Source organism: Scyliorhinus canicula, chromosome 13 (genome assembly GCF_902713615.1).
Source record: "Scyliorhinus canicula chromosome 13, sScyCan1.1, whole genome shotgun sequence".
NCBI classification, from domain to species: Eukaryota; Metazoa; Chordata; class Chondrichthyes; order Carcharhiniformes; family Scyliorhinidae; genus Scyliorhinus; species Scyliorhinus canicula.
This window is the reverse complement of record NC_052158.1, coordinates 5,162,205-5,234,050: the sequence shown is the minus strand read 5'-3', so window position 1 is coordinate 5,234,050 and position 71,846 is coordinate 5,162,205. Positions and strand designations below refer to the sequence as shown.

The 71,846-nt window shown below is 50.9% G+C and overlaps 1 protein-coding gene across 1 annotated transcript; it reads right to left on the bottom strand.

Annotated features, from left to right (window-relative positions):
• Window positions 1–32,670: 32,670 nt before the first annotated feature.
• Window positions 32,671–49,241, bottom strand: LOC119975839 (zinc-binding protein A33-like). Its single transcript, XM_038815720.1, has 6 exons — window positions 48,526–49,241; window positions 48,341–48,436; window positions 48,014–48,247; window positions 46,199–46,221; window positions 45,986–46,101; window positions 32,671–33,400 (listed from the first exon to the last, which is right to left on the bottom strand). The coding sequence occupies exons 1-6, from the start codon at window positions 48,934–48,936 to the stop codon at window positions 32,868–32,870; spliced, it is 1,413 nt and encodes a 470-aa protein (XP_038671648.1). The 5' UTR covers window positions 48,937–49,241; the 3' UTR covers window positions 32,671–32,867.
• Between the last annotated feature and the right edge of the window lie 22,605 nt (window positions 49,242–71,846).

The window sequence follows — 71,846 nt, the reverse complement described above, 5'->3', positions numbered from 1 at the left end:
GAGAGCTATAAATACACTGGGACAGGATGTACAATTTTCTTTAACGATGTTCAGAAAATATGTTAAGAGAAAAAGGGGGATGTGGTGATCACAAGTTAACCAGATGCAACACAACTGAGCGACCACTAGAGGGAGCACGGGAGAGCCATATAAATAGATCAGGACAGGAAGTGAGGACACACTCTACACAGCAGGCAAAGGCTGGGAGCTGTGGACACAGCAGCAGATATAGCACTGAAGGTAGCCGTACGTAGAGCTCTGAAGAATGAACGAACTCACAATAAAGCATCTTCTCCACATTTGAGACTGCGAGCTTTATTAAGACACGAGGAACAACACATCATTGACCTCAATGTCGCAGTGGCTGTCGAACTTCAGCAGGTTTTAAATTAGTGTCCAACGGTGTGTGGGTTTGGTGAGGTTACAGGGATAGCACAGTGGGCTAATTAGCTGGCTTGTAATGTAGAACAAGGCCAGCAGCGTGGGTTCAATTCCCATACCGGCCTCCCCGAACAGGAGCCGGAATGTGGCGACTAGGGGCTTTTCACAGTAACTTCATTGAAGCCGACTTGTGACAATAAGTGATTATTATTATTATGGAGTGGGCCAGTGCAGACTTGATGGGCCGAATGGCCTCCTTCTGCACTTTAGCAATGATTCCCTGATTTCTTTGATAAAGTCTGTCTCCAGTCTGTCTGAGAACCAGGTCCCAGACCCAGAGTCTAAGCCAAAGAACCCAATCTCAAAGAACAAAGAAAGGTACAGCACAAGAACAGGCCCTTCGGCCCTCCAAGCCTGCGCTGACCATGCTACCTGCCTAACTTAAAACATTTTACACTTCTGCTGACTGCTCACTGTGTCCTGAAAATAACAGATATCTGATTTAGCAGCTCCAATTAACATAACTACTGTGGCATCCAACTTTTTTCTGAATTTACGCATACTTTACAGCCAGAATTCTCTGCTCTCTCCCCTCAGGGGGGTCTGAGGAGGTGGCGGGAGTGAGGCGTGAATTTACTTGGATGGGATTCCCTCCAGATTCCCACCCATCCCGACCCTGCAGTGATTTTACACTGGGTTGGGCAGAACCTCAGACGGGAAACCTGCCCTTGCCCGAATTAATGGCCACTTAAGGGCAGTTTTACGGCCAACCTCAACTGTTAGACTGGCAGGCGGATGCCAGCCCAGGATGGGGGAGACCCGGAAACAAGGAATTAAGGAATGTTAACACACAGCAGGAAATAGGGCGGGGGAGAGGCAATGGCTCCATCAGAACCCCAATTCTGGTCATGGTCACCTCCCCACCTTAAGGCCCGATGACCTCTGGACCTCTCTATCCTCTGGCCCAACCCCCAAGACCCTGATTTCCCCTTTCACGACCACCCAAGCCTCCCCTACCCTCCCCGCACTGGGACCCCTTTCACTGACCTGTGTCTGCCAGAACATGGTGGCAGCTCAGAACATGGTGGGCGTCAATGGCAAAGCCAGCATTTGTTGTCCATCCCTAATATCTGCACAGACTAATGGAGCCATTCACTGACACAAACATTAATGCTCCCTTCTGTGATGATCGGAGTACCTTGCCCCTTTAAGAGGCTTGGCATTGCCCCTTTAAGAGGCTTGGAACCCTGGGGGACTCCGCCTCTGGCTACGCCCCCTGAGAAACAGTATTTAAGATGAGACTCCATTTTGCGAGCGCACTTCTCTTGGATGCTGCCATTGTTCAATGCTTATTAAAGCCTTTGATTACTGACCTAACTTTCGCGTTGTAATTGAGAGTGCCTCAATTTAATAAGCATTTCACATCAAGATGGACAGCGGTCTGAAACCAGAGAAACTCAACCTGGAAGGCAGGACGCCTGAAGCCTCGGAAATTTTTTAACATTGGCTCCGGTGTTTTGAGGATTATCTGGACTCCTCACTGTCTGATGTCGACAGCGCTCGCAAGCTGCGCTTCCTACATGGCCGGGTGAGCCACCGAATCTCCGCCATGATCGAAACCGCTACGACCTATGAGGCGGCGATCGAAATATTGAAGAAATGCTTCATAAAGACTACCAATGAGGTACATGCCAGGCATTTGCTCTCGACCTGCAGCCAGCGTTCCGGGGAAACGCTGGACGAGTTCGTGGAAAGACTCACTGCACTCGCGAGGAACTGCGACCACAAAGCAGTGACGGCTGAAGAACACAGGGACTTACACATCCGCGACGCCCTTGTGTCTGGCATCAGGTCATCGTACATCCGGTAGCGGCTCCTAGAAGACGGGGCGAAGGATCTCCAAGGCACGGTAACGCTCGGCTTTTCTCTCGAAACGGCCCACCGTAACCTCCGTACGTACTCCGCGGACCTTACGAATCCCTCTCGATCCCCTCCAGACTCGGCCACGCTACAGGCCTGTGCCACGCGTCGATCCACTCACTCCGGGGGCTCCCCATGCTATTTCTGTGGGCAAGGCCAGCACCCACGCCAGCGTTGTCCGGCCCGATCCGCGACCTGCAATGACTGCGGGAAGAAAGGGCACTTCGCGAAAGTCTGCCTGGCTGGGCCCAAAGGCCACAAACAAAAGTCTCACCGGGCCCAGAAATCAAGCTCCCGGCCTCACAGACCCCGCAACGCGGCTGCACTGCGGCCAGACACACCCACTTCTGACGCGTCATCGACCTCGTGCGAGATATGGGAGCGGCCATCTTGGCGGCGGCCATCTTCGAAACCCGACACGTCCGACCGCCAGCGACGCCCATCTTGTGACTCCGGGCGGCCATTTTGTGAGTCCGACTCTGACGGCCCACACCTAGGAGCGATCACGCTTGATCAATCACGGCCGAAACACCTGCGAAACTCGATGATGCGGGTGCGAATCAACGGCCACGACACTCCCTGCCTATTCGACTCCGGGAGCACGGATAGCTTTATCCATCCAGACATGGTAAGGAGCTGCTCTCTGCGCACTCACCCCGCCTCCCAAACTATCGCCCTCGCCTCAGGGTCCCATTCGGTACAAATCACGGGGTATTGTGTCGCTGACCTCGCAATTCAAGGCGCTGAATACACCCGTTTTAAACTCTACATCCTCCCTCACCTCTGCGCCCCCCTGCTGCTCGGTCTGGACTTTCAGTGCAGCCACCGGAGCCTGACACTGAAGTTCGGCGGACCCCTGCCCCCACTCACGGTATGCAGCCTGGCGACACTCAAAGTTGCGCACCCCCCACTCTTCGCGAACCTCACTCCAGACTGTAAGCCCGTCGCCACCAGGAGTCGGCGGTACAGCGCCCAAGACATGACTTTTATCAAGTCAGAGGTTCAGCGGCTACTAAAAGAGGGGGTCATAGAGGCCAGCAACAGCCCTTGGAGGGCTCAAGTATTGGTAGTCCGCTCCGGGGAAAAGCAACGAATAGTAGTGGATTATAGCCAGACAATAAACCGCTTCACACAACGCGATGCGTACCCACTTCCCCGCATAGCTGAAATGGGGACCCAAATTGCCCAGTATCGGGTATTCTCCACGGTTGACCTCAAATCGGCCTACCACCAACTCCCTATTCGCTCAGAGGACCGCCCCTACACGGCTTTTGAAGCAGCCGGTCGGCTGTTTCACTTCCTTAGGGTACCCTTTGGTGTTACAAACGGAGTCTCCGTTTTCCAGAGGGCGATGGATCAAATGGTGGACCAATACGGCTTACGGGCGACCTTCCCGTACTTGGACAACGTCACCATCTGCGGCCATGACCAGCAGGACCACGATGCAAACCTGAGGAAGTTCCTCCAGACTGCCCGGGCCCTCAACCTCACGTACAACAAAGAGAAATGCGTGTTCCACACAACCCGGCTCGACATCCTCGGCTACGTTGTGGAGAACGGGGTCCTAGGCCCGGACCCCGACCGCATGCGTCCCCTTAAGGAACTCCCCCTCCCCCGTAGCCTCAAGGAACTCAAACGGTGCCTGGGGCTTTTCTCCTATTACGCCCAGTGGGTCCCCAAATATGCGGACAAAGCCCGGCCACTCATTAAGACCACGGTTTTTCCCCTGACGGATGAGGCCCAGTCGGCTTTCAACCGTATCAAGGCCGGCATCATCAAAGCCGCCATGCATGCAGTGGACGAAGCCATCCCCTTTCAAATAGAAAGCGATGCATCAGACGTCGCCCTGGCTGCTACCCTCAACCAAGCGGGCAGACCAGTAGCGTTCTTCTCCCGAACCCTCAACGCATCGGAAATTCGACACTCTGCAGTCGAGAAGGAGGCACAACCATAGTGGAGGCCGTGCGGCACTGGAGGCACTACCTAGCCGGTAGGAGGTTCACCCTCATCACCGACCAACGGTCGGTTGCCTTTATGTTCGATAACGCACAACGGGGCAAAATAAAGAACGACAAGATTCTGAGGTGGAGAATAGAGCTCTCCACCTATACGACGATATTAAATATCGCCTGGGGAAGCTCAACGAGTCCCCAGATGCCCTGTCTCGCGGGACGTGAGCCAACGCGCAATTGGACCGCCTGAGAGCCATCCACGATGACCTCTGCCACCCGGGGGTCACCCGTCTTGCCCACTTCATCAAGTCCCGCAACCTGCCCTACTCCACAGGGGAGGTCAAGACCATGACTAAGGCATGCCAGATCTGTGCGGAATGCAAGCCGCAGTTCTATCGACCAGACAAGGCCCGCCTGATAAAAGCCTCTGGGCCCTTTGAGCAACTAAGCGTGGACTTCAAAGGGCCTCTCCCTTCCAACAACCGCAACATCTATTTCCTCACCGTCATCGATGAATTCTCCCGCTTCCCTTTTGCTGTCCCCTGCCCCGATACTACCTCGGCCTCCGTGATCAAGGCACTGCGCAGCATCTTCGCTCTGTTTGGTTTCCCCGCTTATATTCACAGCGACCGGGGTACATCGTTCATGAACGATGAGCTGCGTCGATACCTGCTCAGCAAGGGCATCGCCTCGAGCAGGACGACGAGCTATAACCCGCGGGGAAACGGGCAAGTGGAGAGGGAGAACGTGACAGTTTGGAAGGCTGTCCTCCTAGCCCTACGGTCAAGGAGTCTCCCTATCGCCCGCTGGCAGGAGGTCCTACCCGATGCCCTGCACTCCATTAGGTCGCTCCTCTGTACGGCCACGAACGAGACCCCTCACAATCGTTTGTTTGTCTTCCCCAGGAAGTCCACCTCTGGAGTCTCGCTTCCACCCTGGCTGACGACTCCGGGTCCAGTCCTACTCCGGAGGCATGTGAGGAGCCATAAAACGGAACCAATAGTCGAGAGGGTCCACCTGCTGCACGCAAACCCTCAATACGCCTATGTCGAGCACCCCGATGGCAGGCAGGATACAGTATCCCTGCGAGACCTGGCACCCGCTGGCTCTCCCACCGATCCTCCCACCGACCCCCCCCCCTTCTACCGACGCTCCTGGCCCTACACCGAACTCCGACTTCGACAGCGCCCCCTCCATAGCGCCCCCTGCCCCTCAGCCGACACCGACCACCCTAATCACTCCTGATACCCCCCCTCTCCAAGGTGGAGAAAGTTTCAGTCAGCCGTGCTCCCGGATAGACCACCATTGGAACCGACCGCATCCACGGCGCCACCACCGGAGCGGCGAAAGTCAGCACGGACTATCAGACCACAACAAAGACTGAACTTATAATTTAAAAACACTTCATCCCCGACGGACTATGTGTTTTTTTTAAACAGGGGGTGAATGTGATGATCGGAATATCTTGCCCCTTTAAGAGGCTTGGCATTGCCCCTTTAAGAGGCTTGGAACCCTGGGGGACTCCGCCTCTGGGTACGCCCCCTGGGAAACAGTATTTAAGATGAGACTCCATTTTGCGAGCACACTTCTCTTGGATGCTGCCATTGTTCAATGCTTATTAAAGCATTTGATTACTGACCTAACTTTCGCGTCCTAATTGAGAGTGCCTCACCTTCACTCGTTATTGTCAGTAAACAGTCAACAGAATCGTCTCCCCAAAAAGAAACAGCTGTGTTCTAGCACCACCATGTGGCCAAAGCCAGTAATGCAGTGTTGCTCCATGCAAAATCGGATTTTTATGTTAAAAACATTTTTATTTATTTACTCGAACAAAGATCAAAACGCAGGAACCCTGGGGGAAATGTCATCAGATACTAGTGACTGATATCACATTTGGAGCTGGAAATGAGGTTGTGTGAACTAATTAAACTTGAAATAAATTTGAGGACCTGAATAACAAAGATTCTGAGAAATTACTGGGTTAAAAATAAATCCATACACAGTTTGTGGTTTTAGGTTTACTGTTTGGCTGACAAGTAATGTTGTTGCATCAAGTAAACTATATTTATGCAATCTAACAATTTGATCTGTTGTAATAAAAACAAAATACTGCGAATACTGGAAATCATCTGAAAAAGATTCATATTCCACTCGATACGTCAACTCTGTTTTTCTCGGGACAGCACGGTGGCTCAGTGGGTTAGCTCTGCTGCCTCACAGCGCTGAGGTCCCAGGTTCGATCCCGGCTCTGGGTCACTGTCCGTGTGGAGTTTTCACATTCTCCCCGTGTTTGCGTGGGTTTCGCCCCCACAACCCAAAGATGTGCAAGGTAGGTGGATTGAACACGCTAAATTGCCCCTTAATTAGAAAAAATTAATTGGGTACTCTAAATTTTAAAAAAAACTCTGTTTTTCTCTCCGCAGACATTTTCCAGAACTTTCTGTTTTTATTATTAATTTGATCTGCTGGTTAATTGAACAGGGAAACATGTTGTTCCAGTCTCACCAGGAGCTGCTGCACTGGTTTAAAAAAATCTAATGTTATAGCTGTAATACAATTCTCAGCCAGGGGAAGGTGGTGTTGCTCTGGAATTGGGAAGTTCACGCTGATGTTTATTTCTCCTCCTTTGTTTCTGATCCAATTCTCTTTCAGTTGTGAAGAAAGGTCCTGTCTGAATTCTCTGATCAGCGAGTGTTTGAGTCTTTGGGGTTTTTGGTATTCCTGCCAGTACCAGGTATCCAGCAGCAGGTGGCGATACTGCGCTGTAAAGCTTTACTGATCTTTGTACAGCTCAACATCACCATCGTGTGGCTATATTGGCACTACAATGAACTGCGAGGGAAAGTTCAGGATATTTAATTTCCTTTTTATTTTAATCCTCTGACATTTCTATTTGTGTGGTTTTTAATGACAGTCTGATTGAGATTTTACAATTTGGAAATTAAATTACATATTCAGTGACAACCTGTTGTCAGTGGTGGTTTCTGACCCCGACCCTGACCTCTGCCCTGACCCGAATCACGGGGTCAAGTCATTGTGACGTCAGGGATGATGTCACCACTCCGAGGCTCCACCCCTTTCCGGATCCGAATCAGAACCGGAGCAGATTCTCAGAAAGTGCTTTAAATCCAAAGTCCAGAAGAAAGGATAAAGTTTCTCAGTGAATTTATTCCCAGTGAAGGTGTGGAGATTGGACTTGGTGTCCATGTTGTAAAATGAAACTGTCCCAGACTCATAACTGAGATAAACTCCCACCTTCCCGGGGATCTGACCGACACGGAGATGGGATCGAGGAGAGGAATTTATATAAAACTGATCATCAAACCGCCCAATGGTCCAGAATCCAGTCTCTGGGCTCAGACTGACCCAGTCCTTCCTCTCCACAGACTCTGCGGCTACTCCCAGACTCCAGCCCCGACTCCCCGTCACCTCCACCTCCCAGTAATGTCTCCCCGATGTGAATCCCTCTGATCCCAGCACACAGAGCCAGTGTGTAAACCTCTTCCTGGTGTCAGGGAGTCTCCTCTGGGTCCGGGTCCATCTCAAACTCTTCAGATCCTCAGACACCTCGAGCCAGGGATTCGCGGTTTCCACATCCAGGGTCACAGAGACTGGCAGAAAAAACAGAAAATTAGAGACTCACTGGGGATCCGGGGGGAGATTCACTGGGGATGGGGGGAGAGACTCACTGGGGATCCGGTGGAGGTGGGGTTGACTCACTGGGGATCGGGGGAGAGTCTCACTGGGGATCGGGGGGGGCAGACACACTGGGGATCGGGGGAGACTCACTGGGGATCGGGGGGGAGACTCACTGGGGATCGGGGGAGACTCACTGGGGATCGGGGAGAGACTCACTGGGGATCGGGGAAAGACTCACTGGGGATCGGGGGGAGAGACTCACTGGGGATTGGGGGGAGACTCACTGGGGATCGGGGAGAGGCTCACGGGATCGGGGGAGACTCAATGGGGATCGGGGGTAGAGACTCACTGGGGATCGGGGAGACTCACTGGAGATCGGGGAGACACACTGGGGATAGGGGGGAGACTCACTGGGGATCGGGGGAGACACACAGAGGATCGGGGAGAGACTCACTGGGGATGGGGAGGGACTTACTGGGGATTGGGGGGAAACACTCACTGGGGATCGGGAGGAGAGACTCACTGGGGATCTGGGGAGACTCCATAAGACCATAAGACATAGGAGCGGAAGTAAGGCCATTCGGCCCATCGAGTCCACTCCACCATTCAATCATGGTTGATTTCAACTCCATTTACCCGCTCTCTCCCCATAGCCCTTAATTCCTCGAGAAATCAAGAATCAAGACTCACTGGGGATCGGGGAGAGACTCACTGGGGATCTGGGGAGACTCACTGGGGATCGGGGAGTGACTCACTGGGGATCGGGGGGAGAGACTCACTGGGGATCGGGAGAGACTCACTGGGGTTTGTGAAGGTTCCCTCCTCGATTTCACCATATCTGATTTGATTTCCTGTTCCTCAACATCAAAAGGATCTGCCCTGAGGGGAGGAAACACACTCTGTTGGACTGTGTGAGTGACATCATCAAAATAAAGTAATCTCTTCTTCAATACCGACTGAGAAATTTAGATCCAGATCCCAACACCGAGATATTCCCGGCCATAATATTGAATATGAGGCCACATGTGGAGGTGGTTATTCAATGTGATTCTCCACAGACAAACCTCTACCTTAATCCTCTCCCTGGATGTATAAAAGATAGTCATCCAGAGTGAGTGCAATGTTTCCTCAAGACACTTGAGAAAATGGGCTTTGCTGACACTTTCAGGAATTGGATTGCAATCCAGGGCTTGTTCCCCAGGTCCACAGTGAAGACCAGCTGACTCCATCCCCCTCACCACTCCTCCTCCCTCAACAGGCAGACAAAGCCTCATTCCCAGGCTTCCTGTCCCAACCTTTCTGTTGACAGAATTTTCTTCCTTTAATGGAGCCGGTGAATGGAACCTGGAAACATTCAACTGGTTTCATCCGGGGGGAAGGATCTGTAAAAAATGAAATGGAAATGAAGTGTAAGTATAAAGGAAAGAGTGAAGGAGGGCGGAGAAGCAACTAGACTAACCAGCAACTAAATATCCAGCCAATAAATAGAGTTATACAACAGGAGAGTAAAGACAGAAAGAAAACTGAAAGAGGACAAATGCAATTTGCTAATTGCCGCCCCATCAGTCTGCTGGAAATAATCAGCAAAGTGATGGGAGATGGATGTGATGGACAGAGATCTCAAATGACACTTTCTCAGCCACAACTTTTAATGGTCCATTAAATAGTCCGTCCCGCCCGCCCCGCTTCCCTCCCTCCCGCGGGGATGTGAGCAGTTTGAATGGAAATGAATGTGGGAGTGATGGCAAAGGGCTGCCAGGGAGTTTTGTTTGTGGATGCAGACATTTCCCTGAAGGATGTGAGTGAAATATCAAAGAGTGAGGGGGGTGAAGCTGCAGCTGTCCCTGTGCAGCCCCCCCCCCCCCCCTGCGCTTCTCCATTTCCCTGCTGCCCCTTTTCTGATCAGGTGGCTCTGATTTTAAACGGTGTTTAACTGCCGAGCAGAGGAGCGCGCGCGCGCGGCCCCGCTGCAGACTGAGTGAAGGCGGCTGGAGAGCGGCCGCGAGCGAGCGCGCGTGCGCGAGCTGAGCGCTCAAAGCCCAACGGTCACTGCGCGAGCGAGTGGCTGGAGAGAGTGGGATAGACAGAGGCTGTGATTGGAGGATCAGTCAGCTGCCCGGAGGGACAGAGGCTGTGATTGGAGGATCAGTCAGCCGCCCGGAGAGACAGAGGCTGTGATTGGAGGCTCAGTCAACAACCCGGAGAGACAGAGGCTGTGATTGGAGGATCAGTCAGCGGTCCGGAGAGATAGAGCCTGTGATTGGAGGCTCAGTCAGCGGCCCGGAGACACAGAGGCTGTGATTGGAGGATCAGTCAGCGGCCCGGAGAGACAGAGGCTGTAATTGGAGGATCAGTCAGCGGCCCGGAGAGACAGAGGCTGTGATTGGAGGATCAGTCAGCGGCCCGGAGAGACAGAGGCTGAATTACGGGGCGGATATGTTGAAGTTTAACTCAGACATGGGCAGGAAAAGGGTATCTGCAATGAAGGGATACTTTTAAAATTAATCTTATTTGGGCCAACTGAGGGGGCTGAATAAAGAAAGGGAGCCAGTTCATCCTTCCTCACCCGGGGCACAACAACTTAGGGATATCCTGTCCGGAATCAGAATAAATTGAGGCTCGTGCCGAGATAGTTCCCACAGAAGGGGACGGAGGGGAAGGAATTTGGTGACCTCGCCCAGGGACTGGTCATAATAATAAACTTCAAGAGAACATGGACTGGCTGCTGGAATGGGCAGACTTGGGGCAGTTGTAATTTAATGTAGGTGTTATGGGCCAGGGTTTGGAGAACCCCAAAGTGCATCATGGAGTTCACCTGACCCACAACTTTGAATAGATTGTGGTATGGGGAGCACACGGCCCACTCTACAGGGGTGGGTACAGCAGAAATGGAGAAGTATTTTTAAAGCAAAACAATGTTTATTCTATGAACTCAAGTTAACCTTTTTAAAACATACAGTGAATATCTTAGCAACCATTAATTCAAATACAACCCCCAAAGAATACAACACTAAATAATCCTTAAGCTGTCCTGTTAACATCCATAAGACTTTAAAAAAACCTTTAAACAGAAGCACATCAGGTTAAAGTCACTACTGAGAGCAGTTATTAGTTTTAAATCACAAAAGGATTGATTTACAGTCTTTAGATTACAGAGAGAGAGACTAATACCCCTTCTGGCCGTGACTGCAGCTATCCAGCTCTGAAAACAAAACTAAAACCCACCCTGCAGCAAACAGTCTAAAACGAAAGTAAAAAGCTGACAGACAGCCCAGCTCCACCCACTCTCTGACATCACTGCAGCAATAAACACCTATTTCTTAAAGGTACTCTCACTACAGATATTTATATACACACCCATTTCTTAAAGGTCCTCTGTCATGACATAGGGAAGTGTTCTACTTAATGGTGGGATGGCAGGATTGGGCTGGAGTCAGGGCCACCACCTCCTGAAGCAGGCCCAAGGGAGGAATGGAGGAAGCCGATGCTGAAGTGGACGGGATTGAAGACCCACTTCTATCAGCTGGGACATCAGCTCAGTTCCGAACATGAGGGTCAGGCAGCACTTACCACTCACGTCGCTCCACCACTCCCCACCCCCCACCCCCCATGACCTCTCCATTCCCTCATACCCACTCCATATCCCCATGACCACATGCACTGTCAGGGGGGCAGTGCACCGGGCATCACCCTCACCCTGAGTGATGCATTCACCTGAGCTCCTCTGGGAGGTTTGCTCACCAGCAGCACGCTGTGGGAGAGCAGGCGTAACTCACACCGGTCGGCCCTCACGCTGATGTGAATGGACTTTCTTACTGGAAAAGTGGTTCCGTTGAGGGGCCGTATCAATGTACCTGAGCAGTTGAAAGGACAGACCGCAGATTTGTCCCTGCACATTGTTAAAGGAAATTATCCAGCATTAATGTGGAGAACCTGGCTGGAAAAGATTAAACTAAACTGGGCCCAGGTGAATCTCATGTCAGATTCCGAAGCAGGTCACCGAAGATTTTAAAGAAACAAACCATTGTCTTGAATGGAGAGTATGTGGGAGATCTCAGTCAAGTTAAAGATTCAGTCAAGCAAGATGCTTAAAGGTGAGGTAAGTGCCTCTGCCTCTGATTGATGGTTTATTCACTGGTTTGGCTGGAGGCCAACACTTCAGGAAAATTGACCTTAGTCAAGCTTCTCTCCAGATGAATGTGGATCCAGATTCACAACTATCTTTGACAATCGTGACACACAATGGGCTGTCCAGATATTAAAGTCTTCAATTTGGTGTCACGTCCACACCTGAGATGTTCCAACGTGTCATGGATCAAATTCTAAGTGGATTAGGAGGCCAGTTTTACTGAGATGATATCTTAGTTCCTGGAAAGAATGAGGAAGAATCTCCACAACCGAGATGCTGCACTCCAGAGCCTCGAAGATTACCGATTAAGAATGTGGAAAGATAATTGTGAATTTTGCCAATCTTCTATTGAATATCTGGGTCACGTCATAGACACAAAGTGACTGCACTAATCACCTTCAAAAGTCAAAACCATTACGGAGGCATCTACGCCTCAAAATGTCAACATTTATTCTTTTTTGGGACTATTAAATGTTTTTGATCATGTTATGGTTACACAGATACTGCAGTGTAAAGCTGTAGCTGGGATTTCTTCTGTGTTTCCATTTCTCACTCGGCTCCTACACTTGACTCCAGCGCCTTTTGTGACCGGTGATCACAGTGAAAATTCAGCCCAGAGAGTTGAACTTTCCCTTGCAGTTCATTGTAGTGCCAGTTTCAGCCACACGATGGTGATGTCGAGCTGTACGAAGAACAGTAAAGTTTTGCAGCGCAGTATCGCCACCTGCTGCTGGATACCTGAACTTCCCACTTCCTTGTTCCTGTCACACACCGAGTCCCTATCGAGAAATTCCACACAGCCGGTCTGGACAACGTTCAAAAAAGCCCAGGTTGGGAAAGTGAAATTTCCCCGTTTGGGATCTTGCTGTGTGTCAGGAGCTGAATTCACAAATCTGGGCCTGGATTCCGAGTACAGAGAGGATAAGAATGTCCTCCTGGTTTAATAACTGGGACATTGGTGGATAGTTAGAATGTGAAAATGAAAGTGAAATTAGACAGAGCAACACCACCTCCCCCTGGCTGAGAATGGTATTGCAGCAATAAAATTAGATTTTTAAAAACCAGTGCAGCAGCTCCTGGTGAGACTGGAACAACATGTTTCCCTGTTCAATTAACCAGCAGATCAAATTAATAATAAAAACAGAAAGTTCTGGAAAAATGTTGGCACAGAAGAATTCTTCCACAGACCCGCAAGAGGCCGACAGTGAACCCAAGGAGACGACCAATGAACCGGAACAGCAGACCGCGAGATCTGCGGTGCAGCAAACGAAAAGGAAAGAGTCGAATTGGACCCCTCCGGAAGGCCGCTGCCCTAGACTCGACATGTATGCTGAAGCCGTCAGGAGTCACGTCAATGCCAGATTCATCAGTCGCATTCACAAGGCAGCCCCGAACGTCACCCAAGTACAACGCAACGCCATCCGCGCTCTCAAAACCAACCGCAACATCGTCATCAAACCAGCAGACAAAGGAGGGGCCACCGTCATACTGAATAGAACGGACTACTGCAAAGAAGTATACCGACAACTCAACAACCAGGAACACTACAGACAGTTACCCGCAAATCCAACCAAGGAACACATCCGCCAACTCAACAGACTGATCAGGACCTTGGATCCAGACCTTCAGAGCACCCTACGTGCTCTCATCCCACGTAATCCCCGCATTGGAGATCTCTACTGCCTCCCGAAAATACACAAGGCCAACACACCAGGCCGTCCTATCGTTTCAGGCAATGGGACCCTGTGTGAGAACCTCTCTGGCCACATCGAGGGCATCTTGAAACCCATCGTACAAGGTACACCCAGCTTCTGTCGCGACACGACGGACTTCCTACAGAAACTCAGCACCCATGGACCAGTTAAACCAGGAACATTTCTCGTCACAATGGATGTCTCGGCACTCTACACCAGCATCCCCCATGACGACGGCATTGCTGCAACAGCCTCAGTCCTCAACACCGACAACTGCCAATCTCCAGACGCAATTCTGCAACTCATCCACTTCATTCTAGATCACAACGTCTTCACCTTCGACAACAAATTCTTCATCCAGATGCATGGAACAGCCATGGGGACCAAATTTGCACCTCAATATGCCAACATCTTCATGCACAAGTTTGAACAAGGACTTCCTCACCACACAGGACCTGCAACCGATGTTATACACCAGATACATCGATGACATTTTTTTCCTTTGGACCCACATCGAAGAATCACTGAAACGACAACACGTTGAGATCAATAAATTCCTTCCCACCATCAGACTCACCATGGACTATTCTCCAAATTCTGTTGCATTCTTGGACACACTCATCTCCATTAGACGGTCACCCAGCCTTCAGAACAGCGACCACGACACCACACAACCCTGCCAGGGCAATCTCTGCAAGACATGCCAGATCATCGACTTGGATACCACCATTACACGTGGTAACACCACCCACCAGGTACGCGGCACATACTCGTGCGACTCGACCAATGTAGTCTACCTCTTACGCTGCAGGAAAGGATGTCCCGAAGCGTGGTACATTGGCGAGACCATGCAGACACTGCGACAAAGAATGAACGGGCATCGTGCGACAATCACCAGGCAGGAATGTTCCCTTCCAGTCGGGGAACACTTCAGCAGTCAAGGGCATTCAGCCTCTGATCTCCGGGTAAGCGTTCTCCAAGGCGGCCTTCAGGACACGGGACAACGCAGAATTGCCGAGCAAAAACTTATAGCTAAGTTCCGCACGCATGAGTGCGGCCTCAACAGGGATCTTGGATTCATGTCGCATTACATCCACCCCCCACCATCTGGCCTGGACTTGCAAAATCCCACCAACTGTTCTGGCTTGAGACAATTCACACCTCTTTAACCTGTGATTATCCCTCTCCCTGGATCTGTAATGATTTGATTACCTGCAAATGCCTGCATTCCAAGCATTGTCCAGCATCTCTGACTTTGTCTATATAAATGTTTCTGGAACATACCTCACCATTCACCTGAGGAAGGAGCTGCGCTCCGAAAGCTCGTGTTTGAAACAAACCTGTTGGACTTTAACCTGGTGTTGTAAGACTTCTTCTGTGCTTACCCCAGTCCAACGCCGGCATCTCCACATCATGGAAAAATGTTCAGCAGGTCCGGTCTGTGGAGCGAGAAACAGAGTTGACGTATCGAGTGGAATATGAATCTTTTTCAGATGATTTCCAGCATTCGCAGTATTTTGTTTTTATTACAACAGATCAAATTGTTATAGTGTATAAATATAGTTTAATTGATGCAACAACATTACTTGTCAGCAAAACAGTAAACCTAAACCCACAAACTGTCTATGGATTTATTTTTAACCCAGTAATTTCTCAGAATCCTTATGTTATTCAGCCCCTGAAATTTATTTCAATGTTCAATTAGTTCACACAATTTCATTTCAGTTACTAATATCTGATAATATCTCTCCAGGGTTCCTCTGTTTTGTTCTTTATTCAGGTAAATAAATAAAAACATTTTGTGCATAAAAATCCTGCTTTGCATGGAGCAACACTGCCACCCGCTGGCTGAGATCGGGACTCCACAGATTTATTTTCCCTGCATTACTGACTTTGGTCACCTGGTGGCGCACGGACACAGTTGAATGCCAGAGCTGAGTTGAGAGTGACTGCCCTTGACATCAAGACAGGTAAATCATTCACCATATCGCTATCAACCTGCTGGAACTCTCTCACTCAATGCACTTGTTTCACAAACATTCACAGCAATGGGCATTCTAGCATCGCTGAACTGAAAAGTAAGATTGTTTTACATTTGCCAACATAACACGGCAAATGGGAGTAGGGTTAAAGGGAGTTGGTTTAGCTCAGTTGGGAAAGCAGCCTCTGGGACTGTCACAACTTGCGTTTCTATTCAGTATCTGAGAACCCTGAGGGGTGGGGAAGCTGACAACTTAACTTCAGTTTCAAATAAAAAAGTTAACTTTCTTCAAAGCTGCCTTTTACTCTGCTTAAAACAAAGATTTAGTGCCTTTTAACAGTGATATAAAATAAACTAAATTCACACCACACACATCATTTAAAAGAAAATCCTCCATTTGTTTCCTGACTTCAAAGGTCAATTAGCATCTAAAATATTTCACAGCCATATTGATTGAAAGATAAATATTGACCAGGACACGGGGAGGAACTCCCCCCCCAACTCAAAATGATTCAGTGGGATCCTATATATCCACCTGAGTAAGCAGGCAGAGTCTTAATCGCCCAACATTCAACATCGTAGCTAATGGGGTGATTTAGCTCAGTGGGCTAGACAGCTGGTTTGTTAATGCAGAACAAGGCCAGCAGCACGGGTTCAATTCCTGTACCAGCCTCCCCGAACAGGTGCTGGAATGTGGTGACTAGGGGCTTTTCACTGTAACTTCATACTTGTGACAATAAAAGATTATTATTCAGGTATTGAAGCAGTTCATGTCCAAATGCAGCAATCTCCAGGCCCTAATTTCCCTTTGACAAGGTGGTGGCTGAGCTGCCGTCTTGAAGCCGCTGCAGTCCCTGGGGTGCAGGTACACCCACCGTGCTGTTAGGGAGGGAATTCCAGGATTTTGATCCATGTTAGTGAAGGAAATTCTGATATGTTTCCACGTCAGGATGGTGAATGACTTGGAGGGGAACCTTGGGGGTGATCCCAGGTATCTGCTGCTCTTGTCCTTCTAGATGGAGGTGGCCGTGGGTTTGGAAGGTGCTGCCTGAGGAACCTCGGTGAGTTCCTGCAGTAAATCTTGTCGATGGTGTCGGGGGGAGAGACTCACTGGGGATCGGGGGGAGGGGAGACCCAATGGGGATTGGGGGGAGAGACTCACTGGGGATCGGGGGGAGACTCACTGGGGATCAGGGGGAGACTCACTGGGGATCGGGGGAGAGATTCACTGGGGATCGGGGGTGAGACTCTGGGGATCGGGGGGGAGACTCACTGGGGATCGGAGGAGACTCACTGGGGATCGGGGGCGACTCACTGGGGATCGGTGGAGACTCACTGGGGATCAGGGGGAGACTCACTGGGGATTGGGGGGAGAAAATCACTGGGGACCTGGGTGAGGAGGCGAATCAGGATGGACCAATTGATCCTGGTGACAGCGATGTGATTTGGCAAAGACAGACAAGGCACAACGAAAGATGAAAGTAAATTACTGCGGATGCTGGAATCTGAAACCAAAAGAGAAAATGCTGGAAAATCTCAGCAGGTCTGGCAGCATCTGTAGGGAGAGAAAAGAGCTAATGTTTCGAGTCCAGGTGACCCTTTGTCAAAGCTGGACATCTGGACTCGAAACGTTAGCTCTTTTCTCTCCCTACAGATGCTGCCAGACCTGCTGAGATTTTCCAGCATTTTCTCACAATGAGGATTTGGATCATCTAGTTCAGTAATGGAGTTTTTGCCGCGTTAATCCAGGACCTCATGGCCGCACTCCTGCTGCTCACTCCTACTTCACCAAGTTCACTCAGTTCTCCTGTGTAATGACAGAAAGTTTAGTTTTCGCTGGGGGCGGGGAGAAGCAGCCTCCTCTTCGTTCTTCTCGCGCCCAGCAGAAACAGGACAGAAGTGGGGATGTTTGCTGACACTGGACTTCTCTCGGATCCTGAAGCAGACCATGTCCATATGCAGCAAGTTCTGAAGAATGTTCGGGCTTGGGTTGATAAGGGATAAATGAGGAATTTCTTCAGCCAGAGGGTGGTGAATCTGTGGAACTCTTTGCCGCAGAAGGCTGTGGAGGCAAATTCACTGAGTGTCTTTAAGACAGAGAGATAGGTTCTTGATTAATAAGCCCCTGCCCCTCTCTCTCTCTCTGTCCCTCTCTCTCTGTCCCTCACTCTCTCTGCCCCTCACTCTCTCTGTCCCTCTCTCTCTCTGTCCCTCACTCTCTCTCTGTCCCTCTCTCTCTGTCCCTCTCTCTCTCTCTGTCCCTCTCTCTCTGTCCCTCACTCTCTCTCTCTGTCCCTCACTCTCTCTGTCCCTCACTCTCTGTCCCTCACTCTCTCTGTCCCTCACTCTCTCTGTCCCTCACTCTCTCTATCCCTCACTCTCACTGTCCCTCACTCTCTCTGTCCCTCACTCTCTCTGTGTCCCTCTCTCTCGCTGTGTCCCTCTCTCTCTCTCTGTCCCTCTCTCTCTGTCCCTCACTCTCTGTGTCCCTCACTCTCTGTCCCTCACTCTCTCTGTCCCTCTCTCTCTCTTTCTGTCCCTCACTCTCTGTCCCTCACTCTCTCTACCCCTCCGTCTCTCTGTCCCTCACTCTCTCTGTCCCTCTCTCTCTCTGTCTCTCTCTCTGTCCCTCTCTCTCTGTCCCTCACTCTGTCCCTCACTCTCTCTGTCCCTCACTCTCTCTCTGTCCCTCTCTCTCTGTCCCTCTCTCTCTCTCTCTGTCCCTCTCTCTCTCTGCCCCTCTCTCTCTCTCTGTCCCTCTCTCTCTGTCCCTCACTCTCTATGTCCCTCACTCTCTGTCCCTCACCCTCTCTGTCCCTCACTCTCTGTCCCTCACTCTCTCTGTCCCTCACTCTCTCTGTCCCTCACTCTCTCTATCCCTCACTCTCTCTGTCCCTCACTCTCTCTGTCCCTCACTCTCTCTGTGTCCCTCTCTCTCGCTGTGTCCCTCTCTCTCTCTCTCTGTCCCTCTCTCTCTGTCCCTCACTCTCTGTGTCCCTCACTCTCTGTACCTCACTCTCTCTGTCCCTCTCTCTCTCTTTCTGTCCCTCACTCTCTGTCCCTCACTCTCTCTACCCCTCCGTCTCTCTGTCCCTCACTCTCTCTGTCCCTCTCTCTCTGCCTCTCTCTCTGTCCCTCTCTCTCTGTCCCTCACTCTGTCCCTCACTCTCTCTGTCCCTCACTCTCTCTGTCCCTCTCTCTCTCTGTCCCTCTCTCTCTCTGTCCCTCTCTCTCTCTGTCCCTCTCTCTCTCTCTGTCCCTCTCTCTCTGTCCCTCACTCTCTCTGTCCCTCACTCTCTGTCCCTCACTCTCTCTATCCCTCACTCTCTCTGTCCCTCACTCTCTCTGTCCCGCACTCTCTCTGTCCCTCACTCTCTCTGTGTCCCTCTCTCTCGCTGTGTCCCTCTTCTCTCTCTGTCCCTCTCTCTCTGTCCCTCACTCTCTGTGTCCCTCACTCTCTGTCCCTCACTCTCTCTGTCCCTCTCTCTCTCTGTCCCGCACTCTCTCTGTCCCTCACTCTCTCTGTGTCCCTCTCTCTCGCTGTGTCCCTCTCTCTCTCTCTGTCCCTCTCTCTCTGTCCCTCACTCTCTGTGTCCCTCACTCTGTCCCTCACTCTCTCTGTCCCTCTCTCTCTCTTTCTGTCCCTCACTCTCTGTCCCTCACTCTCTCTGTCCCTCACTCTCTGTCCCTCACTCTCTCTGTCCCTCACTCTCTCTACCCCTCCGTCTCTCTGTCCCTCACTCTCTCTGTCCCTCTCTCTCTGTGTCTCTCTCTCTGTCCCTCTCTCTCTGTCCCTCACTCTGTCCCTCACTCTCTCTGTCCCTCACTCTCTCTGTCCCTCTCTCTCTCTGTCCCTCTCTCTCTCTCTGTCCCTCTCTCTCTGTCCCTCACTCTCTCTGTCCCTCACTCTGTCCCTCACTCTCTCTATCCCTCACTCTCTCTGTCCCTCACTCTCTCTGTCCCGCACTCTCTCTGTCCCTCACTCTCTCTGTGTCCCTCTCTCTCGCTGTGTCCCTCTCTCTCTCTCTGTCCCTCTCTCTCTGTCCCTCACTCTCTGTGTCCCTCACTCTCTGTCCCTCACTCTCTCTGTCCCTCTCTCTCTCTTTCTGTCCCTCACTCTCTGTCCCTCACTCTCTCTACCCCTCCATCTCTCTGTCCCTCACTCTCTCTGTCCCTCTCTCTCTCTGTCTCTCTCTCTGTCCCTCTCTCTCTGTCCCTCACTCTCTGTGTCCCTCACTCTCTCTGTCCCTCACTCTCTCTGTCCCTCATTCTCTCTGTCCCTCACTCTCTCTGTGTCCCTCTCTCTCGCTGTGTCCCTCTCTCTCTCACTGTGTCCCTCTGTCTCTCTCTGTGTCCCTCTCTCTCTCTGTCCCTCATTCTCTCTGTCCCTCACTCTCTCTGTGTCCCTCTCTCTCACTGTGTCCCTCTCTCTCGCTGTGTCCCTCTCTCTCTCACTGTGTCGCTCTGTCTCTCTCTGTGTCCCTCTGGTTTAGCACACTGGGCTAAACAGCTGGCTTGTAATGCAGAACAAGGCCAGCAGCGTGAGTTTAATTCCCGTACCGGCCACCCCGAACAGGCGCCGGAATGTGGCGACTGGGGGCTTTTCACAGTAACGATAAGCAACAACTTGTGACAATAAGCAATTATTATTATTAGATCAGTTGCTTGGTGTAGTGCGGAGATTAACTCACTTCCTGACTCTCCAAAGCTTGTCCGCGGTCTACAATTCAGGAGTCTGATGGAATACTCTCCACTTGACTGAATGAGTGCGGTTCCAAAAACACTCAAGAAGCTCAACAACATCTGAAAGAAAGGAGACCACTTGTTCAGCATCCAAAACATAGAAATAGGAAAAGAAGTAGGCCATTCTGCCCTTCAAGCCTGCCCCACCATTCATGGCTGATCTTCTATCTCCTGTAGTCTCCCCATATCGCTGACACATTTAGAGTCCAGAAATCTATTTTCTTCTTATATTCAGGTGACTTGGTCTCCCACAGCCATCTGTGGTAGAGAATTCCACAGGTTCACCACCCTATGTGAAGACGTTTCACCTCATCTCAGGCCTAAATGGCCAATTACATATCCTGAGACTGTGACCCCTTGTACTAGACACACCAGTTCGGGGAAAACAACATCCCTGCACCTCGTCTGTCAGGTCCTATCAAAACTTTATTTCTTTCAATTATATCTCCTCATTCTTCCAAACCCAGTGAGTAAAGGCCTAGCCAACCCAATCTCTCCTCGTACGTCAGTCCTGCCGCCCCAGGAATCAGTCTGGTGAATCGTCACTGCACTTGTGTCATGTGACAGTACCTAAAAAGAAATGGGTGTTTATAAATGGGTGTCCATATAAATATCTGTAGTGAGAGTACCTTTAAGAAATGGGTGTTTATTACTGCAGTGATGTCAGAGAGTGGGTGGAGCTGGGCTGTCTGTCAGCTTTTTACTTTCGTTTTAGGTTGTTTGCTGCCGAGTGTATTTTAGTTTCGTTTTCAGAGCTTGATAGCTGCAGTCACAGCCAGAAGGTATATGAATCTCTCTCTGTAATCTAAAGACTGTAAATCGATCCTGGTGATTTAAAACTAATAACAGTAGTGACTTTAACCTGATGTGCTTCTGGTAAAAGGTGTTTTAAGTCTTATGGATGTTAAAAGGAAAGCTTAAATGATTACTTAAGTGTTGTATTCTTTGGGGTTGTATTTGAATTAATGGTTGCTAAGTTGTTCACTGTATGTTTTAAAAAAGGTTAACTTGAGTTCATAGAATAAACATTGTTTAGCTTTAAAAAATACTTTTCCATTTCTGCTGTACCCCACCTGTAGAGTGGGCCGTGTGCTCCCCATACCACAATCTATTAAAAGTTGTGGGTCAGGTTAACTCCATGATACACTTTGGGGTTCTCTAAACCCTGGCTCATAACACTTGTTTATGGCAAATATATATTTTCTTAGATAAGGAGATTAAAACTGCACACAATACTCCAGAAGCTATCCCACCAAGGCCTTGTACAACTGAGATGTCTTCTTTGTTCTTATATTCAAGCCCTCTTGCAATGAAGGCCAACATACCATTTGCCTTCTTAGCTGCTTGCTGTACTTGCGTGCTTGCTTTCAGTGGATGAGTGCAGCTCCAACAACACTCAAGAAGCTCAATATAATCCAGGGTAAAACAGCCCACTTGATTGCTTTTAAAAATGAATTTAGAGAACCCAATTATTTGTTCCCAATTAAGGGGCAATTTAGTGTGGCCAATCCACCTGCCCTGCACATCTTGGGTTGTGGGAGACCCACACAGACACGGGGAGAATGCCCAAACTCCACACGGACAGGAGATTCAGCTCTCAGAGCTCTTTCTCAGTGCATCGGAAAGGCTGGACGTAGGAGGAACCAAACAGGAGATCGAAGCTACCAGGAGAAAACCAACAGGTAAAGAAGAGAGATTGTCACGGAGGCACGGAAATCTGATCAAGCGACCAGGAGAATCCACAGTGACCCAAGCCGGGAATCGAACCTGGGATTCTGGCACTGTGAGGCAACAGTGCTAACCACTGTGCTACCATGCCGCCATGTGGAAATCCCTCTTGAATTCCATTCTGCATGTATTATGGCAGTTGGTTACCTCTTTAATCAGCGTAACGAGCCAATTAGCTTAGCATTGCGTGAGTCGGCTCTTGATTTTCAGACACGCCCGCTAAAGTATTTTATCCCAGACTGGCCTATCACCGAGAATGCAACCTGATGTTGTCGCTCCCGATAATATGTCGGTCCATGCGCATCTCACACGTTAGCAGCACATATTATTCAGCCCTATCTTGGCGCTTTTAGGAGTTTTTTGAGGTTTTTAAATATTGTGTTGTGTTGCAAAGTAGACTCTGAAACTATATTTTATTGAAAAGCAGCAATTCAGCAGTCTTCAGACTTGCGGAACAAGGAAACACAGATGCAATTGCGAACCATTCAGTCTTTGTCCTCTGGATTCTTCGACGTTGTGTTGCACAGACATTGGAGGGCTCCTCACTGACAGCGAAGGCATCAGTTGTTCAACCATTCCACTCTGTATTAAATCGTTCTCCTAAATATGAATTTTGGGTCCTTGTTCATATGGTGCAATGTCAAAAACATGTTAACAAGGGCTGAGGCAGTCACCAAAATCAGTTTGATGGTCTGTAGTGTTTTAAATAACTAGAAGGTACCTGGCTGTCAAATTAACAATATTGCACCATGTTGGGCGGCAAGGTAGCACAGTGGTTGGGGGGGTGGGGGGGAATAAGGGACCTGGAGGCAGGAGGACACTGAGATCCCCGATCTTTCTCCCTGGCCCTGCCTTTGTAACCTCTAAACGTGACAATTGTAAGGGACTCCTGGCTAGTCTTTCATTTTCCACATTCCGTAAACTTGGAGGCCATCCAAAACTCTATTGCCTATGCCGATACTCCTAACAAGTCCCATCCACCCATCCCTCTCTGCTCACAGATTTACATCCGCAGACACTCAAAGGTGCTTCGTTTGGAACAAATAACAGGGCTACGTCCGGTCCTGCATAAAGAAATACAATGATCACCTGTCAGTGAAGAAATTTGTCATATTATAATAATCTTTACTGTCACAAGTAGATTTACATTAACGCTGAAATGAAGTTACGGTAAAAAGCCCCCCCCCCCCCCCCCCCCCCCCCCCCCCGCCCCCGTCGCCAAATTCCGGCGCCTGTTCGGTTACACGGAGGGGGAATTCAGAATGTCCAATTTACCTAACAGCACCTCTTTCGGGACTTGTGGGAGGAAACCGGAGCACCCAGAGGAAATCCACGGGGAGGATGTGCAGACTCCGCACGGACAGTGACCCAAGCCGGGAATCGAACCTGGGACCCTGGCATTGTGGAGCAACAGTGCTACACACTGTACTTTAAACAATGACTTGGAAGCAAATTCAGCAATCACACAACTCTCTTTCCACCGAGGGGAATAGTTCTTCTATCTACTCTGACCAGAACCCTCATGATTCTGAATATCTCAATCAAATCTCTCGACCTTTTCATCTCGAAGGAAAATAGTTCTATCTTCTCCAATTGATCCACGGGACGGAAGTTTCTCATCTCTGGATCCTTCCGGTGAATCTTTTCTGCACTCACATCTTTCCTGAAGTGTGACACCCAGAACTGGACGCAATACTCCAATTGAGATCGAACGAGTGTTATATTCAAATTTAACATAAATTCTATGCTCCTATGAATAAAGTCTAGGACGCTGTATGCTTTATTAACCCCGCTCTCAGTCTGACCTGCCACCTTCAATGATTTATCCACATATACACCCCCGGGTCCCTCAGCTCTGCTCTAACCCCAGTTAGAGTTGGACCCTTTATTCAAATTGTCTCACCACAATCATCTACCAAAATGAATCACTTCACACTTCTCCCCATAGTGCAGGAGGCAATTCGGCCCATCGGGTCTGCACCGACTCTCCGAAAGACCACCCTACCTCGGCCCACTCCCCCACCCTTTCCCCATGAACGCACACACTGACCATGGCCAATCCACCTAACCTGCACATCTTTGGACTGTGGGACAAAAGCGGAACACGCGGAAGAAACCCGCGCAGACACGGGGAGAAAGTGCAAACTGCACAGTTACCCAAGGTCAGAATTGAACCCAGGTCCCTGGTGCTGTCAGTCAGCAGTGCTAACCACTGTGCCGCACTTCAATTTCATCTGCCACATATCTACCCATTTCACCAACCTAATTATGTCATTTCGAAGTTCCATCCCCTCGCCGTTCACGATGCTTCCTAGTTTCGTTCATCCTCAAATTTTGTGTGCATTGTGCAAAAACCTATTTTTTATAGAAAATCGAAATGTTATATCAAATATTCAGAGATGCCATGCACTTGATCTCTCGCTGACCCACAGCGGAATGTCAAAGGGCCCGATTCTCCAAAAAGGGAACAAAGTCCACTACCGAGGGCATTTAGCCAGTGCCGAGAAACACATGGCTAAGAAATGCGACTTGCGTACGCATAGCCCCATTTTGTAGATTGTAGCGAAAGATCAGGGGCTGGATTCTCCGCACCCCAACGCCGAAATCGCATTCGGCACCTGGGTGGAGAATCCAGCTTCCTACATGAATTAGGGACTGGCGCCGGTTCGGCATTTCTCCGCCTCCACAAAAAGCGGCGTACTCAGGGAGTACGCCACGCACAGTATCTGCCACCGGAGGCCATTGCCAGAGGCCCGCCTGTTAATCTCCGCCCCCGACCGGCCGAATTCCCGACGGCATGGAACACTCAGGGTCCTGCCGTTTGGGATACTCTTGAGGCGGCTGCGGACTCAGTCCGTGGCCGCCGCAGTCGGGGGAGGGCCGATCAGAGGGCAGGGGTGCATCAATTCGGGACTCCGGTATTTTTGAGCGGGTGGTCGGGATCGGGCGCGCAGTTTCCATGGTCCAGGTCCACCATGGTGTTCCACCTCTTCATTCACCTGAGGAAGGAGCAGTGCTCCAAAAGCTAGTGTTTGAAACAAACCTGTTTGACTTTAACCTGATGTTGTAAGACGTCTGACTGTGCAGGTCCACCATGGAGCATGGCGGCCGCCTCTGAGCTGGAAGTGCGAGCTCCACGACAGCTGCCTGCAAGACTGTGAATCTGTGGCCTTTTGCCGGCAGTTTTTCGGGCATAAAAGGCCTCAGTTTTCACAATGGCCGTTTTTCAAACAGGGAATCCAGCCACAGGGCACATGGATTCTTCCCGCCCGCTGCAGGATCATCATGGGCGGTAAACTGACCTCGGGCGGGAATTTCCAGTCACCAGGGTGGAGGCGGCCAGAGAATCCGGCCTGGCGTCCAGATCCCTGACCTCCCCCCCCCCCCTCCCCCTCGGACGCAATGTGGGCCGGCGGCCCCCACGCTGGGCAACCCCGGCCGGATCATACCGGTGCAGAAAATGCCAGCTTGGCACCACCAACCTGGCCGTGTCCATGCCAGCTGGCAGTGTTACCGGGGCACCTTGGCAATGCCAGGCCGGTACCCAGGTGGCACCAGCAGGGCCAGGGCACCCCAGACTGACACACCCAGCAGCCACGTGGTGACCTCCCTGAGAGCCTCCATGGCAGCAGCGTCATCAGAGCGGGGGCGGGGCCAGGACGCGGGCGCTGATTGGTTGGTCGGCGAAGGGGCGATGCCCCGACGTTGGCGTTCAAACCTCAACTGGAAGAAAACGCGCGAGCGACTGGAGAAAAAGGGGGAGGGGGGCAGACAGACTGTGATTGGCGGGGAGGGGGAAGGGAGAGTCACGGCGTGGGAGGGGGGGAAGGTCAGACGGTGATTGGAGGGGAAGGGGGTGAGCATCACGAAGGGGACGGGACGGGAGGAAATTCAGACTGTGATTGGAGGGGAAGGGGGTGAGCATCACGGAGGGGGCGGGGCAGGAGGAATGTCAGACTGTGATTGGACGTGAACGGGGCGAGCATTACGGAGCGGGCGGGGCAGGGGAAAGGCAGACTGTGATTGGAGGGGAAGGCGGTGAGTGTCAGGGAGAAAGTCAGACTGTGATTGGAGGGGAGGAGAAAGTGAATTACACAGAATGGGCTGGTCAGGGGGAACGTCAGACTGTGATTGGAGAGGAAAGGGGTGAGCGTCACGGAGGGGGCGGAGCAGGGGGAACGTCAGACTGTGATTGGAGGAGAAGGGGGTGAGCATCACGGAGGGGGCGGGGCAGAGCGAAAGTCAGACTGTGATTGGAGGAGAAGGTGCCGGCTTGGGGGGGAAAGTCAGACTGTGATTGGAGGAGGTGGAAGGGAGCATCATGGAGGGGGCGGGCTAGAAGGAAAGTCAGACTGTGATTGGAGGAGAAGTTGCCGGCAGGTGGGAAAGTCAGACTGATTGGAGGAGAAGGTGCGGGCAGGTGGGAAAGTCAGACTGTGATTGGAGGAGCAGGGGGGGAAAGTCAGACTGTGATTGGAGGAGGGGGAGGTGAGCATCACGGAGGGGGCGGGGCAGGGGGAAAGTCAGACTGTGATTGGAGGAGAAGGTGCGGGCAGGTGGGAAAGTCAGACTGTGATTGGAGGAGCAGGTGCTGGCAGGGGGGAAAGTCAGACTGTGATTGGAGGAGGGGGAGGTGAGCATCACGGAGGGGGCGGGGCAGGGGGAAAGTCAGACTGTGATTGGAGGAGAAGGTGCGGGCAGGTGGGAAAGTCAGACTGTGATTGGAGGAGCAGGTGCTGGCAGGGGGGAAAGTCAGACTGTGATTGGAGGAGGGGGAGGTGAGCATCACGGAGGGGGCGGGGAAGGGGGAAAGTCAGACTGTGATTGGAGGAGAAGGTGGTTGGGTGCGGTCCGGCGTGGGGGGAAGGGAGGGAGAGCACGAGGATGTTGCAATCCCCACTGAAAAAACGGGATAGACTGAGGGAGAGGCGGGAAAATGGCAGAAGGAGGCCATTCGGCCCGTCCTGTCTGTACTAGCCCTCCAAACAAGCACCATGTCTTAGTGCTGTTCCCCAGCCTTTTTCCAAACCCCTGCACATTGTTTTCATTCAAATAATCACCTAACGCCCTCCTTAATGTCTGGGTTGAACCTGCCCCAACACACTTCCAGGCCGCACATTATGGGGAGAATATGTTTGAGGCAACGATCAGCCATGACCTAAATGGATGGTGAAGTATGTCAAGCGGCTCAGTGTCCAACTCCTGTCGCTGGAACAACTTAACACCAATGGCAGGTTGTGAACAATCTCATCACTGCCCATCGCCCACGCTCCCTGTCATAGAATTTACCGTGCAGAAGGAGGCCATTCGGCCCCATCAAGTCTGAACCGGCCGTTGGAAAGAGCACCGTACCCGAGCCCACCCCTCCACCCTAGCCCCGTAATCCAGTAACCCCACCCCACCTTTCTAGTGAAGCACGGTAGCTCCACAGGGTCCCAGGTTCACAGCTCCAGGGTCCCAGGTTCAATTCCGGCTTGGGTCACGGTGCGGAGTCTGCACAACCTCCCCGTGTGTGCGTGGGTTTCCTCCGGGTGCTCCGGTTTCCTCCCACAGTCCAAAGATGTGCAGGTTAGGTGGATTGGCCATGCTAAATTGCCCTTAAGAGTCCAAAATTGCCCTTAGTGTTGGGTGGGGTTACTGGGTTATGGGGATAGGGTGGAGGTGTTAACCTTGGGTAGGGTGCTCTTTCCAGGAGCTGGTGCAGACTCGATGGGCCGAATGGCCTCCGACTGTGCTGTAAATTCTATGATCTAAGTGCAATTTAGCATTGCCAAACCACCTAACCTGCACATCTTTGGACTGTGGGAGGAAACCGAAGCACCTGGAGGAAACCCACGCAGACACGGGGAGAACGTGCAGACTCCACACAGACAGTGATCCAAGCCGGGAATCGAACCTGGGACCCTGGAGCTGTGAAGCAACTGTGCAAACCACTGTGCTACCGTGCTGCCCGAGGTATGGTGGGCAAAAGCCATTCGCCAGCAAGTATAGACTTGCCTAAAAATAATGTGGTGCTGAAGATTGTGAGTGCTTCCTGCAGCTAGGTAGCAAACTAACCCCGAAATGCCGTTCACCAGATACATATCATTCATATTCAGTTGTCAAACACATCAGCACTTTGAAATGCAAACGCATTAGAATTATGTTCCCAACATTGGACGTACCAAACGCAGACTACTATGGATTTTGGCCTTCCTGCCATATTGTCTACTTATGTTGCCAAGCACATCCCCTGCCAACAGGAGAGGATGATTCCACCCATTGTTTCGAAGGACATTGAAGCATTGCAATCATCCTTCACCGGGAGAAGAAGAGACAGTTAAGGAAACAACCCCATGTCCGTGTCCATATTTTGGGGAAATATTCTGTTCCTTTGTAAAGAAAGCTGTTTTATACATTGGCTTTCAGACTTTCCTGCTCAAGTAGTTTATAAGTTAACAGACTAGCTTTAGAAATTTGCCATGATGTGGAGATGCCGGCGTTGGACTGGGGTGAGCACAGTAAGAAGTCTTAAAACACCAGGTTAAAGTCCAACAGATTTGTTTTGAATCACTAGCTTTCGGAGCACTGCTCCTTGCTCAGGTGAATTGTTTAGTTACTAAACTTGTGAACATCAATCTCTGATCTCACACCGTCAAACCAGTAGCTTATGCCCAGTTCAATGTAGAGCAGTGTTTTTCAAAGTTTTTTCCGGGGACCCATTTTTACTAACCGGCCGACCTTCGCGACCCACGCCTCCGGCCTTCATGACCCACGCCAGCCAACCTTCGCGACCTACCATTTTCTCTCACCTTGTTTGCTGCTGGCAAAATATCGCAATCGCACCCAAAGCCCGTGATGTCGACGTTCAGGAGGCGTGACCTGCTCTCTGCCTCCCTTCAGGCAGGAACATTAAATTACAACTTAAAGAAGAATCTTCTCCTGCGTCTCCGATTGCGCAAATTTGCGCGCAACAGGCGGCTTTTAACAATGTCGGCTGCGAGCCACCTTCAAAATGATGGCAGTGCACCCACAATTTTTTATATGGTCGCGTGGTGAATGTAATATATATATATATATATGATAATTCACACTGTCTTTGTAAGCGCAGTAGCGCTAGCCTACCACTAGGGGGAGTAGCTCTGGGAGTACTCAGGAACTTGTCCTGGGCTCCACCCTTGGCTCCGCCCATGACTCCTCCCCCTAGTGCAGCTGTATAAATACCCTTGTCCAGAGTCAGCCTGAGTTCACTAAGAGTTCATCAACGGGTAACAGGCTGGCTCTGAAGTAAGTCGATTAAAGCCTAGATTCATATCGGAAACATGTGTCTGGTGAATTGATGGTTCCATCAGGTCGCAGCCGTCATTTTGAAGGCCGCTCGCAGCCGGCATTGTTAAAAGCCGGCTATTGTGCGCAAATTTGCGCAATCGAGAACACCGCGACGGACGGCTACGCAACCCTCCCGTCACCGCCCCGTGGGTCACGACCCCAACTTTGAAAATGCCTGATGTGGAATACAGGAGGGAATCCAGACGCAGCACTGGGCATAGCTAAAAATGAGGTGTCAGCCTGGTGCACGATAACACAGGACTACTTGCGTGGTGAAGGGCATAAGCAGCAAGTAATAGGCAGAGCTAAGCGATTCCACAACCAACAGATCTGGTCTGTCGCACTCCTGAAACACTTCTAAAAATCATCTTCAATGACGGGAGAGCACAGCACATCAGTGCAAAAGATAAGGTTGAAGCATTTCCAACTGTCTTCAGCCAGACATGCCGAGTGGATAATCCACCTCGGCCACTTCCGGAGGGCCCCAGCATCACAGAAGCCAGTCTTCAGCCAATTCGATCCACTCATCGTGATATCAAGAAACCCTTTGTTGACAAACGAAGGCTCGGGGGACGATTCTGGCCCTGAAAAAAATCACCGGCTTTCCGCTAAGCGTGAGGACAGGCGGGTGGTATAGAATGTGGAATTTCTGCTTCATCCCTCACATTGTTCACGTTGCTTTCATGGCCCACACCTGGTAAACCCTTCACCATATCACTATCAGCCTGCTGGAACTCTCTCACTCAATGCACTTGTTTCACAAACATTCACTGCAATGGGCATTCTAGCATCGCTGAACTGAAAAGTAAGATTGTTTTACATTGGCTAATATAACACAGCAAATGGGAGTAGGGTTAAAGGGAGTTGGTTCAGCTCAGTTGACTGGACGGCTGGTTTGTATTGTAGAGCAATGCCAGCAGTGTGGGTTCAACTCCCATATCAGCTATGGTTATTCAGGAAGGTTCAACCTTGCTCCTCGCCTGAAATGTGGTGACCCTCAGGTTAAACCCACCACCAGTCAGCTCTCTCTCAAAAAGGAGAAAGCATAGAACACTACAGCACAGAACAGGCCCTTCGGCCCTCAATGTTGTGCCGAGCCATGATTACCCCACTCAAACCCACGTATCCACCCCATACCCGTAACCCAACAACCCCCCCTTAACCTTACTTTTTATTAGGACACTACGGGCAATTTAGCATGGCCAATCCACCTAACCCACACATCTTTGGACTGTGGGAGAAAACCGGAGCACCCGGAGGAAACCCACGCACACAGGGGGAGGACGTGCAGACTCCACACAGACAGTGACCCAGCCGGGAACCGAACCTGGGACCCTGGAGCTGTGAAGCATTTATGCTAACCACCATGCTACCCTGCTGCCCCGAAGCAGCCTCTGGGACTGCAGCAACGTGTTTCTATTCAGTGTCTGAGAACCCTGAGGGGTGGGGAAGCTGACAACTTAACTTCAGTTTCAAATAAAAAAGTTAATCTTCTTCAAAGCTGCCTTTTACTCTGCTTAAAACAAAGATTTAGTGCCTTTTAACAGTGATATAAAATAAACTAAATTCACACCACACACAGCATTTAAAGGAAAATCCTCCATTTGTTTCATGATTTCAAAGGTCAATCAGCATCTATAAAATTTCACAGCCATATTGATTGAGAGATAAATATTGTCCAGGACACGGGGAGGAACTCTCCCCAACTCAAAATGATTCAGTGGGATCCTATATATCCACCTGAGTAAGCAGGCAGAGTCTTAATCGCCCAACATTCAACATCGTAGCTAATGGGGTGGTTTAGCTTAGTGGGCTAGACAGCTGGTTTGTTAATGCAGAATAAAGCCAGCAGCACGGGTTCAATCCCTGTACCAGCCTCCCCGAACAGGTGCCGGAATGTGGCGACTAGGGGCTTTTCACTGTAACTTCATACTTGTGACAATAAAAGATTATTATTCAGATATTGAAGCAGTTCATGTCCAAATGCAGCAATCTCCAAGCTTTGTAACAGTTTTTATTCTTCCATTATGGGTTCTGGACATCGCTGGCTAGGTCAGAATTTATTGTCCATCCCTAGTTTCCCTTTGACAAGGTGGTGGCTGAGCTGCCGTCTTGAAGCCGCTGCAGTCCCTGGGGTGCAGGTACACCCACCGTGCTGTTAGGGAGGGAATTCCAATTTCAAAACCCATTTCCTATTCTGACAAAACTTTTCTGAGGATTTGTTAAACATTTCTACAGGTCTCCCACTTAATTTCCAACAATTAGCTTTAGTTTGTCCAGGTTTATTTCAATGTAAGTATATGACCATTTTCCCACATGTAACTAGCTGTGTAAATATCAGCCAAAAGCGCTGCTTCTTGGGTCTTTAATACTTAATGCTCATCGAAATTGATTATAATGGTCACTGGAATGTTGTTTCAGAATTCTTCTGTAATGTACGGAAATTAATGTTAAATGATTAGTTTAGTTAAGTTATAATCAAACAATTAATTGATTAAAATGTGAGTATCGTGTGACTTATCTTAAAAGCTGTCAGTGTTATTTGCAGGGTGCTGTTATATCAATGCAAGGTTTGCAATTGTTCAAGTTTGAACGAGCAATATCCTGTCACTTTGCTGATTATCGCTACTCATGACTATCGTCCATTTTACTGCAAAACTCCGCACAGGCAGTGATCCCAAACCCATGGCCACCACCATCTAGAAGGACAAGAGCAGCAGAAACATGGGATCACCCCCACCTGGAGGTTCCCCTCCAAGTCAGTCCCCATCCTGACTGGGAAATATATCGGCCGTTCCTTCAGTGTCGCCGGGTCCAAATCCTGGAGCTCCCTCCCTAACAGCACGGTGGGTGTACCTACACCTCAGGGACTGCAGCGGCTTCAAGACGGGATTTTCACAGTAACTTCATTTACTTGTGACAATAAAGATTTTTTTTTTAAAGTCCAGGCTAATGTTTATTTTCCCTCCTTTGTTTCTGATCCAATTCTCTTTCAGTTGTGAAGAAAGGTCCGGCCTGAATTGTCAGATCAGCGAGTGTTTGAGCATTTTTTATTTTTTAAATTCCTGCCAGTACCAGGTATCCAGCAGCAGGTGGCGATACTGCGCTGTAAAACTTTACTGATCTTTGTACAGCTCGACATCACCATCGTGTGGCTGCAATTGGCACTACAATGAACGGCAAGCAAAAGTTCTGGATATTTAATTTCGTTTTTATTTTAATTCTCTGACATTTCTATTTGAGTTGTTCTTATTTACAGTCTAATTGAGATTTTACAATTTGGAAATTAAATAACTCATTTATTACAACCTGTTGTCAACTGTGATTTCTGACACCCGACCCCTGACCTTGTGATGTCAGTGATGATGTCACCACTCTGAGGCCCCACCCCTTTACCGATCCGGATCAGAACCGGAGCAGATTCTCAGAAACTGGTTTTTATCCAAAGTCCAGAAGAAAGGATAAAGTTTTTCAGTGAATTTATTCCCAGTTAAGGTGTGGAGATGGGACTTGGTGTCCACGTTGTAAAATGAAACTGTCCCAGACTCATAACTGAGATAAACTCCCACCTTCCCGGGGATCTGACCGACAGGGAGAGGGGATTCAGGAGGGAGGTTTATATAAAACCGATCCTTATACCGCTCAATGGTCCAGAATCCAGTCTCTGGGATCAGACTGACCCGTCCCTTCCTCTCCACAGACTCTGCGGCTACTCCCAGTCTCCAGCGCCGATTCCCCGTCACCTCCACCTCCCAGTAATGTCTCCCCGATGTGAATCCCCCTGATCCCAGCGCACAGAGACGGTGTGTAAACCTCTTCCTGGTGTCAGGGAGACTCCTCTTGGTCCCGGTCCATCTCAAACTCTTCAGATCCTCCGACACCTCGAGCTCGGGATTCGCTGTTTCCACATCCAGGGTCACAGAGACTGGGAGAAAAAACAGAAAATTAGAGACTCACTGGGGATCCGGGGGGGAGAGACTCACTGAGGATCGGGGGAGACTCACTGGGGATCGGGGGGAGACTCACTGGGGTTTGGGGAGACTCACTGGGGATCGGGGGAGAGACTTACTGGGGATCAGGGGAGACTGGGGATCCGAGGGAGACTGGGGATCCGGGGGAGAGACTCACTGGGGATCGGGGGGGAGAGACTCACTGGGGATCGGGGGGAGACTCACTGGGGATCGGGGGGAGAGACTCACTGGGGATCGGGGGGGAGAGACTCACTGTGGATCAGGGGGGAGTCACTGGGGATCGGGGGGGGGAGACTGGGGATCGGAGGGAGACTCACTGCGGATCGGGGGAGAGACTCACTGGGGAAGATTTCACCATTTTTGATTTAATTTCCTGTTCCTCAACATCAAAATAAGCCTCACCTGATGTGTGTGTGTGTGAGATTGTGTGGGTGTCTGTGGGTGTGTGTAACTGTGTGTGTGTGTGAGAGAGAGAGATCATCAAAATAAACTAATCTCTTCTCAAATTTAGAAGATCTTAACACCGAGATATTTCCGTTCTGCTCCATGGAAACAAATATGGCGGGTTCTCCGCTTCACGACACCGGAAGTGCGATCGGGCGGAGAATCGGGCGTAATACACAAATCGAGGTTTGTGCCCGGCACTGATTCCGACGCCAGGCTCCAGTCCCTCCCTGGCGGTGAAATCAATGTTTGTGCCCTGCAGAGGGCCCATGTAAAACCCTCATTGACATAGATTTAAATCTAATCAGCGGATTGGACACAGTATGCTCCGCCCTTCCACGATGCTCCGCCCCTCTCAGGCAGAAGTCACGCGGGTGTGAATTAGTGCAAATATTTCCAAACGGGGACTGGGCTCCATGGCTGCTGAGGGGCAGAGAGAGGGTAAAAAACTCTCAAAAAGCCTCAATAATTGTCGGACTTGCTGGGGGGGGGGGGGGGGGGGGGTGTCTGCCTGGGCCGGGGGGAGTAACAGGGAGCGACTTGGTGACAGGTCTGTGCACTCGGGGTATCCCCCTCGGGATCGGGGTGGCCTGGCTCAGACCCCCATTGCTGCAGTCTGGGTTTTAAACACACCCCTTTGCTGCTTCTCACAGGCCCCTGGCTGCTCACTCTGCTGACTGCTCACTGTGTCCTGGAAATGTTCACAGAGCCTCTGGTCATTTGGGAGCCCACCCAGGCCGCCCCTCTGGAAAACCTCAGACCCCGGCTGAGCCATCACCGGGATGGGCGTGGCCAAGCTCAATCAGTCACACACCAGGTGCTGCCACTCCTCAGTTCCCTCATCAGAAGCTCAGCCCCACTGCAGGGGAAGCAGGGGAATAGCAGAGCTCACCCCAAACAAAGGACACATGCACCGTGGCCTTTGGCACCCTCCCTGGCACACTGCCCCTCTCAGGGCAGAGGCCTCACCAGTCACACTATCAGCCAGCCCACCCCTCAGGACCACCAGCTGTCTCCAAGCCCTGCCTGCCCACCGCGCCCCTGCTCCCATCCACCCTGCCCCCGGACAGGTTGTAACAACCTGTGTGTCACACCCAGGACCCACATCACACTGCAGCTAAGGTCCCAGCAGACACACACTTCCCTGCCTCACCCCCATCTGTAGGACCTGCCCACACACAAGCCTCTAAGCATGGAGGCGATTGGTGGCACACGGTGACCCTCTCCACCCCACAACCAGGTGCCACCCTGCTGGTGGGATAACACACGGCCCACCCAGTGAGGAGACCCACAGTAAACCCCACTGGAGGAAACAGGACACGGGCCAGAGAGCCTGTCGCTGACACGGGTTTCGTCACCCACCGGTACCCCTGTCGACAGGGATGATCGGTGAGGATAGAGCCTCCCCACATCACAGGCCCGGTGCCCCTCACTGATGGGGACAGGGGTGCAGTGCGGACGGCAACATATCGGGGGGAGCGGCTGAGGGGTGGGGGTGGGGTTTGTGGGGACATGTGGAGGGTGGAGCTGAAGTACAACTCAGGGTCACCGTGTAGCCTGTTGGATCGGGATGGGTTTGGGAATACTCATCGTGCTAACATGTCTTCTCCATTCCCCCCTGTGGAGAATGAATTTTGGAGCACAGCCAGGAATGCTCGCTATCTACCTGGCCACAGCTCCCGTTACGGACACACGGAGGCTGGAGGCACAGGGCCTGCTCAGGGAGGATCCTGCACAAGAGGAGCCTGCCCCAGAAGAGCAGGGCCCAGCCGGTGAGGCTCGAGTGCCGGCCATCCAACAGGCCGAGGAGGAGGTGTGAAGGAGGCGCCGCATCAGGGCACGTGTTTACCATCGGCGCCTGTCCTTCGAGGAGTTGCCGGACCGCCTGTGCCGCCGAAGACATCAGCTAACCAGTGAGACCAGGTGCCACCTGTGCCAGGCGGTGGTGCAGCTGGCACTGCTGGGGTTTGGAGGCCACCATCTCCCGGTGGCCGTCAGGGTGACGGTCGCCCTGAACCTCTTTGTCTCTGGGACTTTCCAGGGGCCGAGTGGGGACCTGTCTGGGATCTCGCAAACATCGGCTCACAGGTACATCCGCGCGGTGACGGATGCCCTATGCACCTGGGCAGCGGACTATATAACCTTCAGTCTGGACCAGGCACACCAGGATGCCCGGGCAGCAGGATTTCCCTCCATCGCTGGCATGCCCCAGGTCCAGGGGGTGATCGATGGTACGCATGTCCCCCTCCAAGTACCGGATCATCGGGGGGCCCTTCATCAATAGGAAGGGCTCCCACTCCCTGAATGTGCAGTTGGTGTGTGACCACCAGCTGGACATCACACACGTCTGCCCCCGATACCCAGGCAGCGGGCACAACGCTTACATCCTGGCGCACTCGTCGGTTCCCGGCTCCTTTGAGGTGCTCCCTCAGGTGAGGGGTTGGCTCTTTGGCGACAAGGGTTAACCGCTGAGGTCATGGCGCTGAGGTATCAGTGGGTCTTGTCCACGGGACGGAGGATGATGACGACTCGCTCGGAGATGAGCTCTGGATCTCCTCATCGTTTGACACAGCCTGACTCCTGCCTTCAGGATCACATTCCACTGTCCGCCCGGGTCATCCCTGCATGTGTGCCGGCCAATCCATCTCACAGGCCCATATAGCTTGTGGGGAGGGGGTTTCGGGAGATAGTGAGTGGTAACGGCTCACTCACTTGGTAAGCTGACATACATGGCGGCCTCACACTTCTGGCCCCGTTTCCTGCCACCTCTCACTGAGGGTGACCCCAGGTTCAAGTGTCCTGGGGCCCTGCCCCCGCCATACATTCCAGAAGCTCGATACCTGTCGGGGCTACAGCTGCTTCCTGGGATCGGGCAGCCCTCCGACCGCCCGCTCCCTCGGGAGTCCCTGCCTCCACCTGATGTGCTGCAGCCTGTGTGAAGTGAGCACCAGAAGGTGACCCAGGAGCCTCTTCACTAAAATGCCCCCCGAGGTGATAGTCTCTGCGATGGTGGAGGGTGCAGGTGACAGCAGTGACGAGAAGTCGGTGTCTTCCCCGGACTGGTGCCCCGGGGTGTTCTGGGGATGTGGCTGGGGGTCAGCGATCCCGGACAGCCCGGCCTCGTCTGATGGTGATCCCGCAAGACAAAAGACAAGAGACACGGTGAGATCTTGGGAAGGAGAGGTCTGTGGGAGAGGGGGTCACTCAGTTGCTGTTGGGACATCAGCTTTGCATTGGGCTCTCACTTGGTTACCACATGCCGACCTCTGTTTCTGAGCCGGCCCTTTCCTCTGCCTCGCCCGCGAGCTCCATCGCCTTCTGTTCCCCGGGGGTTTGCACTCTCAGGTCTGGGATGCCCCCGCCGGTTTTCTGCCACTCCCGGTGATTGTGGGTCACCTTGTCCTCGGGAACACATAAAGGACATGGTGAGACGCATGGAGGTGAGTTCTACGGGAGGTCTGTCGCTGATGGCATGTGTGTGCCAGGCACCAGGCCAAAGAGGACAATACAGGTGTTGGGGTTTGGTGCAGGGTGGGGTGTGAGGGAGATGCAGGCAGGTGGGTTGTGAGGAGTGAGGGACAGGAGTGATGCCAGGGACACAGAGGTGGTGACTCACCCGAGCTGCCCTCAGGAGATCGTTCATCGTTTTTTCGGCACTGGGCCCCAGTCCTCCTGGTGAGGTTGGCAGCACTGACCATCTCTGCCACCTCCTCCCAGGCCCTGTTGACGATGGTGGGCTTGAGTCTCCTGCCCACCCTGGGGAAGAGGGTGTCCTACCTGTGCTCCACCACGTCCAGCACGCGATTGGCCACTGACTCAGAAAGTCTGGGGGCAGGTCTCCGTGGAGCCACCTTCTTGGCTGGAATGGGAGTGTTTGGGGAGTGGAGCGTTTATAAACAGCTCCAGCTTGTCAGGCTCTCCAGCGCTAATTCAGGCCCCAGCCAATCAGACACCAGCGGGAATGGGAATTGCTCTGATTCCCGTGGGAAGAGCACTGGCTCATTTGCATGTCCTGACTCGCTTCCTGAATAGCGCCCCCAAGAGAACGGGATGAGCCGCAATTCAGTCCCCACGGCAACACTCAGGGCTCGATCCAATGGCCACGCTGGGCCCGAAAAGCAGCTCACTGCGGCTCAGCGTGGACGATAAAAGCCAGGAGACCCCGCTCTCGGGATCTACCCGGCTCACAACGTCCCGTGACATCTAACGTGATCTCTCGAGACGTTGTGATGTGAATCCTGCCCATTGTGGGCGGGGTCACTTTGCAGAAATTGACATACTAAAGCGAGGCAGCTGGTCTCACTTTAATATGCAGATTCCTCAGTTTCCCGAGGTGTGGGATCAATCTCCCTTCCCCTCGGAGACATCGGGCGGGCATCGTTCGGTACTGATTTCCACAAACAGGTACCAGGCAGAACGGCATCGTGGGGGTCTCCCAGGGGATCAGAGGCCCCAGGGGTATGCCCATTGGGCAGGGTGGTACCCTGGCAGTGGTGGTGCCACCCAGGCACCCTGGCACTGCCACCTGGCACTGCCACTTGGGTGTCAGTCTGGTGTGGTGGTGATTGGGCTGGGGTGCCCTGCGTAGGTGTTGCGAGGGGTCTGGAGACCCTCCCACGGTGCATTGGCCATTGGGGGGTGTATCGGGGGTGGCGTCAGCGGCCTCGGAGATCAGGAGTTTAAAATGGCCGATCTCTCGCTGCGCTGAGGAGTTCCGGCGAGCGCAGCTCCTCACTGCACAAAACGGGACGATGTGCGGCCTCGGCCCCGCGTTCCCCACTTAGGCACCTCACCCAACGTGGGGGGCGTTTTATAGCCATGTGTTTCTCGGCACTGCGAGCTCCGGGAAACACGCGGTTAAATACGCTCGCTCCGGGACTTTGTTCCCTTTTAGTTGAATCGCGCCCTTACTCTCCCAAATGGAGAATCCCGGCCATAATATTTGATATGAGGCCACATGTGGAGGTGGTTATTCAATGTGATTCTCCACAGACAAACCTCTACCTTAATCCTCTCCCTGGATGTATAAAAGATATTCATCCAGAGTGAGTGCAATGTTTCCTCAAGACAATTGAGAAAATGGGCTTTGCTGACACTTTCAGGAAATGGATTGCAATCCAGGGCTCGTTCCCCAGGTCCACAGTGAAGACCAGCTGACTCCATCCCCCTCACCACTCCTCCTCCCTCAACAGGCAGACAAAGCCTCATTCCCAGGCTTCCTGTCCTAACCTTGGCCATGGACATGAGTCTGGTCCACAAGGTGGAGATGTATCAGGAGGATGAGGATTGTAGAGGAGGAAAGGTTCAGCTGGGAATGACGGAGTTTCCACTTGCTGAAGTTTGTAAAGTATCGATGGGTTCTGGAGACAGAGCTCCATCTGAGAGTTCCTGTATTGGTGATGTTTAGGGAGCTGACAGTTTCAGCTGACCAAGCTGAGAATGATTTTTAGAAAGTGAATGAGGTGCATGAATCAGACTTTAATTCCAATCAGGACCATTTTTATCCTCATTTCTTTATAACAAAGCCCTTAAACATTCTCTCTGCCGACGGATTCTCCGTTGCGCCGGCAGCACTCCCACGCCCGCGGATTTCCCGGCGGTGTGGGGTGGCCACAATGGGCAATCCCATTGGCAGGTGGCAGAGACGGAGAATCCCGCTGCCGGTGAGGGCCGCCGCCCAGGAAAAGGGAGCTGGCGGGCCGGAGAATCCCGCCCGGTGTCTGTGATATTTATATGGATAATGATTCAAATATAAGATATAAATCAGGACAGAGGGACTTCCGGTGGCGACCATGGAGGAGTAGGTCGCACATTTGACAGCTCCTGCCTGTGACCGACGTTTGGACCTTTTCCCCCGTTTTTCGCCGGACTTTATTGGATAAATCAGTGAAGAGTGAGACAGGAGGAATTCCCCTCCAGTGTACGGAGAATTGGACCAGAAGTGGCCGTGTGAGAAGACAAAGTCCTATAAGGAAGACGCGAGCAGAGTCGGCAACGCGGGAAAACATGGCGGAGAAGCCGGGCCGCGGGGAGACGGCACAGTGGTCAATGGGGCAGCTGGTGGAGTTTTTTGAAGATTGCTTCACCAAGCTGAAGAAGGACACACTGGACCCGATTAAAGCTCCGATTGATCAAGTCGTGCAGAATCAAGACCCACGGGAGAGCGATCCAGGAGGTGGAGAAAAAGGTGTCCGAGCACGAGGAATACATAACCGTGCTGGAGACCAAGATGGGGATGATGAACGGCCGCCAGAGAAGAATGCAGGAGAAGCTGGAAGACCTGGAGAACAGGTCCAGGAGACAGAATCTTAGAATTGTCGGCCTCCCTGAAGGCAGTGAGGGATCGGATGTGAGGGACATGTTGGAGAAGTTGATTGGGGCTGAGGCGTTCCCTCGGCCCCTGGAAGTGGACAGAGCGCACAGAGCCCTCGCGAAGAAGCCCCGAGCGAACGAGCCGCCGAGGGCGATGGTGGTACGCTTTCACCGATTCCTGGACAAGGAACACGATCTGCGGTGGGTCAAGAAGGAACGGAGCAGCAAGTGGGAGAATTGTGAGCTGCGCGTTTATCAGGACCTGGGTGCGGATTTGGCCAAGAGGCGAGCTGGATTCAATCGGGCAAAAACGGCCGTCTTTAAGAAGGGGGTGAAGTTTGGGATGCTGTACCCAGCCCGTCTGTGGGTCACACATGAGGAACGGGAATTCTACATTGAAACACCAGACAAAGTATGGACTTTTATTAAAGAAAAGAGGCTGGAGGTGAATTAAAAAACACTGAAGCCTTGGAGATTACTGTGGTGGTGATTTGCTGTGCTGGGCTGTATCAGTATCAGTAGTGCTGTGTGTAATAAGGGACTGTTTGGATGGCTAAAGGCTAAAGGTAACTTTGTCTTGCAGGGAGCTGGTTGGGGGGGGGGGGGGGGTATTCGTTGGAGTTGGTTCTTTTTTTGGGTTTTTTTTCTAAAGTGGCTGTTTCTTCACTGTTTTTTTCTGATGTTTGTTTCCTGGGGAATGTGATGCTTTTAATATGTTTGTCCAAGTGGGGGGAGAGGGGAGAGAACAATGGGGAGACAGACTGCTTGGTGCCAGGGGCGGCGCTATCAAGTCAGCATGGGTCAGCTGACTCTCGGAAGCACAGTGGGGGGTGAGCAGGTGTTAAGCTGGAACTGGACTTGGGGGGTTGGGTTGCTAGTGTTGTTGCGAGGGGGGGGGAGAGGTGGATGGAGCTGCTTTGCTGACTGGGGAGAAACTGTTACTAAGGGACAAATGGGAGGTCGGGAAAGGCGAGTTTGGGGGGGGGGGGGCTCAAGGAAGCGGAGGGCGCGAGCTAGAGGCTAGCCTAAAAAGAGTGATAGCTAGTCAGTAAGGGGAGGGGCGGTAAGCCCCCCCGACCAGGCTGACTACATGGAATGTCAGAGGGCTGAATGGGCCGGTCAAGAGGGCTCGCGTGTTTGAGGGGGCTGAAGGCGGACATGGCAATGCTACAAGAGACACACCTAAAAGGTTACAGACTAGATGATTTAGGTCATGTGGAGACTTAGGCGGAGCGATGGCAGATGGAGTTTAATCTGGACAAATGTGAGGGATTGCATTTTGGAAGGTCTAATGCAGGTTGGCAATATCCAGTGAATGGTAGAACCCTCAAGGCTATTGAAAGTAAGAGAGATCTAGGTGTATAGGTCCACAGGTCACTGAAAGAGGCAACACAGCTGGAGAAGGTAGTCAAGAAGGCATACGGCATGTTTGCCTTCATTTGCCGTGGGCATTGAGTATAAAAATTGGCAAGTCATGTTGCAGCTGTATAGAACCTTATTTAGGCCACACTTGGAGTATAATGTCAATTCTGGTCGCCACAGTACCGGAAGTATGTGGAGGCTTTAGCGAGGGTGAAGAAGAGATTTACCAGGATGTTGCCTGGTATGGAGGGCATTAGCTATGAGGAGAGGTTGAATAAACTCGGTTTGTTCTCACTGGAACGACAGAGTGTGAGGAGCAACCTGATCTGAGGTCTACAAAACAATGAGGGGCATAGACAGAGTGGAGAGTCAGAGGCTTTTTCCCAGGGTAGAGGGGTCAATTACTTGGGGGCACAGGTTTACGGTGCGAGGGGCAAGGTTTAGAGGAGATGTACGAGGCAAGTTTTTCACAAAGAGGGTAGTGGGTGCCTGGAACTCGCTGCCGGAGAAGGTGGTGGAAGCAGGGACGATAGTGACATTTTAGGGGCATCTTGACAAATACATGAATCGGATGGGAATAGAGGGATACGGACCCAGGAAGTGTGGAAGATTTTAGTTTAGACGGGCAGCATGGTCGGCAGAGGCTTGGAGGGCCGAAGGGCCTGTTCCTGTGCTGTACTTTTCTTTGTTCTTTGTTCAGACAAGATTGAGAAATGGGTGGGTTAGCCAAGTATAGGGGCTGCTTTAGCACAGGGCTAAAGAGTTGGCTTTTAAAGCAGACTAAAACAGGCCAGCAGCACGGTTCAATTCCCGTACCAGCCTCCCCGAACAGGTGCCGGAATGTGGAAACCAGGGGCTTTTCACAGTAACTTCATTTGAAGCTTACTTGTGACAATAAGCGATTTTCATTCATTTCATTTCCACTCAGGGCTGGAATCAAAGACCGGGGGGTAGCGATCTTGATCAACAAACGAGTGGCATTCGAGGCTGGGAGAATCGTGTCAGACAAGGGGGGGTAGGCACATAATGGTGAATGGGAAGCTGGAGGGGGTGTGGGTGGTACTTGTGAACATATATGCTCCGAATTGGGACGATGTGGAATTTATGAGGTGGGTGTTTTGTAAGATCCCAGACTTAGGGTCACATAACCTGACCATGGGAGGAGACATTAACACAGTCATTGATCCGGAATTGGAGCGGTCAAAATCCAGGAGAGGGAGGAGGCCGGCAAAGGAATTGAAGGGGTTTATGGAGCAGATGGTGGGAGTAGACCCATGGAGGTTTGCACGGCCAAGGGTGAAGGAGTTTTCCTTCCTCTCACAAGTCCACAAGGTATGCTCTCGCATCGACGTTTTTGTTCTGGGCAGGGCGCTAATACCGGAGGTGGTGGATACTGTGTACTCGGCAATCGCAGTGTCGGATCATGCCCCGCATTGGGTGGATCTTTTTAAAAATAAATTTAGAGTACCTAATTCATTTTTTCCAATTAAAGGGCAATTTCGCGTCTTCCATCCACCTACCCTGCGCATTTTTGGGTTGTGGGGGCGAAACCCACGCAAACACGGGGAGAATGTGCAAACTCCACACGGAGAGTGACCCAGAGCCGGGATCGAACCTGGGACCTCGGCGCCGTGAGACTGCAGTGCTACCACTGCGCCACCGTGCTGCCCTCATTGGGTGGATCTACAGGTTAGTGTGGAGAGAGGGCAACGCCCACTGTGGAGACTGGATGTGGGGTTGCTAGCGGATGAAGTGATCTGTGGGCGGGTTAACAAGTCCATCCAGAACTACCTGGAAACAAATGATACAGGGGAGGTCTCTGCAGCCACGGTTTGGGAAGCTTTGAAGGCAGTGGTCAGAGGGGAATTAATCTCGATACGGGCCCACAGAGAAAAGGGGAACCAGGCTGAGAAGGACAGGTTAGTGGAGGAGATACTCCAGGTGGACAGGAGATACTCGGAGGACCCGGACACGGGGCTACTGAGGGAGCGGCGGAGGTTACAGGCGGAGTTTGGGCTGTTGACCACAGGGAAAGCGGTGGAACAGTTGAGGAAGGCAAGGGGGCGATTTATGAGTACGAGGAAAAGGCAAGCAGAATGTTAGCGCACCAGCTCAGGAAAAGGGAGGCGGCCAGGGAGAGTAGAGGCAGGAATACTGTCCTGGACCTAGCAGGGGTAAGCGAGGTGTTAAAGGACTTCTAGAGTAAATTATATGAGTCGGACCCCCTGGCTGGGGTGGAGGGGATGAGGCAGTTTTTTGATCAGTTGAGGTTTCCGAGGAGAGATGAGGATCTGGTGGAAGGGCTGGGAGCCCCAATTGAGATTGAGGAATAATCAAGGGGCTGGAGGGCATGCAGTCGGGCAAGGCCCCGGGGCCTGATGGCTACTCGGTGGAATTCTGTAAGAGGTTTTCGGAGATATTGAGCCCACTGTTGGTGAGGACATTTAATGAAGCAAGAGAGAAGGGAGTCCTCCCCCCAACAATGTCGCAGGCCTCGATTTCATTGCTCCTGAAACGGGAGGAGGATCCGGAGCAATGCGGGTCATACAGGCCAATTTCTCTACTGAATGTGGATGCCAAACTGCTGGCTAAGATACTGGCCTCAAGGATAGAGGACTGTGTCCCGGGGGTGGTAGGGGAAGACCAGACGGGATGTGTAAAGGGCAGGCAACTCAAGGCCAATGTTCGAAGGCTTCTAAATGTTATTGTGATGCCCTTGGAAGGAGAGGAGGTGGAGGTGGTGGTAGTGATGGATGTGGAGATGGCTTTGGATCGGCTGGAGTGGAATTACCTGTGGGAGGCGGTGGGAAGGTTTGGGTTTGGTGAGGGCTTTATTGACTGAGTGCAGTTGCTCTATCAGGCACCAGGAGGGAGTGTGCGAATGAACTGGCTGAGATTGGGTATTTTAAACTACACGGAGGGACGAGGCAAGGGTGCCCCCTCTCCCCATTACTGTTTGCTCTGGGCATAGAGCCATTGGCCATGGCGTTGAGAGCCTCTCGGAACTGGAAAGGGCTGGTTCGGGAGGCGGTGGGGGGGGGGGGGGGGGGGGGGGGGGGGGGGGTGGAGCACTGGGTCTCGCTTTACACAGAAGATCTGCTCTTGTATATTTCAGACCCGTTGGAGGGGATGGGGGAAGTAATGCGAATACTGGGGGAATTTGGCAATTGTTTGGGGTATAAATTGAACTTGGTGAAAAGCGAGATGTTCGTGATCCAGGCAAGAGGACAGGAGAAGAGACTGGGAGAGCTGCTGCTTAGAATGGTAGGGAAGAGCTTGCGATATCTGGGAATCCTGGTGGCCCGGGAATGGGAGGCACTGCACAAGTTAACCCTATCCCGGCTGGTAGAACAAATGGAAGGGGACTTTAAGAGATGGAACATGCTCCCGCTATCACTGGCGGGGAGGGTACAGACCGTGAAAATGACGGTCCTCCCTAGATTTCTGTTTGTCTTTCAGTGCCTCCCCATCTTCATCCCAAAGGCCTTTTTCAAGCGGGTGAATAAGGTTATTTTGGGCTTTGTGTGGGCGGGTAAAACTCCGCAAATGAAGAAAGTGTTGCTGGAGCGCAGTCAGGGGGAGGGTGGGTTGGTGCTGCCGAACTTCTGCAATTACTACTGGGCGGCTATGATTAGGAAGTGGGTAGTGAGGGAGGGGTCGGCATGGGAGTGGATGGAGGCGGCGTCATGTAAAGACACCAGTTTGGGAGCACTGATAACGGCACCTCTTCCGTTCTGGCCGGCCTGATACTCCACAAGTCCGGTGATGGTGGCGGCTCTGAGAATCTGGGGGCAATGGAGGAGATATAAGAGAGTGGAGGGAGCATCGGTTTGGACCCCGATTTATAATAATCATCGGTTTGTTCCGGGTCGGCTGGATGGTGGGTTCCAGAGATGGCAAAGGGCAGGAATTAGAAGGATGGGGAATCTATTTATAGATGGGAGCCGAGTCCGGAGGTAGCGATCTTTGGAGTGTCGGAAGAGACAGTAGTTCAGGAGGCGAAGAGGCCAACGTCTTGGCCTTTGCCTCCCTGGTAGCCCGGAGATGGATCGTGTTAATGTGGAGGGACTCGAAGCCCCCGAGTGTAGAGACCTGGGTTAGTGACATGGCTGGGTTTCTCAGTCTCGAGAAAATAAAGCTCGCCTTTAGAAGGTCAATGGTCAGGTTCACCCGGAGGTGGCAGCCGTTCGTCGACTTTCTCGGGGAAAATTAAAATGTCAGCAGATGCAGAATTCCAAGCGGGAGGCGGGGGAGAGGGCCGGATTGTTGTTTTATGGTTGGGGTGTGTGAAGATTGGGATGGGGTGGTAAATGTTTATTATACCCTGTTGATGTTATTGTTGATGTTATTAGTATAAAAATTTTCAAATACCTGAAATGTTTTTTTAAAAATCAGGACAGAGGAACTTATCTGAGTTTTACCAGGGTTAATGACATCCAGCATTCCTCTCCAACCTGGGAACGGGAAAGGGTTGTTGAATTTTCCGATGGACAGGACACCATCTGCTAGTGACAGCATTTTAATCTCATCGCTAATCCTGTAAACATGAAAGAGTTGATTATAAATTGACCAGAAACACTTTGCTGAGTAATTTTACCAACTTGCCCTGAGTTTCAGTAAAGTTCATGTCCTACCTCCTCTTCCCAGATGCTTCCTCCTGAAATAAACAAAACACAAATCTGAGTTGACAGAGACGGACTGTCTATATCCAGAAAGCAGAAATGACCCTCACATTGTTACAAGCTGCTGAGAATTGTCAATTCCCATTGCTGCAGACATGGAATAGAAAGAGGATGTTTCACAAAGGATATTGAAGCACAGGAGAAAGTATCAAAAAGATCGACAGCAACTGAGAGGCTTCAACTAACAGCAAAGATTGATCAACTTTACTGTAGAAAAGAGAAGACCTGATAGAGATCTTTCAAATGATGAAAGGGGTCGGATTTGATAGATTCAGTGAAGATGTTTCCACTTGTAGAGAATCCAGAAATAGGGATAGAAACATAATATAGTTCCAAATAAATCCAATGGGGAGTTCAGGAGAAACTTCTTTCCCGAGAGAGTGATGAGAATGTGGAACTGACTATCACACGGGGTGGAATTTACTCCAGTCTGTCACAGCAGTGAGCATGGTGTCCGGACATAGGGCGCAGGATTCTCCGATCCTGCGGCTATCTCTGCAGGATCCACCTGGTCTTACGACCAGAAAGTCGGCGCCACCACCGCACTGATCCTCTGCCCGGTGGGGGGGCTCACAGCGGCGCAGGGTGAAGCCCCCAGCTTTACCTGCGGATCGGGCCGGGGAATGGCTGAGTCCGTGGCCGCGTATGTGCACGTAGCTCTCCCTGCCAGCAGAATGTCTTGCCCCCGACTGTGAAGGGGCAAGATCCAAGGATCTGGCACTGCAGACAAGAAGGAGGGTCAAGAACGGTCAACCTGGCTCCCGGGCCTACAATCCACACCAGAAGGAGCAGCCGGGTGGGGAATTGGAATTTATCAGCCAAATCCCAGGGGGATTGGGGCTGAGGTTTTTAAAATAACTTCAGGGTAACAACCAAATCCTGGGGGGATTTGGGTTTGAATTGAGGAAGGTTTGGGCTGAAATGTGGGGTTTTGTCTGTGGATTTTCAGGAGAGGCTTTTTAATAAGTTGTGGTGATTTGTGTGTTTATGTGGAAGCCGAGGTTAAATTGTGGAGGGATTTAAATCAGAAAAACCAATTAAATGCTGTGTAATGTTATTTACACGAGTTTAGAGCTCTTTGTATTCAGTGTTGGGAGTGTTTTAACTAAACAACAAGTTTGTGGCTGAGCCAATCCCCGTGTCTGTGTAATTTTGTTTGTTATAAAATCCTCGAGTCAAGAACCATCAGTCAGAGGAAACGGGAGTGTGAACCTCTTACAGTCCCTCAATCAGGGACACAGTGCAACTGAACAAGGGCATTCCCGCTACATCCTCAATCCCACCACCTCTCCCCCCACCCCCTCCCAGAACCCCACCAGAAATCCTAACAGGGTTTGATGTTCAGGCTTCCCGTATTGTGAGGCCTCTGCTCATTGCTGGGGGAATACCAGTGACAGCAGGATGAGAACATTAATGGCCCTGTTAAGGGGCTGAATTGGTTACAGGAAGGCTGTCCCACAAGACTTACCACCACGGACTTAATCTGTGTAGAGATGGAAAGACAACAGAATCTCTACACAGTGTCATTCCCCATATCCCCTTCCACTCACCCCACACCCTGACTAAATGTACCCTGGGGGGGGACAGCATTAAATTCCACCCACCCAGGGACAGCCAGGGATACATTTAAGGAGAGGCTGGATAAACACATGAGGGAGAAAGGAACAGAAGGATATATTGACAGGGAAATGAAGTAGGATGGGAGGAGGCTCGTGTGGATCATGTTGTGACTGTGAACTTTCACTGAACTGAAATTTAATCCCTCACCTTCAGAAATCTCACTCCATCTTTTTGTTCCAACTGGTTTTCCAACTTTGAGAGTTTCTCCTGAATAGAATTTAAATTCTCCTGAATTTCACAAAGATTTTCCTCCATTGTTTTTAGAATTTTTTCCTCTTCTTCGCTGAGATCTCGGATTAAAAGCTGCTCTTTCTCAGTGAGAATCTGGTGCATTTTAGTGAACTCGGATGTGATGTGGCTCTGCAGACTGACCGACTGTTTCTATAAGAAGAAACATTAAAAATAATATGTTTCTATCATAAAAACAACAAAATAATGAATTAAATTTGGAAGCTCAGCACAGGGAGACTTTACCCTAATTTGGGAAATCTTCTGTTTCTGCTGCTGCTCCATTTCTAGAACCGTCGATTTCTTCTGTGTGAGAGAATCTAAGGAAGATTTCACCCCATCCTGGGATTGGGAGAGAAAATCAGGAAATAAAAGTGTTAGATCCTGAAAAGTGATCAAATAATCAGGGGATCAAATCTGTTCCCTTTTACCTTGTAGATTTCAACAGCCTCTACAATGGGCAGGAAGTTGTGTGACTTGTGTATCCGTGAATCTCTAAAAATCAAACAGATCAATTTCTTGTCAGTTTCACAAAACAGCTTCAGTTCTTCCTGATGTTCCTCACAGTGAAGTTTACTTTCCTTCTCTTTCCCATTCAGCATTAATTTTCGAGCTTTCTCAGCCAGATTCACTAAGATCTGATTGGCTCTGAGGATTCTTGCTGGAAACTCCTGTCGACATTCCGGGCAGGTTTTTCTCTCCTTCTTTTCCCAACACTGGGTGATACAGGAGCGGCAGAAGTTGTGTCCACACTCCAGTGAAACCGGATCAGTGAAGAAATGAAGACAAATGGGACAAATTGCCTCCTCGGACAAACTTTCCTCCTGTTGTCTGGAAGCCATGTTCACACTCAGCACTTCCTGATTCAAACCACTTTCAGTTTCAATGTTCCTGCTCTGCTGCTGAACACATTCAGTTCAGTAACTCCCTGATGAAGTTCACTGCAATCCTCAAGGAATTATTGTTGTTTGCTGCTCTCAGTCCCATTGCTTTGGGTGTTGGAGATAAAACCTGGAGCAGAATTCAGAATAAACCGGGTTAGAGGGAATAATTGAACCCAGGCGATGAGAGTGAAGGTCTGTTGGTGGTGGGGGTGGGTGGAGAGAGGATGGGAGGAGGTGGGGATTTTGTCCTGTGAGTGAATGGCAGCCTGCTGCTCTCCTTCATATACTTCTGTCTCAAAGCAGCCCCAGGCATGGATGGTCAAACTGTGTTTTACTTTGTGGGAAACACAAACTGAAACATATTGTCCAGCTCCTCCTGACCTGTCCCTTTACGTAAACCCAGCCTGACTCCAACTCAAGTTAGATGTTTGGTATTTATTTATTAGGAATGATTTTGACTGAAATTTATATTATGTCACTGTGAAAACGAAGAGCTTTTGAAAAAAATCAGCTTTTGAGGATGACAAGATTGTCAGAATTTATTCCAAGATCATTTTTTTTATTGATTTAGAAGATGGTCTGAAATGTCTCTGGTGCTGGCTGACTCCTCCCCCAGCCCTAAGGGCTTTTCATACTGATGATGGGGGTGTTGGTTGAGTTGATTTGTTGATTAGGAGGGACTATGAGACACTCACCATTTGGGACTTTATGTGAATGAAGAGAATCTCAACTCACTTCACCATCCTGGTCATTCTTTACCCTTTGACCCTTTTCACAATCTATAATTAACTCCTTGCTGCTCTTTGACACATTCTCAATGTAAAGAGCAGCTGGATTTGTTTATTCTCAGTGTCAGCTCGAGGTGATACCAGCACATTCACTATTGTGAAAGATCTTGTGGAACAAGTTCTGTGAGTTGGGGAATTTCAGATGATTAATAAAGATAATGGAGCATAATTTCCACATTGGCCATGAAACAAATCTGTGTTTGTGACGGAGCAGAAAGCTCACATTTCAAATCCATCTACATTTTTCAGACTGGTGGAAAGAACAACAACAGTTAAAACCGTGTTGGAGAAAGTCGTCAATGAGACTGGGATTTGTAAAGTGCTCCTGACTTTGATGGAATTTGAGGAACTATATTCAAAACCTTCTGACTTTTGAAATCGCAATTGATTATGAAAGAATGTCTCCTGAAATCCCTCTATTCTGTCCCAGTGACTGAGATATTAAATCAAACCACTCGTATTGAACCCTTTCAGGGTCACTAACTGTTGGGAAAGTCCTCCCCTTTTCACTTTCCCAATATCGTTCATTACTGACTAAATTCTAATCCAAATGGATAACACAAGGTGTTCAGAAAAGATAGGAAAGGAAGGAAAGGAGGAGGGACGGTGGTATTGGTTCGGGAGAACATTGCAGTTCTGGAGAAAGAGGATGTCTCGGGTGATCCGTGGGTGGCACGGTAACACAGTGGTTAGCACTGTTACTTCACAGCGCCAGGGTCCCAGGTTTGATTCCCGGCTTGGGTTACTGTCTGGGTGGAGTCTGCATGTTCTCCCCGTCTCTGCTTGGGTTTCCTCCGGTGATGTGTTAGGCAGGTTGGTTTGATGTGGTCTGCACTCGATGCAGTGATGCTACAAACAGACCTCTAACACTGGAGAAGATCCAACACGGTTTTATTGAACGATAGAACTATTATACATACTCAACTGTGGGTCAACACTATACTGAACTGACTGGAGACCTTGTTCTAGCCTGACCAGACTTACGAGCTACCGCATGGTGTTTGCACTGGCTAGCTCGTGGACTCTGACTGTCTCAGTGGGTGGGTCCAGAGAGAGCGGGAAACCTAGTGCCCTCTGGCTTTACAGTGGTAGTGTCCTGTCTGGTGATTGGCTGCACTGTGCTGTGTGCTTACTGGTCATCCTGTGTGTCAATCACTGCCTGCCTGCACCTCATTATATACGTGAGTATTCCACGAACCGCACGGGAAGATCAATCGGGTTGTCCCCGTGGGTCTCGTGGGGGTTACAACAGAGCCTTTTTCAATCGTTGGTAAATATAGTTCGTGCATATAGAGCTCCATCTATAAACATACATAATACACAGAATGTGAACTGCCTGTTAAAACATGCTTTCCTCATGCTTTTAGAAAAACAAGCCCATATCAGAGAGGTCAGATCGCTGTGCCTGCCTCTTTCTGCAGGTTATGGGGATCATTGGCAAGAACATGGAGTGAACACAGAAAGCACAGGTACATGGAGCGAGGAAAAAGAGGACAAGGTGAAGATTGGGCCACCAGCCAACGCTCTTTCATTTCCTCTTGATCATGGTGCCCTGGCCCTTGCCTGTCTTGTCTACCCTGTGAACCCCACCTCCTGGAAAATCCCTCTGGACATCCAGGGCTCCACAGTAACCTGTTTGAGAATATTGCTTCATTGCTGGTCTCATTACCAGCCCTTTTGTCTTGCACCATCATTTAAAATAAAAATTTGTGTGTCTTCAGTATCTATCACAGATTTCCTTTGTAGTACTTCCACCTCCCTCCTCCCACGGCCTTCCCCACCTCTGAACCTGTGGTATGTCTAACCGTTTGCAGTTTGATAAAAGGTCATCAATCTGAAAAGCAAATTCTACCTCACTCCACAGATGCTGCCAGACCTGCTGAGTTTTTGTGTCATTCCCTCTTGTTACTTGAATGATTGTGTGTGATTACCTGGGGCTGCCGAGAGTGTGATTGTTCTTGATAAGAACATGATCGTTTTAGTTTAAGTTCGTGCCATGAGAATGTCAGAGATTCAAATGAAACTTTCGTAATTTCTGAAAGTTTGGCTTCTTATGTTTCAAGTTAGATATTTGGCCTGGATTTATTCCGGCTGAGGCTTGTATGAATGATAAAATGCAGAATCCTTTTAGAAAAGGGATAAAAAGCAGCTTTGGAGAATTGCGAAGTTAGTTTGAAAATGTTCCTCGTACTTTTTGTTTCTGTTGATTGAAGAGCAAGTCTGAAACAGCTGTCGTACTGATTGACTCCTCCGTCACCACAATGGCTTTTCACAGCACAGAACTAATTAACTCTTTATTTGCCATATTGCACTCCTCAGTTTACAGACATGGGAGTGGATTCTCCGGTCCCCCAGCCGTGTTTCTCGGTAGCGTGCCGATCGCGGAGGGCGCGATTCTCTCTTCCTGCCACTTGTCCATAGGATTTCCCATTAAAGCCATCCCGCACAGCTGGGAAACCCACAGATGAGGGTGCACTTCCAGCAGGAAAACAGAATCCCAACAGCCGGAGGGTTTTAGCTCAGGTTATATGTTTGTTTTTAAGAATCAACTTCAACAATGCCAGCACACTTATTACATTCCTGTGGGAGAAGTATTGTGCCAGAAGAGAGTTTGAGCTGTTTGATCGAGATAATTGAGCATGAATTTCAGGCCCTGTCATGAAATAAATACTTTGGGCAGGATTTAACCACCATGTTGTGCCCGACGTGGATCTGGGCGCGCCTGGTAAATAGCAGGAAAGTCGAAAATCATGATTCACACCAGGCATGAACCAGTCTGTAATTCACCTGACCCGTACCCGATGGCGAATTTCAGATCTCGTCCAGGAATGGCGAGCATATCATAAACCTTCATCTGCATTCATTTCCCCCAATCCCTCCTTCATCCTCCCATCTCCCATTTTACTCCTTCCCCCAACACCTCCCTCCCTCTCCCCCCACCTCCATTCCTCACCCCTCAATCACACAGCCTCCTCCCTGACCACTCTCTGCCACCCTCCAAGGTTCTGTGTAACTTCACCCCAGGGTTTGCACTGTTGCCTCGCAGCGCCAGTTTCCCAGGTTCGATTCCCGGCTTGGGTTGGGTTGCTGTCTCTGCGGAGTCTGCACGTTCTCCCCGTGTCTGCGTGAGTTTCCTCCGGGTGCTCCAGTTTCCTCCCACAAGTCTGAAAGACGTGCTTGTTATGTGAATTGGACATTCTGAATTCTCCCTGTGTACCCGAACAGGAGCCTGAATGTGGCGACTAGGGGATTTTCACAGTAACTTCATTGCACTGTTCATGTCAGCCTCCTTGTGATGATAATAATAATTAATGTTCAGACCCCCAGCTGTGGTTAACACAGACTGAGCGATCCCTGGGCACCACCATTCAAGACGCGGCTTTCCACTGTGGTTACCACTATAGCAGCGTTGGCTTCTTTCCAAGCATTGTTGGCACCATCTCCTGCGTCCTCCAGTGAATGTCATTGCTCTGGCCTATCATCGGCATCAGCTCTGGGACAATCTTGTCCAGTAGCTTGGCATCTGACTAGGACCCAGCAGACCTCCGACTGCTGGCCCCCTTGGTTCCTACCTCCACCTGATGTACATCAGCAACTGTGTGATGCTCACTGGATTGTACCCCAGAAGCCTGTCCACTAATATCGCCCACCAAGGAGTATGTCTGTGTGGTGGTGGAAGGTGGGGGTGATAGCTGTGACCCCTCACCTGGTGTCCCCTCAGAGCTCTCCTCCGAGGTTGTCCCTTGGGTGGTGGAGGGCAGGGAGCGACTCCGGATAGCCCATCAGATGGTGATCACGCCTAACAATGGACATGTGGTCGGTGAGAGGGAAGGATCATTTAGTCTGACCTGAACAATTCATTTGAGACGGATCATCTGGGTGAAGGGGCCGTGGATCCTCACCCCGTGGCACAGGCCAACCTCACTGTCGGTTACTGCTCACTCCTCGGACAGCCCCGTGATTTCCAGGGCCCGTTTCTCATCGGAGGTGAGGACACAGATCCCTGGCTATCCTCTCCTCCGGGGACAAAGAGAGGGCATTGTGAGCCGCATGTTCTTTTTAATATAAATTTAGTGAACCCAATTCATTGTTTCCAATTAAGGGGCAATTTAGCGTGGCCAATCCACCTAGCCTGCCCATCTTTGGGTTGTGGGGGCGAAACCCACGCAAACACGGGGAGAATGTGCAAACTCCACACGGACAATGACCCAGAGCCGGGATCGAACTTGGGATCTCGGCGCCGTGAGGCTGCAGGGTTAACCCACTGCGCCACTGTGCTGCCCGTGAGCTGCATGTTTGATGGGTCAGGGGGGTCTATAGCAGGTGACATGTGTGGGCACTGCACCTGGACATGAAAGGGTTGTGCTGGTGGGTGCCAGGGGTTCTGAGGAACAAGCACGAAGATCGGATGTGAGAGGGTGCAAAGTGTCAGCCAGTGATTTGTGGAGAGGGGCGAGGGATTGGGGTTGTAATTTGAGGGGTGGCAGGTGGAACTGATGTCAGGAGAGGGGTAACTTCCCCCTGCAACTCGGTGGAGGTCGTTGGCCTCCCGGCATTGGATGGTGGTCCTCCTCCTGGTCATGCTGCCCGAACTGACAGCCGCTGCCACTGCCTCCCCAGCAGGATTGGTGGTCCTGCTGCTTGCCCTCCGACCCCCCCCTCAGGGGAACAGGGTGCCCTGACTCACATCCAAAGCATCTGGCCAGGTCGGCATCCCCATAGTGAGCAGCAGGTCTGTGCACTGCCATGCTTGTGTGTTGACTGGGAGTGAATGGTGAGGAACATTTAAAAGCTGCCCACCCTCGTTAGCGGTGAGAAGCTGAGGCGCAGGTTCGGTAAATCAGACGGCGAGACAACCAGTAATGGCAAAAATCTTGTGGGGGCTCATCTTCGGCACTCAGTGCTGTTGAATACAGGCTGTGATCTCGCCAATAGTAACACCATCGAGTAACACCCTGCCAAACGTGTCCAAAATGACACTTCAAAATGTTTCCGTTCAATCACGCTCTATATTTAACACAGAATGAGAGAGGTCTTGTGTGACAACGAGTAGCTTTCCAACCTTTGGGCCATTAGTTCCAGGGCAAACTCTGAGACTTCATGGCCATGGAAGGTTTGTTCATAACATGGTCAAACAAGTTGATTATTAGCTTGTAGATACTTATAGTATGCCTAATAGCAGGTGGTAAGAATGGAGAGATGGCCATAATGCAGAAGACAATGAGAAACCACTGCAGCACTCTGCCAGGAATGATACTGTCCAATCCAATAGAAGTCTATGGTTGCTAATGCATTGTGGGAGGAGGAGAATTGGTATCGAGCAGCTTGAAGGAAAAAACAAATAGAACAATTAAAACCAATTTGGTGAATATAGTGAGATTGGGTTTTTAAATTTGATTTTGACAGCAATTGCAGGAACTCTGTTTATAAGTTCACAAGTAACAACTGTGGACTTTTGAATTCACAACAGATCCTTAAATTGTCTCCTGAAGCACGTCTATGCTGTTTGACCGACAAAGGAAAACCATTGCCATTGATCTGTCACAGACACTGAATGTTGCAAAAGGTCCCCTTTATAGTTCATGACTGTGGTTAAATACTGACTAAATTCACCTGGATTGGGAGTTATTTTCTATTTAGATATCTCTTGCTGTTGGATTTTCTTGTCACCAAACAGGGAGGAGGTACCTGAATACCTTTCTAACCTGAGTTATGACCACAGCAGATGTTAATTGCTGAGCAAGTCACATCCCTGAGGGAATTTGATATATGAATGAAGCCCCGTTTTCATCATATTCTGAAAGGGAGAAGAAATTTCCTGATCTCAGCAGCATCGAATTCCAGTACCATTTCTTGAGTTTTAAAAATGGTCGGCACGGTAGCACAGTGGTTAGCTCTATTGCTTCACAACTCTAGGGCCCCACCTCCAGGTGCTCCGGTTTCCTCCCACAGGCCAAAGATGTGCACGTTAGGGGATTGACCATTTTAAATTGTCCAAAAAAAGGTTCGGTGGGGTTACAGGGGTACAGGGATGTGGTAGAGATGTCGGCTTAGGTAGGGTGCTCTTTCCAAGGGCCGGTGCAGGCTTGATGGGTCGAATGGCCTCCTTTTGCGCTGTAAATTCTACAATTTTATGGTTCGATGAAAGGTTTATTAAAAAGAAGTTAAGAAGGCTTGAACACACAAGATTACACAGTCAAAATAGTCTGACAAAATATTCCCCTCCAAAAATCTACTTGATCAGATCCACAGGTAAACACCTTCCAGCCAACATTCCGTGATAGATGTTTAACTACAAAACTCCAGGAATGTTGCCTGAAGCAAAACTCCTGTCACTGCAGTCAAGGTGTACCACACAACTTCTCAAACTCGCTTCTGCTGTGCTGTAGAAATCCAGGAATCTTCAGAAACAAAACTGCTTTCTCAAACCCAAGAGTTTTCTGGCTTGACTGGGTGGTTGATTCAAACTGTGCACCTTACACAGAAACAGACATAGAAAATAGAAACAGGATGGGGCAATTCGGCCCTTCCAGCCTGCTCCACCATTCATCATGATCATGGCTGATCATCAAGTTCAATACCCTGATCCCGCCTTCTCCCCATATCCCTTGATCCCTTTAACCACAAGAGCTATATCGAATTCCTTCTTGAAATTACACAACGTCTTGGCCTCAACTACTTTCTGTGGTAGCGAATTCCACAGATTCCACTCCCTTGATGGAGAGATTTCTACTCACGTCAGTCCTAAAAGGCCCTTATCCTCAAACAATGAAATCTAGTTCAGGACTCCCCCATCATCAGGAACATTCTTTCTGAATCTACCCTCTCTAATCCTGTTAGAATTTTGTACGTTTCTATGAGATCCCCTCTCACTCTTCTAAACTCCAATGAATATAATCCTAACCGACTTAGTCTCTCCTCATCTGACAGTCCCACCATCCCAGTAATCAGTCTGGTAAACCTTTGCTGCACTCCCTCCATAGCAAGAACATCCTTCCTCAGAAATGGACACCAAAACTGCACACAATACTCCAGGTGTGGTCTCACTAATCCCTATCCAGTTGTATTAACATATTGTACAATTTACAAGTTGCGGTAAAACATCCCTATTCCTATACTCAAATCCTCTCTCTCTGAAGGCCAACAGACTATTTGCCTTCCTCGTTGCCTGCTGTACGCTTACTTTCAGTGACTGATGCACGAGGATACCAAGATCTGTGTATCAACCTCTCTCAATTTACACCCATTCAAATAATAATCTGCCTTCCTATTTTTTCTACTGAAGTAGATAACCTCAAATGTATCCACATTCTACTGCATCAGCCATGCATGTGCCCACTGACTCAGCCTGTCCAAATCCCACTGAAGCATCTCTGCATCCTCCTCACAGCTCACCCTCTCACCCAACTTCACATCATCTGCAAATGTGGAGATACTACATTTAGTTCCTTTGTCCAAATCATTAATATATAATGTGAACAGTTGGGGGTCCTCGCACAGATCTCTGCGGTACCCCACTAGCACTGCCTGCCAATCAGAAGTTATTCCAACTTTTTGCTTCCTGTCTGCTAACTAGCTTTCTGTCCACCTCAAGACACGGCTCGCAATCCCGTGTACTTTAACTGTACACAGTAATCTGCTGTGTGAGATTTTGTCGAAAGCCTCTACTAATTACATCTTCAAAGAATTATGGTAGATTTGTCAAGCATGATTTCCCTTTTGTAAATGCATGCTGACTTTGTCTGATTCTACCACTCCTTTTAAACCTTCTTCCAGCCCAGAGCTGTTCCCTGGAGGTCTTACCCCACACACAGAGTCAACACAAGTCAACGTTTTTCCTCAAGTGTTCTTTCTTCCTTTCATTTTCAATTCCATTATCCTCATAACCTTCCTTCGTTTACGTTACAAGTTGTAAAAGCCTCACTCCTCTTTGAAATTTAACAGCTGAAAAAAAAGGTCCCTCTCCATCTCCGAATGCAAATTTCGAAAGACTGCATATTTACTTATAAACCTGCTTGACCCACGCTTCATTCCAAATGCATGCATTTAGTAACCATGCTCCTTCTTGTTTCTCAACTCTCTAGAAAAGCTGTCTCCATTAACCTTTCCACAGCTCAATTAAATCATTTGACACGCACACTGCCTTCTTTACAGAATATCAGAATATTCTCCAGAAATACTAAAAATAAACTTTCTCACACCGGTGATATGAATGGTTTAAGACAGGCTGATATTTATCTGGAAAAATAATGCACCAAAACTATTTGTTTTATATTTATTGGTAATGGCATGATATGAAGATTATCGGCAACAACTGGTATTTATCGAGTGTGTTAAAATGTCCCAAGGCATCCTACAGGAGTGTCATTAAGAAAATTGGACACCGACCTTTTTAAGGAAAATACAGAAGATGATCAAATGCTTGGTCAAAGTGGTAAATTTTCATGAGAGTATTAAGAAATAAAATTGAGAAAGAAAGGTGAAAAGGTCACTGGACTAGTAATCCAGAGACCCAGGCAAGATCCGGGGAGTCCGGTCCAGTTCTCACCATGGCAGATGGTGAAATGTGAGTTTCAGAAAATTCTGGAATTAAAAGTCTAATGGTGACGATGAAATCATTGTCAATAGTTGTAAAAGCCCATCTGGTTCACTAATGTCCTTTAGGGAAGGAAATCTGCCGTCCTTACCCCGTCTTGCCTACATGTGACTCCACACCCACAGCAATGTGGTTGACTCTCAAATACTCTCTGAAACAGAGGGCAGTTAGGGACAGGCAATAAATGCTGGTCCAGCCAGCGACGCTCACAATTTGTAAGTGAATAATAAAAACACGTTCAGAGAGGAAATTCCAGCAGTTCAGAGCCCGACAGCTGACGCATGGTCTCCAATGATGGGGTTACTAAAATCAGCTGCCAAAATTGGAGGAGTGCAGATATCTCCGAGGCCTGTAGGTCTGAAGGAGAGTGAAGAAATCAGGAGGCGAGAGACCATGAAGGAATTTAAAACAAGAATGATCTTAAAATCAAGGCGTAATGAAGTTGGGATCATTGTAGGTCAGTGAGAGAGGTGAATGGGATTTGGTGTGAGCATCAAAGTATTGGATATGTGAGTTTAGGGAAGAGAGAATGTGGCAAGTGCACCCAGGAGTGTGTTTTCATTTAAATTCTGGCCAGACCAGCATTTATTGTCCATCCCTAATTGCCCCTTGACAAGGTGGTGCTGAGCTGCCGCCTTGAAGCCGCTGCAGTCCCTGAGGTGTAGGTACACCCACCGTGCTGTTAGGGAGGGAGCTCCAGGATTTGGACTCGGCGACACTGAAGGAACGGCCGATATATTTCCCAGTCAGGATGGGGAGTGACTTGGAGGGGAACCTCCAGGTGGGGGTGATCCCAGGTATCTGCTGCTCTTGTCCTTCTAGATGGTGGTGATTCAAAAATCACAATGATAGCTCAGCACTTACCACAGTTCCTTTAATTTCATCGAAATCAGAGACACTTTTAAGATACCGGTCTGACTGACTACTTTCCCCAACACTGTTCTATTTGCCCTTTCCAACAGACCTGACAATGCCGATAGTTTGAGATGTGGACTTTATGCTTTATTTGAGATAATTTTCACATTTCTTTCATCACCTGACCCACAAATCATGTTCCATTCTCACATCAATCAATTCACATTCCCCAAGAACTTGTTTCACAAGAACTTACACAATAGTAATGATAAGCTGTTTTAAAAAAAACACAAACCCAACATCTTACCTGGATGATTGCCAATAGCAGTAAAGATTTCATTGCTTGAGCTCTGTGAGAAATCCTCTGGGGTGGGGCAGGAGTCAGCCAGCTCAATTTCAGACTGGCTTTCAAACCAATAAAAAAAAATCAAGCATTTGGAAACCCATCAAACTAACTTTGCATTTCCCAAAGTTTATTTTAAACCTTATATAATGGACCAAATTTTCTAATATCTGTATTGTTGGAGGCAGGATGCACCCCACAATGATTCATGTGGGGACCTCGTGGGCACACTGACCCACCGACCACAGAATTTCCCAGGAAAGTTGATTTTCCCACGAGCCTTATCCCTGGTCCCCTGGATGCTCCACAAAACTCTCTGACCCCGAACTCGGTTGAGAGACTTTGGACAGTTTGGATTATTCACCCAGGAAATGTGAGACAAATTACAACCTGGATGAACTACAGAACTGAACCCCCCTCCCCCCCAATCCTTCACACTGACCATTCCCGTTCCCCCTGACTCCCCACTCAACCCCTTGGTGAACTCCCATCCTCCCCTGTCATGTTCTTCGTGATTCTTGTTCTCAGGATAGATGCTGTAGTGTTCACAAAGACCACACAAGCTAAATTCATTAACAAAGCTAACTTTTATTTACACTACTTAATTAAACTCGACCGCTTACTCCTATAGTAAACAACAATCTAGCAATTAACAATCTACACTCAACGGACACTAGTCTGTACACTCTACCTATAACTGTGCTCTGATCTCTCTCACTACTCCGATGCTCTCCTCCCCGGCCTTCTCCCAGTAAGCCAGAGAAGACACAGCCAGAGTGAGGCACAGCGAAGAGTGAGTTGGGGAATTTGAAGCTAGGTGGGAATTCGAAGCTGGGTTGGCAGGAGGTGCTTTTTAACCCTGGTAAGTGACTGGTAAGTAGTTTTTCTTTTCATTTGTCTAATTATTTATTTATTTTTCTTTCATTTTTTGGAATTGTAGTTGTATAAGTTAACCTAAGGTTTAAGACATGGCAGGAGATCCCAGGCCCGTGCCATGCTCCCCGTGTGCGATGTGGGAGCTCAGGGACACGTCCACGGCTTGGGTCACTGTCTGTGTGGAGTCTGCACATCCTCCCTGTGTGTGCGTGGGTTTCCTCCGGGTACTCCGGTTTCCACCATGGGGAGGGGGAGGCACGAAGGGGATGGTGCTGGACGTCAGACTGTGATTGGAGGAGGAGGGGCAAGGGAGCGTCACGGAGGAGGCTGGGAACGGCGAATGTACGGGATGGGGAGGGGCAGCCATGGAGGGGGCAGGGCTAGAAGAAGTGAGGCTGTGATTGGAGGAGGGGGAAGTCAGCGTCACGGAGGGACGGGGCATGGGAGAGGTGAGGCTGATTGGAGGAGGGGAAGGTGAGCATCACGGAGGGGGCGGGGCAAGGGGAAAGTCAGACTGTGATTGGAGGAGAAGGTGCAGGCAGGGGGAAAGTCAGACTGTGATTGGAGGAGGGGAGGTGAGCATCACGGAGGGGGCGGGGCAGGGGGAAAGTCAGACTGTGATTGGAGGAGAAGGTGGTTGGGCGGGGTCCGGCGTGGGGGGAAGGGAGCGAGAGCACGAGGATGTTGCAATCCCCAGTGAAAAAACGGGAATGACTGAGGGAGGTGGGGAAATGCCAGAAGGAGGCCATTCGGCCCGTCCTGTCTGTACTAGCCCTCCAAACAAGCACCATGTCTTAGTGCTGTTCCCCTGCCTTTTTCCAAACCCCTGCACATTGTTTCCATTCAAATAATCACCTAACGCCCTCCCTAATGTCTGGGTTGAACCTGCCCCCAACACACTTCCAGGCCGCACATTATGGGGAGAATGTGTGTGCGTGGGTTTCCTCCGGGTGCTCCGGTTTCCTCCCACAGTCCAAAGATGTGCGGGTTAGGTGGATTGGCCATGCTAAATTGCCCTTAGTGTCCAAAAAGGGAGTTAAAGGGAGTTTGTTTAGCTCAGTTGGCTGGACGGCTGGTTTGTAATGTAGAGCGATGCCAGCAGTGTGGGTTCAACTCCCATATCAGCTATGGTTATTCAGGAAGGTTCAACCTTGCTCCTCGCCTGAAATGTGGTGACCCTCAGGTTAAACCCACCACCAGTCAGCTCTCTCTCAAAAAGGGGAAAGCAGCCTCTGGGACTGCAGCAACTTGTGTTTCTATTCAGTGTCTGAGAACCCTGAGGGGTGGGGAAGTTGACAACTTAACTTCAGTTTCAAATAAAAAAGTTAACCTTCTTCAAAGCTGCCTTTTACTCTGCTTAAAACAAAGATTTAGTGCCTTTTAACAGTGATATAAAATAAACTAAATTCACACCACACACATCATTTGAAAGAAAATCCTCCATTTGTTTCATGATTTCAAAGGTCAATTAGCATCTAAAAAATTTCACAGCCAAATTGATTGAGAGATAAATATTGACCAGGACACGGGGAGGAACTCTCCCCAACTTAAAATGATTCAGTGGGATCCTATATACCCACCTGAGTAAGCAGGCAGAGTCTTAATCGCCCAACATTCAACATCGTAGCTAATGGGGCGGTTTAGCTTAGTGGGCTAGACAGCTGGTTTGTAATGCAGAACAAGGCCAGCAGCACGGGTTCAATTCCTGTACCAGCCTCCCCGAACAGGTGCCGGAATGTGGCGACTAGGGGCTTTTCACTGTAACTTCATACTTGTGACAATAAAAGATTATTATTCAGATATTGAAGCAGTTCATGTCCAAATGCAGCAATCTCCAGGCTTTGTAACAGTTTTTATTCTTCCATTATGGTTTCTGGACATCGCTGGCTAGGTCAGAATTTATTGTCCATCCCTAGTTTCCCTTTGACAAGGTGGTGGCTGAGCTGCCGTCTTGAAGCTGCTGCAGTCCCCGGGGTGCAGGTACACCCACCGTGCTGTTAGGGAGGGAATTCCAATTTCCAAACCCATTTCCTATTCTGACAAAACTTTTCTGAGGATTTGTTAAACATTTCTACAGGTCTCCCAGTTAATTTCCAACAATTAGCTTTAGTTTGTCCAGGTTTATTTCAATGTAAGTATATGACCATTTTCCCACATGTAACTAGCTGTGTAAATATCAGCCAAAAGCGCTACTTCTTGGGTCTTTAATACTTAAAGCTCGTCGAAACTGATTATAATGGTTACTGGAATATTGTTTCAGAATTCTTCTGTAATGTACGGAAATTAATGTTGAATGATTAGTTTAGATAAGTTATAATCAAACAAATAATTGATTAAATGTGAGTATCATGTGACTTATCTTAAAAGCTGTCAGTGTTATTTGCAGGGTGCTGTTATATCAATGCAAGGTTTGCAATTGTTCAAGTTTGAACGAGCAATATCCTGTCACTTTGCTGATTATCGCTACTCATGACTATCGTCCATTTTACTGCAAAACTCCGCACAGACAGTGATCCCAAACCCATGGCCACCACCATCTAGAAGGACAAGAGCAGCAGATACCTGGGATCACCCCCACCTGGAGGTTCCCCTCCAAGTCACTCCGCATCCTGACTGGGAAATATATCGGCCGTTCCTTCAGTGTCGCTGGGTCCAAATCCTGGAGCTCCCTCCCTAACAGCACGGTGGGTGTACCTACACCTCAGGGACTACAGCGGCTTCAAGATGGGATTTTCACAGTAACTTCATTTAATTGTGACAATAAAGATTTTTTTTTAAAGTCCAGGCTAATGTTTATTTTCCCTCCTTTGTTTCTGATCCAATTCTCTTTCAGTTGTGAAGAAAGGTCCTGCCTGAATTGTCCGATCAGCGAGTGTTTGAGCATTTTTTGTTTTTTTTATTCCTGCCAGTACCAGGTATCCAGCAGCAGGTGGCGATACTGCGCTGTAAAACTTTACTGATCTTTGTACAGCTCAACATCACCATCGTGTGGCTGCAATTGGCACTACAATGAACGGCAAGCAAAAGTTCAGGATATTTAATTTCGTTTTTATTTTAATTCTCTGACATTTCAATTTTTTTTGTTCTTATTTACAGTCTGATTGAGATTTTACAATTTGGAAATTAAATGACTCTTTACTACAACCTGTTGTCAAGAGTGATTTCTGACCCCCAACCCCTGACCTTGTGATGTCGGTGATGATGTCACCACTCCGAGGCCCCACCCCTTTCCTGATCAGGATCAGAACCGGAGCAGATTCTCAGAAACTGGTTTTCATCCCAAGTCCAGAAGAAAGGATAAAGTTTCTCAGTGAATTTATTCCCAGTGAAGGTGTGGAGATGGGACTTGGTGTCCACGTTGTAAAATGAAACTGTCCCAGACTCATAACTGAGATAAACTCCCACCTTCCCGGGGATCTGACCGACAGGGAGACGGGATCGAGGAGAGGATTTTATATAAATCTGATCATCAACCCGCCCAATGGTCCAGAATCCAGTCTCTGGGCTCAGACTGACCCAGTCCTTCCTCTCCACAGACTCTGCGGCTACTCCCAGATTCCAGCGCCGATTCCCCGTCACCTCCATCTCCCAGTAATGTCTCCCCGATGTGAATCCCTCTGATCCCAGCACACATTCCCAGTATGTAAACCTCTTCCTGGTGTTAGGGAGACTCCTCTGGGTCCCGGTCCATCTCAAACTCTGATGATGTCACCACTCTGAGGCCCCGCCCCTTTCCCGATCAGGATAAGAACCGGAGCAGATTCTCAGAAACTGGTTCCCATCCCAAGTCCAGAAGAAAGGATAAAGTTTCTCAGTGAATTTATTCCCAGTGAAGGTGTGGAGATGGGACTTGGTGTCCACGTTGTAAAATGAAACTGTCCCAGACTCATAACTGAGATAAACTCCCACCTTCCCGGGGATCTGACCGACAGGGAGACGGGATCGAGGAGAGGAGTTTATATAAATCTGATCATCAACCCGCCCAATGGTCCAGAATCCAGTCTCTGGGCTTAGCCAGACCCGTCCCTTCCTCTCCACAGACTCTGCGGCTACTCCCAGATTCCAGCGCCGATTCCCCGTCACCTCCACCTCCCAGTAATGTCTGCCCGATGTGAATCCCTCTGATCCCAGCACACATTCCCAGTATGTAAACCTCTTCCTGGTGTTAGGGAGACTCCTCTGGGTCCCGGTCCATCTCAAACTCTTCAGATCCTCAGACACCTCGAGACAGGGATTCGCTGTTTCCACATCCAGGGTCACAGAGACTGGGAGAAAAAACAGAAAATTAGAGACTGACTGGTGATCGGGGGAGACTCACTGGGGATCGGGGGAGACTCATTGGGGATCGGGGGGACTCACTGGGGATCGGGGGGAGACTCACTGGGGATCGGGGGGAGACTCACTGGGAATAGGGGGGAGAGACTCACTGGGGATCGAGGGGAGAGACTCACTGGGGCTCGGGAGAGACTCACTGGGGATCAGGGGAAGATTTCACCATTTTTGATTTGATTTCCTGTTCCTCAACATCAAAATAAGCCGACCTGATGTGTGTATGTGTGTGTGAGAGAGATCATCAAAATAAACTAATCTCTTCTCAAATTTAGAGAAGATCTCAACACCGAGATATTTCCGTTCTGCTCCATGGAAACAAATATGGCGGGTTCTCCGCTTCACGACACCGGAAGTGTGATCGGGCGGAGAATCGGGCGTAATGCACAAATCGAGGTTTGTGCCCGGCCCTGATTCCGACGCCAGGCTCCAGTCCCTCCCTGGCGGTGAAATCAAAGTTTGTGCCCTGCAGCGGGCCCATGTAAAACCCTCATTTACATAGATTTAAATCTAATCAGCGGATTGGACACAGTATGCTCCGCCCTTCCACGATGCTCCGCCCTCGCAGGCAGAAGTCACGCGGGTGTGAATTAGTGCAAATATTTCCAAACGGGGACTGGGCTCCATGGCTGCTGAGGGGCAGAGAGAGGGTAATAAACTCTCAAAAAGCCTCAATAATTGTCGGACTTCCTGGGGGGGGGGGGGGGGGGGGGGCTGTCTGGGCCGGGGGGAGTAACGGGGAGCGACTTGGTGACAGGTCTGTGCACTCGGGGTGTCCCCCTCAGGATCGGGGTGGCCTGGCTCAGACCCCCATTGCTGCAGACTGGGTTTTAAACACACCCCTTTGCTGCTTCTCACAGGCCCCTGGCTGCTCACTCTGCTGACTGCTCACTGTGTCCTGGAAATGTTCACAGAGCCTCTGGTCATTTGTGAGCCCACCCAGGCCGCCCCTCTGGAAAGCCTCAGACCCCGGCTGAGCCATCACCGGGATGGGCGTGGCCAAGCTCAATCAGTCACACACCAGGTGCTGCCACTCCTCAGTTCCCTCATCAGAAGCTCAGCCCCACTGCAGGGGAAGCAGGGGAATAGCAGAGCTCACCCCAAACAAAGGACACATGCACCGTGGCCTTTGGCACCCTCCCTGGCACACTGCCCCTCTCAGGGCAGAGGCCTCACCAGTCACACTATCAGCCAGCCCACCCCTCAGGACCACCAGCTGTCTCCAAGCCCTGCTTGCTCACCGCGCCCTTGCTCCCATCCACCCTGCCCCCGGACAGGTTGTAACAACCTGTGTGTCACACCCAGGACCCACATCACACTGCAGCTAAGCTCCCAGCAGACACACACTTCCCTGCTTCACCCCCATCTGTAGGACCTGCCCACACCCAAGCCTCTATGTCTTCCCTATTCCCCCCTGCGGAGAATGAATTTTGGAGTCCAGCCAGGAATGCTCGCTATCTACCTGGCCACAGCTCCCGTTACGGACACACGGAGGCTGGAGGCACAGGGCCTGCTCAGGGAGGATCCTGCACAAGAGGAGCCGGCCCTAGAAGAGCAGGGCCCAGCCGGTGAGGCTCGAGTGCCGGCCGTCCAACAGGCCGAGGAGGAGGTGTGAAGGAGGCGCCGCATCAGGGCACGTGTTTACCATCGGCGCCTGTCCTTCGAGGAGCTGCCGGACCGCCTGTGCCGCCGAAGACATCGGCTAACCAGTGAGACCTGGTGCCACCTGTGCCAGGCAGTGGTGCAGCTGGCACCGCTGGGGTTTGGAGGAGGTCACCCGCTCCCGGTGGTCGTCACGGTGACGGTCGCCCTGAACCTCTCTGTCTCTGGGGCTTTCCAGGGGCCGAGCGGGGACCTGTCTGGGATCTCGCAGACATCGGCTCACAGGTACATCCGCGCGGTGACGGATGCCCTATGCACCCGGGCAGTGGACTATATAACCTTCAGTCTGGACCAGGCACACCAGGATGCCCGGGCAGCAGGATTTCCCTCCATCGCTGGCATGCCCCAGGTCCAGGGGGTGATCGATGGTACGCCTGTCCCCCTACAAGTACCGGATCATCAGGGGGGCCCTTCATCAATAGGAAGGGCTTCCACTCCCTGAATGTGCAGTTGGTGTGTGACCACCAGCTGGACATCACACACGTCTGCCCCCGATACCCAGGCAGCGGGCACAACGCTTACATCCTGGCGCACACGTCGGTTCCCGGCACCTTCGAGGTGCTCCCTCAGGTTAGGGGTTGGCTCTTTGGCGACAAGGGTTAACCGCTGAGGTCATGGTTAATGACACCTGTCCAGAGGCCCCAGACCGACGCGGAGACCCGTTATAACGAGGCCGATGCAGAAACCTGGAGCGTCATTGAGCGGAGCATCGACATCCTCAAGAAGCCATTCCAATGCCTGGACTGCTCTAGAACATAGAACATTACAGCTCAGTACAGGCCCTTCGGCCCTCGATGTTGTGCCGACCTGTGAAACCCCTCTAAAGCCCATCTACACTCTTCCCTTATTGTCCATATGCCTATCCAATGACCATCTGTATGCGTTTAGTGTTGGCGAGTCCGCTACTGTTGCAGGCAGGGCATTCCACGCCTGTACTACTCTCTGAGTAAAACTACGCTCTGGTGGGACTCTCCAATATAGCCCCAGGAGGGTCTCTAACATCCTGTTGGCCTGCTGTGTCCTTCATAACATCACCCAGCAGAGGGCGACATGCTGGAGGAAGAAGGACGCCCGGCCTCATCCGATGAGGAGGGTGTCCAGGAAGAACCGGGCGTGGAGCCTGGGCTGACAGGACAGGCCGCCCAATGTGTGCACCAGGGCCGCCGCTCATGGGGCAACCTCATCACCTCCTGATTGGCCTGGTCACCGGGAGCCCCCCCACCCTGTCCCACCTCCCATACCAACCCCCCCCCCCCACTTCCTTGTGGTGCCCCCTTCCCCAGGGCCACAGATACCTTCCCCATCCGTCCTCCCTTCACTCCACCTTCCCTGTCCCTCCTCCCTTCACTCCACCTTCCCCGTCCCTCCTCCCTTCACTCCACCTTCCCCGTCCCTCCTCCCTTCACTCCACCTTCCCCGTCCCTCCTCCCTTCACTCCACCTTCCCCGTCCCTCCTCCCTTCACTCCACCTTCCCCGTCCCTCCTCCCTTCACTCCACCTTCCCCGTCCCTCCTCCCTTCACTCCACCTTCCCCGTCCCTCCTCCCTTCACTCCACCTTCCCCGTCCCTCCTCCCTTCACTCCACCTTCCCCGTCCCTCCTCCCTTCACTCCACCTTCCCCGTCCCTCCTCCCTTCACTCCACCTTTCCCGTCCCTCCTCCCTTCACTCCACCTTCCCCGTCCCTCCTCCCTTCACCTCACCTTCCCCATCCCTCCTCCCTTCACTCCACCTTCTCCGTCCCTCCTCCCTTCACTCCACCTTCCCCGTCCCTCCTCCCTTCACTCCGCCTTCCCCGTCCCTCCTCCCTTCACCTCCGCCTTCCCCGTCCCTCCTCCCTTCACTCCACCTTCCCCGTCCCTCCTCCCTTCACTCCACCTTCCCTGTCCCTCCCTTCACTCCATCCCACTTCCCCAGCTCCCCCTCCCTCCCTCCGAAGGTCCTACCAGTATCCCCACAGGGTGTTGGCGCTGGGTTGGCAGTATCAGCTGGTCTTGTCCACGGGACGGAGGATGATGACGACTCGCTGGGAGATGAGCTCTGGATCTCCTCATCGTTTGACACAGTCTGACTCCTGCCTTTAGGATCACATTCCACTGTCCGCCTGGGTCATCCCTGCATGTGTGCCGGCCAATCCATCTCACAGGCCCATATAGCTTGTGGGGAGGGGGTTTCGGGAGATAGTGAGTGGTAACGGCTCACTCACTGGGTAAGCTGACCTACACGGCGGCCTCACACTTCTGGCCCCGTTTCCTGCCACCTCTCACTGAGGGTGACCCCAGGTTCAAGTGTCCTGGGGCCCTGCCCCCGCCATACATTCCAGAAGCTCGATCCCTGTCCGGGCTACAGCTGCTTCCTGGGATCGGGCAGCCCTCCGACCGCCCGCTCCCTCGGGAGTCCCTGCCTCCACCTGATGTGCTGCAGCCTGTGTGAAGTGAGCACCAGAAGGTGACCCAGGAGCCTCTTCACTAAAATGCCCCCCGAGGTGATAGTCTCTGCGATGGTGGAGGGTGCAGGTGACAGCAGTGACGAGAAGTCGGTGTCTTCCCCGGACTGGTGCCTCGGGGTGTTCTGGGGATGTGGCTGGGGGTCAGCGACCCCGGACGGCCCGGCCTCGTCTGATGGTGATCCCGCAAGACCAAAGACAAGAGACACGGTGAGATCTTGGGAAGGAGAGGTCTGTGGGAGACGGGGTCACTCAGTTGCTGTTGGGACATCAGCTTTGCATTGGGCTCTCACTTGGTTACCACATGCCGACCTCTGTTTCTGAGACGGCCCTTTCCTCTGCCTCGCCTTCTGTTCCCCGGGGGTTTGCACTCTCAGGTCTGGGATGCCCCCGCCGGTTTTCTGCCGCTCCCGGTGATTGTGGGTCACCTTGTCCTCGGGAACACATAAAGGACATGGTGAGACGCATGGAGGTGAGTTCTACGGGAGGTCTGTAGCTGGTGGCATGTGTGTGCCAGGCACCAGGCCAAAGAGGACAATACAGGTGTTGGGGTTTGGTGCAGGGTGGGGTGTGAGGGAGATGCAGGCAGGTGGGTTGTGTGGTAGTATGACTAGAGGTACTACGGTACCTGGGAGTGTGAGCTGCTATTGGTGGAGAAGGCCCGCTGCCCATTGGCCCAAGTGTTGCTTTCTCATTGGTCAAGACGAAGGTAACTCCGCCCACGAGGCGGAGTATAAGAACTCGTGTTTCCCAGCAGCCATCGTTCTTTCTGTACTCAAACTGCTGGGGAAACTTCTTGTAGATTAAAGCCTTCGATTCGGACTACTCCTTTGTTTCTGTGGTTATTGATCGCCCATCAATTTAATCTCCAAGATTTTAAAGGATGGAGCTCTGCATCCAGCCGGAGTGTCTGCAACTCTGCCCCCACGCAGCTAACGCAGCAGCTACATTCAAGCACTGGCTGGCTTGTTTCAACAGCTACCTTAGTACAGCGGAGAACGTACCGACGAGGGAGCAGAAGCTACACATCCTCCACCCGTGCGTCGGCACCGCCATCTACACGCTCATCGAGGACACGGCCGTCTACGACGCGGCTATAGAACTGCTCAAAGGACACTTCATCCGGCCGGTAAATCAAATTTACGCTCGGCACTTACTGGCCACGAGGCAGCAGATCCCTGGTGAGTCGTTGGACAATTGTTACCGTGCTCTCCTCGTACTGGGGAGGAACTGCAGCTGCCCACAAGTGTCTGCTGGTGAGCACACTGAACTCCTCATCCGAGACGTCTTTGTTGCAGGTATGCAGTCCCCACAGATCCGCCAGAGACTATTAGAAAGGGAAACCTTGAGCCTCACGGAGGCACGGTCCCTCTCTACCTCCCTAGATGTCGCGAACAAAAACGCACGCTCATACACCCCCGACCGCGAGGCAGCCCCCTGGGCAGCGTGGAATTCAGCCTCTCTCTCCCCCAAGGACTCGAACTCCCCCCAGGCCTGCGCCGCAGGACGCCCCGAAAAACCCGTGGGGCCCCGCTACTATTTTTGCGGCGAGACGAAACACCCCCGACAACATTGCCCATCCCGATCGGCAACTTGCAAGGGCTGCGGGAAGAAAGGCCACTTTGTGTCCGTCTGCCAGGCCAAGGTGGTCACTGCGGTCCCTGGAAGTGACCGCGGGACTCCCCCTTCTCTCTCTCCAAGGGCCCCGTGCAGCCCGCAAACCTTGCTGCCCCCATCCCCCAACGCCACGTGCGATCTCTGGGCTCCGCCATCTTGTGTTTCCGACATCACGTGCGGGGGACGGGCGCCGCCATTTTGAGCACCCCCGACCATGTTCTACCGATGGCCGCCGCCTTCTTGCATCAGCTCCGAGGACCCCGCGGGTGACTACGCACCTCCCGAAGCCGACTCCGACTATCTGCCATGACTCGCTTCAGTCACTCCGGACCAGTCTCGACCCCGCACCCTCTCTACGGCAACGACAAAGGTCCTGCTCAACGGGCACGAAACAACCTGCCTACTGGACTCCGGGAGCACGGAGAGTTTCGTACACCCTACCACGGTAAGGCGCTGCGCTCTCCCTGTCTATCTGGTCAAGCAAAAAAATCGCCCGGGCCTCTGGCTCCCATTCAGTGGAGATCATGGGGTTTTGTATAGCAGATCTCACGGTCCAGGGGAGGGAGTTTAAAAATTACAGACTCTACGTCCTCCCCCACCTCTGCGTGGCCGCACTCCTGGGGTTAGACTTCCAATCTAACCTCCAGAGCCCAACATTTAAATTGGGCGGCCCTATGCCTCCCCTCACTGTCTGCAGCCTCGCGACCCTCAGGGTCGATCCCCCGTCCTTGTTTGCAAACCTCACCCCGGACTGCAAACCTGTCGCCACCAGGAGCAGACAGTACAGTGCCCAGGACCAGGTCTTCATCAGGTCCGAGGTCCAACGGCTTATGAAGGAGGGGGTCATCGAGGCTAGCAACAGCCCCTGGTGAGCACAAGTTCTGGTGGTAAAGACCAGGGAGAAGAATAGGATGGTCAGAGACTACAGTCAGACCATCAACAGGTTTACGCAGCTGGACATGTACTCTCTCCCCCGTATATCCGACCTGGTTAACAGGATCGTACAGTACAAGGTCTTCTCTACGGTAGACCTCAAGTCCGCCTACCACCAGCTCCCCATCCGCGCGAGCGATCGCAAGTACACTGCGTTCGAAGCGGACGGGCGGCTCTGCCACTTTTTAAGGGTTCCCTTCGGTGTCACAAACGGGGTCTCGGTCTTCCAAAGAGAGATGGGCCGAATGGTCGACCGATACGGTTTACGGGCAACTTTCCCGTATCTTGATAATGTCACCATCTGTGGCCACGATCAGCAGGACCATGACACCAATCTCCGCAAATTCCTCCAAACCGCAAAACTCCTGAATTTCACTGACAGGGACAAATGCGTGTTTAGCACCGACCGTCGAGCCATCTTCGGC

Bases quoted from the DNA above. Each gene is read 5' to 3' on its own strand.
- LOC119975839 (XM_038815720.1), bottom strand. From the start codon at position 48,936: ATGGCTTCCAGACAACAGGAGGAAAGTTTGTCCGAGGAGGCAATTTGT. The intron at 48,248-48,340 runs GTAAAGTCTCCC...TTCTTCTTATAG, and splicing joins AGAAGATTTCCCAAATTAGG to AAACAGTCGGTCAGTCTGCA. The intron at 33,401-45,985 runs GTAAAACTCAGA...TTTTTCTCCCAG, and splicing joins GCTGGATGTCATTAACCCTG to TCTCTGTGACCCTGGATGTG.